At 40.1% G+C, this 72,089-nt stretch overlaps 1 protein-coding gene across 2 annotated transcripts; it reads right to left on the bottom strand.

Moving 5' to 3' along the window:
* Nucleotides 1-22,545: 22,545 nt before the first annotated feature.
* On the bottom strand, nt 22,546-41,203 carry LOC148019750 (FAD/NAD(P)-binding oxidoreductase family protein). Of its 2 annotated transcripts, none has more exons than XM_087699900.1 (16): nt 41,029-41,203; nt 31,736-31,891; nt 30,819-30,878; nt 29,717-29,830; nt 29,044-29,131; nt 27,787-27,932; nt 27,608-27,709; nt 27,278-27,349; nt 27,034-27,133; nt 26,872-26,954; nt 24,378-24,455; nt 24,106-24,204; nt 23,940-24,023; nt 23,783-23,839; nt 23,614-23,655; nt 22,546-23,491 (listed from the first exon to the last, which is right to left on the bottom strand). In XM_087699900.1, exons 1-16 carry the CDS (start codon nt 41,164-41,166, stop codon nt 23,414-23,416), a joined length of 1,497 nt encoding a protein of 498 aa, XP_087556026.1. In that variant the 5' UTR covers nt 41,167-41,203; the 3' UTR covers nt 22,546-23,413. The 2 variants fall into 2 exon arrangements, with proteins under 2 accessions (XP_087556026.1, XP_087556027.1); XM_087699901.1 differs by having other exon boundaries at nt 22,548-23,491; nt 23,973-24,023.
* Nucleotides 41,204-72,089: the final 30,886 nt, after the last annotated feature.

Below are 72,089 nucleotides of genomic sequence, written 5' to 3'. Positions count from 1 at the left end.
TGCGCAACTCATGACATTGTGGTCTGATATGGCCCTTTTTTCCACAATGATGACAAGTGATATTAGCGTTCCGCCCACGCGACTTACTACGCGACTTTCCACGAGATTTAGACCGACCCTTCTGAGAGTCACGGCCACGGCCATTCCCACGTTCATTCCTGTCATTCCTGCCTCTAACTGTCAAAGCATGTGAAACACGAGAGGCATCCAAGTTTTTGCGATTAACCTCTTCCTGCAAAAGAGCACTCTCAATATCATTCAGTTTCAGAGTAGCACTAGAGGCACATAGGGCAGTGCGGAATGCATCCCATGACTCATTCAGAGTCCCAAGTAAGAAAAGAGGAGTTACTTCCTCTCCAAAGGTGATATTCTGCGAAGTCAGGTTCTTCAGTATAGCATGGAACTTGCTCAAGTGAGCAGACATAGTCGCATTATCCTTCATGCGTAGATCCATAAGCTGCTTCAACCAGTACATCTGACTCGCCGGACTTTTCTTATAATAAAGATTCTTGATCTTATTCCATAGATCCCATGCACTCTGTGCTTCCTCAAATACATTATAATGTTCCTGTTCAGTGAGAGACAATACAATCGTGGACTTGCATAGCTCATCAAGTTCAAGCCAGTCGTCATTGTCCATAGTTTCAGGCTGCTCCCCACTCAACCGAAGTGGCTTAATCTGAGATTTCTGCACCAAGACCTACTAAATTTGACTCTTCCAATAAGAGTACTTGGTACCATCCAACTTTGTGATGTTAAATATGGCATTATCAGTCGAAGAGGACGCCATAATGCAGGCTGAAAATGCACAGACAATGTAAAACTGCTGGCTGTTTTACTGCAAAAAATGCCTAAAATCCACTGAAATGAGCTCCAAATGGCGAGAAAAGTATGCCAATAGATGCTGCCCACTTAGTACTAGGTGCGGTATACCAAATCGGGATATTTCAGCATAAAAATTACTGCTCAGTCCACCAATAAATGCTTGCTGTAATAAATTTCAGAATTGCAATAATGAGAGCAAACTGTCCCAAAACTGGATCTAATGTCAACTAAACAATGCTAGGTCCAAAGCCGGCATAAAGAGGACAAAGCAAAGCCAAATGACAGTGAAAATACATGAGCATAACACCGAGAGATGTCAAATAGCATCTGCCAGTAAGAGGCACACCCCAGACAATCTAGGCAAAATGTAGAACCAACTGCCAAAACTTGACACAAATAGGTGTTTGCTCAAAAGAAAGCGGATCCAAAATTGAGACTCACCTCATAAGCATCTTGTGAACCAAGACATATACTCAATGCAACATCCAATTGTCGGAGTATAATCCCAAAGTCTCAATACATCTATAACTGCTCAATGACATAGACTACTCCAATAGCATGTCATTCGTGCTCAAGGTCAAGTAAGCATGCAAGATGCTCCCACTGGCACAAAAGGCATACAATCGAGTTAAGGGCTCAAGCAACCGAAGAAAAATACCAGTGACAAGTGACCAAGTCAATGCGTCATACGCTTCCCAAGAGCATGACATACATGAAGCAACTGATGTAGCAACCACTAAGCAAGACATAATCCCAATGGCAAGATCTCTGTCAAGTCAATACATCTAGTAGCAAGCCAAAGTCAATATCCCTGTGAGTCGGAAGTGCTCAAAACATCCAAATCGGAGCTCCAAAAAATCTGTCAAGCATGGACGAACTAAGAGGCATCAACCACGGACCAAAGCATGTAATGCATAGAGCTTATCCGTCAAGTACAGACAGTAGGCATAAGTGGCCCAAATGCCAGTCAAGTCGACCAAACTGCCAATGACAAACCAATAACAACGAAGCAAATGCGATGCTCAAAAGCAGTCCGGAATCACGATCATGAGTTCAAAGTCGATCCCCAAAGTGTAATACGTCATGACATAACCCATAGCATACATCCGGTATCGATAGAGAAGCAATACATGTGACAAATGAGCTTTAGCCCGCTCATGTACAGCAGCTCTAAACGTTCCAAAACTGTCAATTTCCAACCCAAAAACAATGCCAAATCATGGGCAAATCGAATGCATACATTCTCAAGACATTAGGCATCATGTAGACCGCATACGGGCATCAAACAAGGTAACCAGAGTAGAGTATAAGCATCAAATGCCAATGCCAAGTGTGGCTGCCCTGTTTCTAGCACTGTATAACAGTAAATGACAGTCCCAAATCAGCCAATATTTCAGGCCAAAATCATGGCATAATCATGTGCATACATTCCCAAGACATTTGGGCATCAAGTAGACCGTATACGGGCATCAAATAGCACAACCGGAATGGAGTGTAAGCAACAAATGCTAATGCCAATGTTGCTGCCCTGTTTTCAGCCTGTTATGACAGTTTATGACAATCCCAAATCTGAAGAAAGCAGCCCCGAATGATCAAGACCAATGCCCAAAGCTTGAATGACATCAAACATGAAGTCTAATAGCCCTCTTGATCAAGGTAGAGAGCAAGAAGCAATGGCCAAGTGTGGAGCTGAAGTAGATGAGTGCTAACAGCCTGAAAAAAAATGGTGCAATCTGCCATGTTGGTGCTGAACTTGCTGCTGCTCCACATGGGCTGAAAAGGGGGTAATGGGGGGACTCAAGAAGGGCCTATCAAAGGCCTATGACAAGCCTCTTTGAGCGTTGATAGGTGTAAGGCACAATATGAGGGGAATAAGCTTCAAGGGTTTGAAGCCATGGCTGCCCTTGCTGTTTGCAACCTGTAGACTAAAATAAAACCCTGAAAGAATGATCAAATACCTTAGTACCAATGCCTTGAAGGTGCCTCAATACGCCGAGAAGGTGCTCGGGAAGCCGGGGAGTGACGGGAGCTCGGGGAGATCGGATATGGCTGCCAGGATGGAGATCCAATGCGTGAAGGGAGTCGATGCGAAGGTAGAGAAGCATCGAGTCGAGTTCGAGCAAGAGAAAGCCAAGCTCTGATACCAGTTGAAAGGTTAGAAGGATCGAAGCTTGCGTGCGAGCTATGGCGGGAGAGCAAGAGCAAGAAAGAGAGAGACAAGAAATGGGAACTCCAACAGTCACAATGTGTGACCGGGCCTTCCTCTCACAAAAAAATGAATGTAAAGAATAAAGTGACGTGACGGGCGCCCGCCACCTGCAGTGTGCAGTGGCGGGTATTGTCAGTGTAGTAATACACGGGGCGGCACGGCGGAGGCGCCTTTACCCCAACATCAAGCACAAGCTCAAGCAAGCAAGCAACCAAGAAGAAGAAGAAGAAGAATAATAATAATAATAATAATAATAATAATAATAAGAAGAAGAAGAAGAAGAGGAGAGCTACTTTTGGTCACACACAAGAATGAGCTTCTCATTCACTTTTCAACTTTATATACAAAACCCTAAACCCCTTTTGGGCGGTCATCCCCTTATCCCCTTTTTTACATGGCTGGTCGTAGCCTAGGCCATTTTCCCCATTGTCCTCCTATCTCCTTAACTTTCTTCCTACCGCCCATCTACCTTTATAATTTGCACGGCGCTCTTAAAATAAATCACGGTGCGCCTTGCGCTCTTCTACAAAAGTATTGACTTGCGCATTTTCTTGTGCGTCTTTGCACTTCTTGTGTTTCCGAATTCTTCTTTGGAATGCCTTCGTCCTCCATTTCACTTTTGCCTTAGCCTTATCTTCCACTTTAGATTTTTCAGATTTTCCACCTTGTTCGTTTGAGGGTTAACAGTGGGTGTACAAGTTGAAGAGTACCCTTGGATACCCCAAGCTAGCCTATAAGGCTTGATTGGTTACTAAGTGTTTTAAGTAGGAAAATGGTATTGACTTCAATGAAGTTTTCTCTCCTATCATAAAGATGACTACCCTACACTTGGTTTCGGCTTTGGTTGTGTAGCTTGATCTAGACCTCTATTAGATGGATGCCAAGATGGCTTTCTTACATGGAGACTTATATGATGATATTTATATGTAGTAGCCTATGGGGTTTGAGGAATAAGGTAGGGAATACCTAGTGTGTAAGTTGACAAAGAGCCTTTATAGCCTTAAACAGGCACCTAGGGAATAGTATCACAAATTCGATACTTTTATGCATCCAGAGGGATATAACCATAGTGATATGGATTCAGTATATATAAGAAGAAGGCATGTGATGGCAGCCTTATGATTTTGATGCTCTATATGGATGATATACTAATTGTTGGGAGTGCTCATGATGAGCTGGATGCCTTGAAAGGTCAACTCAAGAAGAGCTTTGAGATGGACACGGGATATGTTAAAATATTGAGGATGCATGCTAAGGAGGATCACTGATGAGCAAATAAACAATCATAATGAGGTATAAGCATTGACAAAGAAGAACAACTAATATTATCCAAGCATAATGCAAGTATAACGGATGAGAATGACTAACTGAATGAGTGTGGGGATGAGTGCCTTTTATAGGCTTACAATAGGTGGTATTGATAGGTGGAGAAAGGTGGAAAGTGACCATGGTATTCACCAACTGTGGTTTTAATAAACCATGTATACATGACCTAGTCTAAGGCTTTATTTGCAATGAGGTGTATAGGAGCTTATAGTGGGAGCATTAGGCAAGTCCACATTTTAAACTTAAAAAAGTTTATCAGAAAATGAGCTACAAAAGAGGGACTGATGAGTCCTATCATTTTGTTCTTGGGTGTCTTCTTCTTCTTCTTCTTCTTCTTCTTCTTCTTCATTGTTGTCTTAATCTTCTTTGACTATACCAAGATATGGTCTTTGAGACCTTTTCTTAACATAGCAAAACTTCTCATATATGCCGAGTTTTCTTACAAAAATCATAGACTATGCTCTTCTTCCCTTTCACATAGAGGAGTTGTTGGTCTCCTCTTGGGATTCTTGTTTCTCCCTTGCTCTTGATATTCTTTTCCTCTTCCAGGAGAGAGGCTTTGATATCCACAAGCTTTGGCTTTGGCATGTTGATTAATGTGGTAGATACATTATCAAACTCGGGTGGAAGACTCTTGAGAAGCACTCTAATGCAAATGTCTTCATCCATCTTCAAGTTGATTCCTGCAAGTTGTGTCAACAAGCTTTCCATATAATTCAAATGAGTTCCAAGTGAGGTATTACTTTCATGTCAAGCTTTAAAAATTCAATCAGTAAGCCATATTTGGAGGATTTTGAATGAGCTCCAAACATGGTTTCTAATCGATCCCATGTCACATGAGAGGTTTCACAATCATCAACATGATGAATGTAGCTATCATCAAGTTCGAGTTTGATAATAGCTTGAGCCTTATCATCATTTTTATCCCATATGACTGAAAGTGCAACTTCCCTTGGTTTCTCCTCTTGACCACTTGTGATTGACCACAAGCCTTTCTTCATCAGGATCAGTTGGATCCTAGTTGGCCATGTATGGAATCCGAAACCATTGACTCGAGTTATCAGTGAGTCCTTGCCCATGTTGAGGTTGCACGATCAATAGCAAATCAACTCCAAATTTTTTAGATTTCAGCAGTAGAAGAGTTGAGACAAGTGCCAAGAAGCACTACATGATTAGTATCAAGAGATATTGGGTGACTAGGTGACCAGTATGCCCTTTGAACTTGGGATCTTCAAGGTCTTGCAAGTTCGTGGTCCGAGTCTTCCCCTCCTTGATTTGATGTTGGAGTAGGAAAAAAAAGCAGATTTGATCAGAGGCAAAGCTGATTGTGTTAGATGACATAAGTGCTAAAAGCACTAGATGTGTTAATGGACGCCGTTCTTGTATCTTCTTGGATTGAACTTGAATCTTTCAAAATGTCCCCTTCTTATTGGTTTGATGCTTCAAATGTTACTGGAAACTAAGTAATAACTCTAACTCAAGTGGTAAACAACTCCAATTGACTGAAAAAAAATGAGAAAATGAAGGGAAATAGAAGCTTGATGTTGAAGGAGCTATGGCTTCTTAGTTAGGGTTTCATCAGCCGTTTGATTTTTTGCTGATTGCACTCGATTATTTTCAAAAAATTTTATATGGATAGAGAGCCTATCTCATGGGCTTTGAAAGCCCCATGGTGGTCATCAAGATTGCAGCGTGCATAGATGGATTAAGTGGTACGAATAGACACGACACAGATCTGGGCAATGACTGAGAAATGGCACAATGCTGGAGCATAGAGTCAACAATGTTGGGCTTTGAAGTGACATGGAGGAGCACCTAGAGTCAAAAAAGGTTTGCCCAAAAGGAAGGATGAGCTGAAATGGCCTAGGAAGAGAGATTCATGTCCTCCATTGAAGGTGGGTAGCTATGGAGGTAGGTGAGAGATTCATGGGAAAGTGGAGGGAGCCAAAATTTCAAACTAAAGTGACCCAATTAGTGGCCTAATGACTCATTACCATGAAACCGGCTCTGATACCATGTTCAAATATTGAGGATGCATGCTAAGGAGGATCATTGATGAGCAAATAAACAATCTTAATGAGGCATAAGCACTAATAAAGAAGAACAACCGATATTATCCAAGCATAATGCAAGTACAACTGATGAGAATGATTGATTGAATGAGTGTGGGGATGAGTTCCTTTTATAGGCTTATAGTATGTGGTATTGATAGGTGGAGAAAGGTGGAAAGTGACCATGGTATTCACCAACTGTGGTTTCGATAAACCATGCATACATGAACTAGTCTGAGGCTTTATTTGCAATGTGTTTCTTTGCTTTGTTTGTTCCTTACAAAGAGGCTACGGTGGATGCGATTGCACATTTCTCAATAGGATAGGCCTCACATATTCTTGGCATGCACACTATGCGTGATCACTTCAAGGGGTTTCTTTACTTATCGTAGAAGGAGTACATCCAAAAGGTTCTTGAGTGGTTTCATATGCAGGATGTTAAGCCTATTGGTTGTCCTTTACCTTCTCATATGAAGGTTATTCATGTTGATTGTCCACAATTTGATGAGCAAAAGGCCGAGATGGCCAAGATCCCTTATGCATATGTAGTGGGTAGTTTGATGTATGCCATGATAGCCGCTCATCTCGACATAGCATTTGTAGTGGGAGCTCCCTAGCTGCCTTAATTTTTGACATGCACTCCCTCATGTGGGCTAGTTGCATTGGCATCTCATGTGGCACAACTTCTATGGAAGCTTACAAGGTGTTCCCAATGTGTGAAAGTCTATTTTAATAAATAACCAAATATTAATATTTATAAAATTAAGCAAAAAATAATTTAGCTAAACTTATTTTGCTGATAGTTGAATGGAAGTGCAATGGCCTTACAAATGTGAGATTTGGACATCAAACCATTGGATAAGGGTTTAGGTTTTATTATTTTATATAATCAAGTTTTTTATGAACATCAAACTGCAAATATTTCTCTAAGGCACAATACTCAATATCATTAGTGCCCCAAGGTAGCCCATCATAAATGACAAGCTTATCACCAAGTTTTTTATCTGAACCCAATGGAGGGTGAGTGCTTCTTTTTGTGAGGGTTGACAAGGTGCTTTATGCTATATGGCTACACTTGGCAAACAGCATTGGGATGCCATGAAGGGTATCATGAGATATCTTGGGCACTGCAGATATGTGCATATGCTATGGTGGCTAGGATACAAGAGTTGTGGGGTACAGTGACTCTAATTATGGAGGACATGCAGACAATACCACCTTTGGCTATGTCTTCATCTTTGTTGGAGGTATTATTTCTTAGATGTCTAGGGTGCAAAAATGCACAACCCTTTCCACTACAGATGCAGAGTTTGTTGCAACCACCAAGGCTTGCAAGGAGGATCTTTAGTAAGGTAGACCTAAGTATTACTATTGTGGTCCCTACCTTGCATTCAGATTCTATGAGTGCCATCTAGTTGGCCAACGAATTTAGTCTTTCATACGAAGACAAAGCACATTGAGGTGCATTACCACTTTATCAGAGAGGTCACTGAGGACAAGTCCATTGAGCTTTTTCAAAATCTCAACTCACCAAAATATTTCAAATCTGCTTACTAAAAGTCTCTTAGTGGAGCGTTTTGCCTTTCTTAATAGGTAGTTGATGGGTGTTAGATGAGATGACGTTTTTCTTCATCCTGTTGTACTTTATGTACATTTGTACTTTGTCACTTTTTTCTTATTCTCTCCTCACTAGGGGCACATTTGCCTTTAAGTGGGAGGTTGTTGGGGGTAAAGGCACCTATGCCTTACCACCTGTGTATCCACTACACTGACAGTAATCGCACACATGTACATTGCAGGTGGCGAGTGCCCATCACTATCACTTCATTCTTTCTTCTTTCAATAATGACATTTGAATAAGGAAAGGTCGATCACATATTGTGACTGTTGGAGTTCCCATATACGGTGTTCGATTTGCCCATGATTTGGCATTGTTTTTGGGCTGAAAATTGACAGGTTTGGACTGTTTAGAGCTGTTGTACATGAGCGGGCTGAAGCTCATTTGTCACATGTATTGCTTCTCTATCGATACCGGATGTATGCTATGGGTTATGTCATGATCTATTACACTTTGGGGATTGACTTCGAACTCATGATTGTGATTCCGGAATGCTTTTGAGCATCGCATTTGCTCCGTTGTTATTGGTTTCTCATTGGCAGTTTGGTCGACTTGACTGGCATTTGGGCCGCTTATGCCTAATGTTTGTACTTGACGGATAAGCTCTATGCATTACATGCTTTGGTCCGTGGTTGATGCCTCTTAGTTCGTCCATGCTTGACAGATATTTTGGAGCTCCGATTTGGATGTTTTGAGAACTTCCGACTCACAGGGATATTGACTTTGGCTTGCTACTAGATGTATTGACTTGACAGAGATCTTGCCATTGGGATTATGTCTTGCTTAGTGGTTGCTACATCAGTTGCTTCATGTATGTCATGCTCTTGGGAAGCGTATGACGCATTGACTTGGTCACTTGTCACTGGTACTTTGTCTTAGGTTGCTTGAGCCCTTAACTCGATTGTACGCCTTTTGTGCCAGTGGGAGCATCTTGCATGCTTACTTGACCTTGAGCACGGATTACATGCTATTGGAGCAGTCTATGTCATTGAGCAGTTATAGATGTATTGAGACTTTGGGATTATACTCCGACAATTGGATGTTGCATTGAGTATATGTCTTGGTTCACAGGATACTTATGAGCTGAGTCTCAATTTTGGATCCGCTTACTTTTGAGCAGACACCTATTTGTGTCAGGTTTTGGCAGTTGGTTCTACATTTTGCCTAGATTGTCTGGGGTGTGCCTCTTACTGGCAGATGCTATTTGACATCTCTCGGTGTTATGCTCATGTATTTTCACTGTCATTTGGCTTTGCTTCGTCCTCTTTATGCCAGCTTTGGACCTAGCATTGTTTAGTTGACATTAGATCCAGTTTTGGGACAGTTTGCTCTCATTATTGCAATTCTGAAATTTATTACAGCAAGCATTTATTGGTGGACTAAGAAGTATTTTTTATGCTGAAATATCCTGATTTGGTGTACCGCACCTAGTACTAAGTGGGCAGCATCTTCTGGCACACTTTTCTCGCCATTTGGAGCTCATTTCAATGGATTTTGGGCATTTTCTGCAGTAAAACAGCCAGCAGTTTTACATTGTCTGTGCATTTCCAGCCTGCATTATGGCATCCTCTTCGACTGATAATGCCATATTTAACATCACAAAGTTGGATGGTACCAACTACTCTTATTGGAAGAGAAATTTGGTAGGTCGGTGTGCAGAAATCTCAGATTAAGCCACTTGGGTTGAGTGGGGAGCAGCCTGAAACTATGGACAATGACGACTGGCTTGAACTTGATGAGCTATGCAAGTCCACGATTGTATTGTCTCTCACTGAACAGGTACATTATAATGTATTTGAGGAAGCACAGAGTGCATGGGATCTATGGAATAAGATCAAGAATCTTTATGATAAGAAAAGTCCGGCGAGTCAGATGTACTGGTTGAAGCAGCTTATGGATCTGCGCATGAAGGATAATGCGACTATGTCTGCTCACTTGAGCCAGTTCCATGCTATACTGAAGAACCTGACTTCGCAAGATATTACCTTTGGAGAGGAAGTAACTCCTCTTTTCTTGCTTGGGACTCTGAATGAGTCATGGGATGTATTCCGCACTGCCCTATGTGCCTCTAGTGCTACTCTGAAACTGAATGATATTGAGAGTGCTCTTCTGCAGGAAGAGGTTAATCGCAAAAACTTGGATGCCTCTCGTGTTTCACATGCTTTGACAGTTAGAGGCAGGAATGACAGGAATGATCGTGGTAATAACCGTGGCCGTGACTCGCAGGAGGGTCGGTCTAAATCTCGTGGAAAGTCGCGTGGGCGCAACGCTAATGTCACTTGTCATCATTGTGGGAAAAAGGGCCATATCAGACCACAATGTCATGAGTTGCGCAATGAAAAGCACAAGGAAAATAGCAAAGAGAAAGTGCAGGAGAAGTCCTCTAATCGCAGCATAGTACCTGCGAAGTCCAGCGTCAAGATTGAAGAAATTAATGTCATGCAGACCGAGGATTCCGATGGTAGTGATGAGTTCATACTTGCAGCTAGTTCTTCTGATGCTTCACACTTGACTGAGACACCTAGTATGTATGCACAGTGCTGGTTATTGGATTCAGGTGCGTCCTTCCATGTGACGCCTTACCGTGAGTGGTTTCACTCTTACCGTACTATATCTGGATCAGTCAGACTTGGAGATGACAGGTCTCTTGATATTGTGGGCTGTGGAGATATTCAGTTGCAGTTTTTCACTAGCAGTTCCTTTTTGCTCAGGGATGTACGTCATGTACCTACGCTTACGAGCAGTCTTATGTCTGCAGGATAGTTGGATGATGCAAGGTTTCATGTCTGTTTTGGGGATTCTGCCTGGAAGATTACCAAAGGCAGACTTGTGCTTGCTAGAGGCGCCAAGGCTGGCAGCCTCTATCCTCTTGTTGTATTTGGGTCTTCTATAGACCATGTTTTGGCAGTGGGCTCTATCCCACATGTATCACTTTGGCATGCCCATTCGGGGCATATATCTTTGAAGGGAATGAAAATGTTATCTGGTTTGCAGTATCTTCCGCCTTTGGACTATGCACGTTTTGACTCGTGTGATCATTGTCTTTATGGTAAGCAGAATAGGTCTACGCATAAGAAATCGGGTAGGCCATGCATGAGTGAGCCCTTGGCTTTGGTGCATTCAGATGTTTGTGGGCCCATGCCGTGTACGTCTATGGGTGGCGCGAAGTACTTTGTTACCTTCATTGATGATTTTTCTAGGAAAGTGTAGGCTTATCCCATAAAGCAAAAGTCCAATGTCTTGGTAGTCTTTCAGCGTTGGCTTGCTCTTGTTGAGAACCAGACTGGGTATAGGCTGAAATGCCTTAGGACTGACAATGGGGGAGAATATGTCTCACGTGCTTTTGAGTAGTTTTGTGATGACAGGGGTATTAAGCGTCAGTTGACCGCCCCTTACACCCCCGCCCAGAATGGTTTGGCTGAGCACATGAACAGGACTATTCAGGAGCGTGTCCGCTCTATGCTTAGCCATGCAGGCCTACCACAGAGCTTTTGGGCTGAGGCAGTTAGTATGGCAGTGCATGTCATAAACCAATCGCCTTCTAGTGAATTGGATTTCCAGGTTGCAGAGGAATTTTGGGCTAGTAAGCCACCCTCTTATGCGCATCTTCGTGTCTTTGGATGTGAGGCATTCTGCCATGTGCCGAAGGACAAGAGGAGTAAGTTGGATCCAAAGAGTATTAAATGCATCTTTCTTGGTTATGGTGATTCAGGAGAGATGGGCTATCGCCTATGGGATCCGCAGGCACGGAAAATAGTACGCAGCCATGATGTAGTCTTCCATGAAGACAAGATGCAGAGGCAGCCTGAGAAAGTGGTTGAGATCCGCAGAGTGATCTTTCAGGAGGAGCCTAGATCTCCTGCACAGCCAATTGGACAGCCTACAACTGCAGCAGATGCTCATGGTCAGGGTGTTGGATAGGCAGCTGGGCAAGCAACAGAGCCTGCAGTGAGACAGTCTGCTAGAGACAAACGTCCACCTGATAGTTTCAGCCCTCTATGCATTATATTTTGGTTACAGATGCAGGAGAGCCTTTCACTTATGATGAGGCTATGCGCAGGGGTGACAGTCACTCCTGGGAGAGGGCTATGCAGTCTGAGATGGACTCCTTGCATAAGAATGAGACTTGGGATTTGGTTGCCTTGCCTAAGGGCAAGAAGGCTTTGCCATGCAAGTGGGTGTACAAGCTGAAAAGTACCCCTGGACACCCCAAGCCGGCATACAAGGCTAGATTGGTAGCAAAGGGTTTTAAGCAGGAGCATGGTGTAGACTTTGATGAGGTCTTTTCTCTTGTGGTTAAGATGACCACCCTGCGCTTGGTCTTGGCTTTGGTTGCTCAGCTTGACTTAGATCTATATCAGATGGATGTCAAGACAGCTTTCTTACATGGAGAGTTGCATGATGAGATCTATATGGAGCAGCCTAAGGGCTTTGCAGAACCTGGCAGGGAGCACCTAGTGTGCAAGTTGAAGAAAAGTCTTTATGGCTTGAAGCAGGCACCTAGGGAATGGTATCATAAGTTTGATGCCTTTATGCAGTCACAGGGCTACAACAGGAGTGTTATGGATCCATGTCTTTACACAAAGAAAGCCCATGATGGTTCATTGCTTATTTTGGTACTCTATGTGGATGATATGCTGATAGCAGGGAAAGCTCATGATGAGCTAGATGCTCTTAAATCTTAGCTGAAGAAGAGCTTTGAGATGAAGGACAGGCCTCTCACATACTTGGTATGCGCATTAGACGCGACAGGCATCAGGGACTCCTCTACTTGTCACAGAGGGAGTATATTCATAAAGTCCTTGAGCGCTTCCGCATGCAGGACGTAAAGCCTATTGGCTGTCCATTGCCTTCTTATGTGAATGTATCATACGCCGATTGTCCACAGATAGATGAGCAGAGGGCCGAGATGGCCCAGATCCCTTATGCTTCAGCCGTGGGCAGTTTGATGTATGCCATGATAGCCACTCGTCCAGATATTGCCTTTGCAGTTGGTGTTGTGGCACGCTATATGGCTACACCTGGTAGGAAATATTGGGATGCCGTGAAGTGTATCATGAGGTACCTGAAGGGCACAACAGATATGTGTATTTGCTATGGCAGCCAGGATACAGGGGTCGTGGGGTACACTGACTCCGATTATGCAGGACATGTAGATAGTAGAAAGTCCACTTCTGGCTATGTATTCACCTATGTTGGAGGTGCTGTCTCTTGGATGTCCAGGGTTTAGAAGTGTACGGCTTTGTCTACCACTGAGGCCGAGTATGTTGCAGCCACTGAGGCTTGGAAGGAGGCCATATGGCTAGGCCGTCTAGTTGTTGACCTTGGGATTGATACTATACCTACACTGCATTCGGATTCTATGAGTGCCATTCAGTTGGCTAAGAATCCGGTCTTCCATGCGAAGACAAAACACATTGAGGTGAGGTATCACTTCATACGTGGTGTCGTGGAGGACAAGCTTGTTGACCTTGTCAAGATCTCCACTGACGAGAATCCTGCAGATCTGCTCACGAAAAGCCTCACTACTGAGCGCTTTGCCTTCCTCAGGAGATTGATGTGCGTTGGATGAGATGTTGCCTTTCCTCATCCCTTGTACCTATGTACAGTTGTACTGTCTTTTTCTTTTCTTTCTCTCTCACTGGGGCAGATTCGCCTTTAAGTGGGAGGTTGTTGGGGTAAAGGCGCCTCCTCCGTGCCGCCCCGTGTATTACTACACTGACAGTACCCGCCACTGCACACTGCCGGTGGCGGGCGCCTACCGTGCCGCCCCGTGTATTACTACACTGACAGTACCCGCCACTGCACACTGCAGGTGGCGGGCGCCTGTCACGTTTCTTTATTCTTTACATTTATTTTTTAGTGACTAGTAAATAAAGGAAGGCCCGGTCACACATTGTGACTGTTGGAGTTCCCATTTCTTGTCTCTCTCTTTCTTGCTCTTGCTCTCTCGCCATAGCTCGTGTGCAAGCTTCTATCCTTCTCACCTTTCATTAAATGCATCTTTCTTAGTTATGGGGATGCGTGTGAGATGGGCTATTACCCATGGGATCCACATGCTTGGGGCAATCATGATGTTATTTTCTATGAGGAGAAGATGCATAAGTAGCATGAGCACATAGTTGAGGTACGTAAGGTGATCTTTTAGGAGGAGGTTCATATTACAGTATAGCCTACAATTGATGATGTAGTCACCTAGGATCCATCTATTGTGTAGGGCCATGATACTAGACAGAGACAACAGGATGTACATGCCCCATCCTATTTTGAGACAATCTACTAGAGATAGACATTAGCCTGATCGGTTTAAGTCCTCCATGTTCTATGTTATGGTGACAAATTTTGGTAAGCCCCTTACTTATGAGGAGGCCATGCATAGAGTGATAGTCACTCTTGGGAGAGGTCCATGCACTTTGAATTTGATTAATTGCAGCCCAATGGGAATCATACATTGCCATGCAAGTGGATGCACAAGTTGAAGAGTGCTCTTAGGCGCCCCAAGCCAGCATATAAGGCCAAATTGGTTGCTAAGGGTTTTAAGCATGAACAGGGTGTTGACGTTGATGAAATCTTTTCTCCTATGGTTAAGATGACTACCCCACGCTTGGTTTTGGCCTTGGTTGCTCAGTTAGATTTGGATCTTTATCAAACAGATATGAAAATGGATTTTCTGCATGGGGACTTGCATGAGGATATCTATATGAAACAACCTAAGGGCTTTATGAAAAAGGGCAAGGAAACGCCTAGTGTGCAAGTTGAGAAAGAGCCTTTATGGCCTTAAACAAGCATTTAGCAAATGGTACCATAAGTTTGATGCTTATTTATGAATAAATAAACATGGATACTTATAGCAACCTAGGGGCTTTATGGAAAAGGACAAGGAACACCTAGTGTGCAAGTCTAGAAAGAGACTTTATGGCCTTAAGCAAGCACCTAGGAAATGGTACCATAAGTTTTATGTTTATCCATGTCTATATTCTATGTATACATAAATAAACACAAATCCATGTCTCAGCCATGTCTATTCACATGCTGCTAATGCTATACCTCTATACTCTGCTTTTATATAAGACAAAGCAATTGTGGGTTACTTCTTGCTGCTCCAACTCATCATGGCTAAACCAAATGAAAAAACATAACCACTAGTGAATTTGCTATCCATAATGCTTCCTACCTAGTCTGCATCTATGTATCCAACAAGTGGGTCTTGGTACGGTGAGGTAGATCATGCTACCAACCATCTTTCTAAACATAGTAACATCCCCAACATATTGTCCATCATCCACCATACCCTTCTAGCGAATCCATATATATTTCCTGTTCCAATGTACCATTCACAAAGGCATTCTTGACATCCACTTTATATATTTTCCATCCATAGATCAAAGGTGAGACAATCAGCGATCTCACTATAGTCATCTTTGTCACTGAACTAAATGTCTCTTGATAGTCCAATTTGAAAGGTAGAACATACATTCCCAAGACATTAGGCATCATGTAGACCGCATACGGGCATCAAACAAGGTAACCGAAGTAGAGTATAAGCATCAAATGCCAATGCCAAGTGTGGCTGCCCTGTTTCCAGCACTGTATAACAGTAAATAACAGTCCCAAATTAGCCAATATTTCAGGCCAAAATCATGGCATAATCATGTGCATACATTCCCAAGGCACTAGGCATCATGTAGACCGCATATGGGCATCAAATAGCACAACCGGAATGGAGTATAAGCAACAAATGCTAATGCCAATGGTGCTGCCCTGTTTTCAGCCTGTTATGACAGTTTATGATAGTCCCAAATCTGAAGAAATCAGCCCCGAATGATCAAGACCAATGCCCAAAGCTTGAATGACATCAAACATGAAGTCTATAGCCCTCTTGATCAAGGTAGAGAGCAAGAAGCAATGGCCAAGTGTGGAGCTGAAGTAGACGAGTGTTAACAGCCTGGAAAAAAATGGTGCAATCTGCCCTGTTGGTGCTGAACTTGCTGCTGCTCCACATGGGCTGAAAAGGGGGTAATGGGGGGCTCAAGAAGGGCCTATCAAAGGCCTATGACAAGCCTCTTTGAGCCTTGATAGGTGTAAGGGTTTGAAGCCATGGCTGCCCTTGCTGTTTGCAACCTGTAGATTGAAATAAAACCCTGAAAGAATGATCAAATACCTCAGTATCAATGCCTTGAAGGTGCCTCAATAGGCCGGAAAGGTGCTCAGGAAGCCGGGGAGTGACGGGAGCTCGGGGAGATCGGATATGGCTGCCAGGATGGAGATCCAATGCGTGAAGGGAGTCGATGCGAAGGTAGAGAAGCACCGAGTCGAGCTCGAGCAAGAGGAAGCCAAGCTCTGATACCATTTGAAAGGTGAGAAGGATCGAAGCTTGCACACGAGCTATGGCGGGAGAGTAAGAGCAAGAAAGAGAGAGACAAGAAATGGGAACTCCAACAGTCACAATGTGTGACCCTTCCTTTATTTACTAGTCACTAAAAAATGAATGTAAAGAATAAAGTGACGTGACGGGCGCCCGCCACCTGCAGTGTGCAGTGGCGGGTACTGTCAGTGTAGTAATACATGGGGCGGCACGGCGGAGGTGCCTTTACCCCAACATTTAACTGACTTAGGATCCGACTTATCACATTTGTTCTTGGGTACGTGGCAAAAAGCCTCACATCCAAAGACTCTAAGATGTATATATGAGGGAGGTTTTCCAGACCATACCTCCTCTGCATCTTGATAAGCAATAGTAGTGCACAAGGATCTGTTTATCAAATGGATAGTGGTAGTAACTACCTTTGTCCCAAAAATGCCGCGATAACCCTTCCTAACTAAGCATAGTGTGGACTCTTTGTTGAATAATCATGTTCATACGTTTGGTAATACCATTCTGGGGTGGGGTGTACGAGGCAGTCAACTAATGCTTAATACCCCTCTGATCACAAAGCTACTCAAATGATTTAGAGACATACTCAGCCCCATTGTCAAACCTTAGGTATTTCAACTATTACTAAGACAGGTTCTCAACAAGAGCAAGTTAACAGTGAAAGGTAGATAAGACATCCGATTTTTGCTTAATAGGATATATCCAAACCTTATGCAAATAATCATCAGTGAATGTAACAAAGTACTTTGTGCCACCCAATGAGACTAAAAAGGCATGGGACCACATACATCAGAATACACAAGAGCCAAAGGTTCATCTATGCGTAAAATATCACACTACTTATGAGAACTGTGTGTTTGCTTGCCATAAAGACAATGGTCATAATAATCAAAACATTTGTAATTAAGAGGTGGAAGATATTGCAAACGAGTAAGCATTTTCATTTCTTTTAAGGACATGTACTAAATGTGATGATGCCATAAAGATATATGTGGTGTGTCAATCATATCCAAAATATGGTCAAGAGACCTATATACAAATAAAGGATAGAGGCTGCTAGCCTTGGCACCTCGAGCAAAGACAAGATTCCCATAGTTAATATTCCACATGGAATCGCCAAAAGATACATAATGGTCTACATCACCCAATTAACTAGCAAATAGAAGGCTTTTGGTTAAAGTCGATACCATAATGTATATTATGTAGAGTAAAAGAGCTACATGAGGCAAATAGCAACCTTATATTCCCAATCCCAATAATATCCAATGCCAAGTCATTTCTTAGTCACACAGAACCTATCATGCTGTGATAGGATTGAAACCAATCCCTAGGTGGGATAATATGAAAGGAAGCCCCTAAATCAAGCAGCCAATACTAAGAATATGTAGACAAAGCATTGATCCATTGAGAAGCATTAAGACTCTGGTTGTTGCACTACATTTGTCTATTTAATCTTTACACTAGAATTACTAGGAATAATGTTGTGATTACTAGACTTTTCCTGCACTTTGTCCTTGCCTTTCTCTTTTCGGTTATCATTGCACATCTTATGGTATTGTGGTTGAATATGATCCTACTTCCCATAGTAGTGATATGTCAAAGAGGACTTACAACCATGGGACTTATTGCAAGACTACCCATGAGAATGAGACCTCTGTGAGTCTCTACCATGATGGTCATTACCGCTCTTACCATCATGTTTGCCCCTAGCAATTAATGCATGAGATGTATGAAAGGCATTCACATTCTTTTAATTTATCTCCTTTGTGAGTAAAGCACCCTTAATATCCCAGAGTTTAAGCCATCTTTAGGAGTATTGGCTTACATAACCATGTGAAAAGTATTTCATGACTCGGGAAGTGTAACAAGCAAGAATAAGGGAGGTAGGTTATCTTTGAACTCACTATCCTGCGAAGTCAATTGGCTGAAAATCAAATGAAACTCTTTCAAGTGAGTGGACATGGAATTAATGTGAAAGTCCATAAGCCGTTCCAGCCAATATATATATGATGAAACACTTTGCTTATCATAAAGATTCCATGGGCATTGTCTTCAAGTACCACAACATTAAAATAAACCTGTTTAGACAATGACAATATAAGGGTGGATTTATATAGCTCATCCAAATCATCTCAATAATCCTGATCCATGCCTTAAGGTTTGACACTCTTGGTTTTCGGTGGCTTAATCCGATACTTTTGCATCAATACCTACCATATTTGCATCTTCTAATAGGCAAAGTTTGTGCCATCATGTTTGTCAATAGTGAAGATAGTACTATCATTCGAAGAACCAACCATACTTGATGTAAGCTTGAAGAAGAGCCTAAAGTTGGATATCCTACATGCACATGTAACCTCACTCAAATATGAACTATGGAAATACACATAGGTAATTAGTTAATATGTTGTTAATATGTCAAGCCCATTCTTTGTTCTAGCTTCATCGACTATCTAAACTTTGTATACAACAAAGTTCATAAATCTCTCTAGATATATTTTGTATGAATTTTGGTCTTTTTGACATCATTAGTGCATTTGGAGTAGGAGAAACCTATAAAATGACTCTCAAGTGGTAATGTTGAGCACGTTAGGGCCAAAAATGACAAAAATTTGCCCAAAAGGCCATGTCCCTTTAAGAAAGTGATTTTGGAGTAGTCGTATATGTAGAAAAAAACAATTTGGACAATTGGAGCAAATCCAATTGTCCAAATTTCTTTCATTTGCACACTTTGCCTTTTTGACCTTTCTTACTAATCTATGGTTCTCTAGATATCTAATTTCAACATTTCAAAACTTGTAGATCCAATTACTCAAATCATGTTCTTTAGCACACATGGCTTTTCACACAATTTTTGGCTATTCTTAGTCCCCTAGTTGTTTGATTTCAATGTTTCAAAACTCATTTCGGGGGTTTTACCTTGCTTCAAACACATTAGTGACTCAAAAACATTGAATTTTAAACCAAAATATGGGTAGGTATCAAGAGTAATATATATTTTGAGATATATGGATAGAATATCCCTTTTAGTGGCTTGAAATGACATTATTGGCATGGAAAAGTAATAACTTTAAAGCATCAACTTTTTGGGCATTTGTAGAGACAAATTCTTGGAAAAATAAACCCTTTTTCTATTTAAGCTTAGACTCCCTCTCATTGGAGGATCTCCTTTGTTTCTCCATCCTAAAATGACCAAAATCGAACTTAAAATTCATTTAATGGCTTGTGTTTTCTTTCATCAAGCAAACACGACTAGAAAACTTTATTTATCTCCCTTCTAAGATAAAAGTGCTTTGAGCCAAACTTTTTAAAACTTTTTGTTGTTTTAGATATATTATAGCATTTTCATTTTCTTTATTATATTATAGCATATTCATTCTCACACATCTTTTGTCCAAACTTTAGTTATGTGACACTCCTTGCTAGCAATATTATAGAGTTTCACTAAAGAATTATGTAACTCATAATTATCTGGTTGAGAAGAATATATAAATACTCAGCCTTAGCACAAGATGTGGATCGACATATTACATAAAAATTGGAAACATAAGATAAATGCTTGCTAAATAAATGCATATCTTCCTAATACATTAAGTAGCTTTTGTTTTGTAAATCACAACATAAATTGCTAAGCTATTCCTTCTACCATGTATAAAATTTGAAGCTCCTAGAGTGAATTAAATATCATTAGTATGAATTCAAACCATTGCTTCCAAAGTACCCAAATATTCTTTACTTATGCTAGCCATTAACCATCACAATCCTTCATCCATTGAGTATCCATGATAATTGTTTTTGCAATGATTTACTATAAATCAATTGTATGAAAGGAGACTTCAATATCCTATATAAGTGTAGCGGCAAAAGACCATTGGTTAGTTGATTATTTAACTCAAGTCATCCTAATATCAATGGCCGATAACAATTGCAATTGTAGGATCGACATGAAGCTTTTTGAAGTCTCTCTAATACCTTCATAAGGGCAATTTTCAAAAGCTACAAAGTCAATCTTAGTGGATTTAGCTCTCTTTTCTATGCATAAATATTTCAAGTTCTAGCTCTTTCATTTTATCTTCCATTAAAAGTGTTTTTCCCATTAAATTTTTCTATAAAAAATAAATATGGAGGATTCAAAATATGTTTTTGCTAACTTTAGTTAGAACTCCATACTTCTCATTTCTTGTCATTCTACTTTTTTAATTCTTCACATACACAATTACCATGTTTGGATTATAATGTAGTACTTTTCTTAATGTAACATGTTATTTAAAACACGGGCAAAGTTCTCCTAACAACAAATGACAACATGAAGAGATTCATGTTGTAATACCATGTAAGAGTTTGATAGTTGGTACTTAACTTGGTTATGGTAGGGCTCCTATTACAAGATGCAAAAGGTTTTAGGAGACATGGGCATTGCCTAGATTATTGTCCTAGAGCTTAGGAGATATGGAGAAGAGCCCTTAGATTGCCTTTCATGGCTACCCATAGGGATGGCAAGTTAAGCTATATGGACAAAGCTATAGCATGTGGATATGATGATTTTGTAGGACGCCACTCATTTCACATCATTGGCTGGCATTTGAGCATGATTTTTATACAAAAAAATTTGCAAACAATGATCTTAAGGGCACTATCATAGATGGGAGTTGATGGCAAGCATAATTGCTCGATTGATTTGGATTGCAATGTCTAGTCATGCTATTAACCTTTAGGATGTCTCCATTGCAAAAACTCTTTCTAGGTCCCAAACAAGACTATTCATACTCTTTAAGGGGGATGGAAGACATTGTAAGATGATTGAGCAAATGAGAAGAGATGTTTTTGCATGGACATGGGACTTTTGACACCTTTTCACTCAACATCACACCCCATTTGGCATTATATACCACCAAATTGGTTGTTCAATCAACCATTGTTTTTATGTACTTAAGAACCCCTTGCGTGACTCTCTTCCAACTATTTTACCTCCAAGGTTTACTACTAAAGTTCATTAATAGAATTTTCATTTTCTTTGAAGAAAAACAATATTGAATAGGTTGGTAGCTTCAAGTTTGTGATATTTTTGAGTGAATCATCATGTTTTTTCTTATCACTAGATGGAGAGTACTCCTGTAAGCAAAAGCAAATGGTTGGTTAGGTGCATATTCAAGAAGAAATTGTAATATGTAACTTGTTTCATTATGAAGTAATGAAAAAAGCCATTAAGAAATTAGTCAGTCTCCTTAATTTGAAGATGACCCTAAAAATGTTGCATGTCCTTTGATCTCTCTCAAAATATTATAACTTTTTTGCTATAGCATGTACAATAAAATTGTCTTAGTCAGCATGTCAATAGCTTACAATGAAGCCCAAAATGTTTCCAATGAATAACCATATTGAATATGTTCCAAATTATGCTATGCTTCATGTTGAAATCCTATAATCAAATCCATTGGATTTCCATTAATGCAAGACCATTTCTAAGATAAATCCATAGTGTCTTATGGAAGACATGACGGCCATTGGATTTCCACCAATGCAAGACCATTTCTAAGATAAATCCATAGTATCTTATGGAAGACATGAAGGCTACCTTTTCCATCTAAAGATACAAGCCCAATGGCCAATTAAGGGTCAACCTTAATAGACAAGTTTAATATACGTGGGTATGCCATATCAAGCCTGATAGAACACAAAAGGTTTACCCTTTGATCAAAATACACAAGCCCAAAGGCCACTTCAAGGTCAACCAATAGACAAATTCAATATACAAGAGCATAACATGTTTTTGAAAAAAGGACAAACCTCGAATAGTACAAGAAAATTGCGACACTAATGTAATATACAATGTTTGCTTATACTAGAATCTAAGCATGATACAATTCAAATGATTTCCATTTGAGTCTACCTTGTAATATCCTTAGACTTGGATTTAAGGTCCTTGCTATATCTAACAAAAAGGGTTTTGCTTATACCTATCCACATCATCCACATCATCTCAATGGGTCAAAAACTTATCATTGAATTTTTTTTCTTAGTCTAAATGTAGGATTGTTCCCTAGATATAACCACGACTATCTTCAAGGATAAGCACTCTACTGATAGAATGAAATGAGAATTGAGATCAAGTTGATGACTACAATTTCAGAAAAACTTATGACCAAGTGAGTTAATGAAATCCATGGCAACAACAATGCCAAAATATTGTGTTTTTGTACGAATCATCCTTGACATAATCTTGGATTGGCAATTGAAGAAAACTGCTTAGAATGATTTCCTTAATTAAATAACACCTCCCAAAAAAAACAAGGTGAAGTTGAATCACTTGGCCGATTTTAAAAAACTAGAATTTTCCTATTTTGAACCCATTAGCAGTAAAAGCTCACGCCCCAACAAAGCAAGCATATTACCTACTAAATGTGAGCATCTTGGGTTTGGTTGGTTAACCATGGAGTGTGGCTGATAATATAGCTCAGAAGTAAAACATGGAGGCGCACACAAGCTCAAGAGCATGGCTGGAGTATAAAGCAACTACAATCACATAGATACAAGGCCCCCTCAGGGTGGTCCAAGGCGGGAGATTATAGTGCCACTGCAGTGTGAAGAACTGGCTATGGTGTCCCCAGGTGTGAAGGAACCTCTGTCTGAACTCTTACCAACACAGTTAAATCTCCATCCAGTCTTTGGTTACTAGTCTTGTTGCCTCAAGACAAGCTTCACTCTTCTTCGTGTTGCCATTTCTCGCTTTGGAAAGTCTCGTCCACAGATGACAAGGTGAAATTTGCTAAGACTGTATACCATGGCACCTCACAACATCTATAATGTCATGGAAGACAATCACCGCCACCTCATCCCTCATCAGGATATTGCTATAGCAAACTAATAGCCATATCCATGTCCATAGACACATCTGCACATGCCTGATTATCCTTAACAGAGCAGTGAGTGCACTCGTGCGGAATCCCAACAACCTTGAAAGACAGTAAAAAGAAGTCTCTACCATGGCTGTCTGAATGCTGCAATGTCCTTTACTTCTTGTTAACCAAGCTTCTCGCCACTTGTGATGCAATGCTTGCGCCAGCAATGTATCCTCCTGTCCATGCGTTCTGCAAAGGATATTGCCATAACAGGCCGTCAAATGCCAACATAAACAGCCATTCATACAGGAAATATAAGTAAACACCAAGTGAAAAATCAAAATGTCGTCAGAAAAAGCTCTGTTCTTTACTTGGAAATTGAACCCCCCAGTAACACCATCGACATTCAAGATCTGTCATCAAATTACGTATTCATAGCGCATAAGCATATGATTACAGGGAAATCAAGATGCACACACAAAAATTATTCACTGCTGTTCAACAAAACATCTAGCACACAGGGACACTATTGAGCCACACCTCTCCTGCAAAGAATAGATGAGGGCATATTCGGCTTTCCATTGTATTCAGATCAACCTGCAATAATGAGTTTCACAGGCAGACAAATCTCAATGGAGAACAACACCAGAGGTGGAGACAATGACTGTGAAGTAAACATAAATAATGAGAAGCAGACCACATCTCTGCTGTCTGCAGATCCAGATCCAACCTCTATGAGTGGTACTCCGCCTGCGGTCACAAACTCGTCTTTGAATTCACCCTGTAAAGGTGTGACAGGGTTGCAATGTGAATAAAGTCAATGCTCACTTTAGTCTAATTTTACTGTTGCTTGTCAGCCTTACCTTGCCACAGACTGAAAATGAGCAGCGCTTTACTAAAGCTGCAAGATTTTGCAAATCCATATTTGAAAGTGTGGCCCACAGGTCCTCTTGACTTATACCCTAACACAGTACAGACAAACATTAGAGATGAATCACAAAGGCATCTTAACAAACTACTTTTTTGGTTGGCTGGGGAACTTAGCCACATGCAGGAGTACAGGGGGGCCCTCCACCACAGGCTTTGTGTAAGCATTATAAAAGAGATTACGAACAACCAAGAAAAAGGAAATCACCGCTCTAACAAGAAGATACTCCCAAAATCTGCGAACCAGTGGAAATTCATATGGAGCATAGCAGCCCAGTTTCCGTCTCTGTAAGATCAAAAACCTTGCACCACTTTAGTGAGGAACAATGAAAATGTATACACAGCAGACACCTAAGATTTTTTAGGAAAATATCAAATGACCAGCATACAGACACGATACAATTTTCATGACACATGGTAGATATGAGGACTAGCATTGGATAATATATAGATTATTTGCTAAACGGTCTGAAATAGGAATGTGAAAGTACAGAAGAATTAATGTTTTGAATTATAATCTTTTCTTTTGGCAAATTAACTTGGACAGTTTTCTTTGTAAAAGAGAATGCTGAAACTAGGGCAAAAATTAGCTCTCAAGTTCATTTCTATATGACATTAATCTGGATGGTTGATCAAAACATGCGAACATGGACGTGCAGTGTTAAAAAGTTTGTTGTTGAGAATTCGAGAACATTTGTGAAAACAATAGGTTACAGCATGCTCACTGGAACGTTGATGCCCTGCCAATGCAGGTATGGGGAAGAATGCTTAGATGGGCTCAGAAACAAACAAAAAATGGACTTGCAGGAGCAGCATTGATGTTAACTACAACCCCTGTGATGGCCAAAGCAGACTTGTGGCAGGGAAGTCTTAGTTTTACTCCGTTAAAGAGGCATGGCATAGCTCAAAAGAAAACCACTGCAAAAATGGAAGGTAACAAAAAACTTAAGGAAGAGAAGGGGAGGGAAGAATTCTGAAGCACCAAAGAAGAGCTCGAATTGATGTTGGACGGAGGACTGAGCACTGAACAGGATGAATTGTGCTGAATGAGTCGTTTTCTTATAGTATTTTGTGTATGGTTGTCAGCTAGCCAACCCAAGTTGACCTTTGCAAAATTTGTATGTCAGGCAAGGAGCTCAAGCCCCCCAGATTGCTTTCTGTCCCCCGTGACTCCCAGCTAAATCTCAAAGCTCCATACCAGGTACCTCTCACTACCCTCAAGATTATCACAAAATCCACATATGAAGCCTTAAAAACATATTGTCTAAACCACAATATGACCTCTTCCACCATTGAAACTAGGGACCCTTACTACCACTGTCCAATGCCCAACAAACATAGTTTCTCATTTGGGGGGCCTCACAACTTCATGCATAAATGATAAATGTGGGTAACTGCAAAAAAGTGCACCTTGAAAAATGAGGGGAGATGGGAGAAGGGTCACATGCACAAGGAGATGACATAATACAGTGAGATGCATGTGTGTTGTTACAGCAAATATGATAGCGATTCTCTCGCTATGAAAAGGGTTCATTTTTGAGATTAATCCCATCTATTGCCTGCACAGGCAGCTGCTTCAAGGCCTACCTGCCATCCTTTTCTGCCTGTCCTGAGACACAAAATATACAAACATGATCACACAATCTGATGAATACTGAACGAAGATGAAGGTGTATAGAAGTGATAAATCATACAGAGGGGCCTCAAACCTGTGTGTCAAGGATTGGGGCAGAAGAGCTGGAAGTGGTGTTGACGACACAAAGAACAGCTCTGAGAGTGTCATACTTGAGACGGATCCCAAAAGACAGCAGCAGTCCACCATGAATGATGATGATGATGATGTAGGCAACAGCAGAGGGAGTGAAACATAGTCCTCTGACCAGCAGGACGTCAGTGTAGACTCTGGGCAGGCAAAACAAGGTGTCCAGGCTGAAAGCACTACTTGGCTGACGATGATAATGCACTAGGACAGGGTGGCAGCAAAACACAGCTGCTCAGCTGCCAACAGCAGATCAGGCCTTGCAACAGCACTCTATCAGGGCAGAAGCTTCTGGGCAGTGGACAGCAGCTCCTGGGACAGAGTGACAGCAGCTGGGACAGGGCGGCAGCCTCTGGTGGCAGGCCTCTCTCCTCCCCTCGTGCCCTCTCAACCTTTGGAAACTGTAATCTTTACCTTTGAGAGAGTGGTTATCTCATCCAAATGTGAAAATGCGTCTCAAATATCAAAATATGCCAGCAAGCAATAAGCTTCCATCAGTGGCAAAATCTTCCAGTCCACTCTACTGTGAAAATTTCAGAGTCAGGATAATTCTGTCTTTTAACATGAAGACATATTTTCTTTGTGCTGTCTTTCAAACATAGACATTGCCTGAACTTATTCTTGCATTTGTAGGATTAGGGATTCTGATCACAAACAAGAAAAAGCTCTAATTATGAAATGATGCATAAACCTCGATCATGCCCAAAAAGGGCTATACAGGTCCTCAAACATATGTGGATGGAAAAGACGTGAACCAAGTCACTAACAATGTCACCATACCTAACATAACAGTTAGATTGTCAAACACTGAGTCAAATTAAAAACCAATCACAAGACTTTGGCATGTACAACTTCAAACAAGAACCAAACTGAATTGGAAAGCATGAAAATAATAAAATCATCCTGTTTCCAGGGGTCTACTTTCTTTTTGAAGAAACCTTACCAGAGCAGTTTTCTTGTGTGCCTTCAACACGTTGATCACCTCTTTATGATTCAGCTTGGGAACAAAATCAACAAGTAAAGTTCCTGAATGATTCATCAGTAATCAAACCAGGAGACTTGACGGGCAACACCATTGGAGAAAGATAACTGTAAATAGCCTTGCCTTGATAATTGACAATAAAAAGTTCACGTGCTGCCCAAGCTGAAAGTCGTAACACGACAGGCCCACTAAGGCCCCAGTGTGTTACTAGCATAGGTCCCACCTATACATAGAAGAATTGCATATTTAGAGCATAGTTCAGTCACAATACCCTCATATGCATTACAGGCTCATATTTCTAACCTGGCCATTTGGAAATCACATCTATTTTGGATGTTCAAATCTAACAAAAATTCTTACTGCTTACCTGATTAAACTTGGGGTTCCTGTTTTTCTGGCCAAGGACCTCAAGTTCAGCTCGAACCTCTGCAAAGCTCACCTAATAAGAGAAGAGGTATTTAAATGACTTTAACTGACGCTGTGATTGCCACGTGGTAATGTTGGAAAAATAAATGACTTTTTGACGAGAGACGATCTTTCAGAAGGACTATCCCTAAAGAAAGCCAATATACATCACTCTCTCACTAGGGTTTATTCAACACACTACAGAATATAAAAAACAAAAATAAGTAGTGTTGAGGCGGTAGATGGCATCCTGTTTGGCATCCCATGCATCATATTTGTGAAGGAAGCTTACTCCAGAAAGCTTCTGCAGTTCCTTGTCAGCCACTTTAAAGGTGAAAAGACTAGGAAGTGGATTTATCAGAGAGTGCCCCAGCTGTTTTGCCAGGCGATAGCCCTGGATAAAAACCTGCCACATATAAGAAGCCAGTATAGTGGAACACACAAAATCAACCACAAATGTTCAGTATTGACCTGTTGGGAGCTTCCAGTAGCTAGAAGAACAAAGTTTGCATCTTCTGTTGAACGCCTTGGATGATTCACTCCACCAATTTGTACACTAAATGTAGAGTCTTGTTTCGAAGAAACTTTGACAACTGGCATTCCCGTTTGCAACAAGACTGGCATCATAAACTCCAAACCAGTGAATAGAACACCTCTGCTAACCATGATTCCAAAATGGAGAAAATTTGCAAGACTTCAACTTGATTTATTCACCTTTCTATAACTTTTTAGTTCATAATTTAGTGGAGCATCAAAATGTTGCACCCTTATTTATACTCCATAATTAGTGCCTAAAACAGTTCCAATAACCCTCTCTCTCAACTCAAAGCACTGGTGACGATGGCTGTGTACTGGATGTGGAGGCTTCCTAACTGTTTGAAACAGTTTACAATGGATGTGACAAAATGAGAGAATAAGGTTGTATAGGAAAGAGTTGGAGCTGTAGATGGAACGCACTTCTGGAGAGTCAGATGTCAGCCACATTGGAAAGTTGAACACAGGTGGAAATTGAAGCTGACATGAAAAACTAAAAACTTATAGATGGAAAGTAATCCTGCAAGAGTCAAGTGCCAGCCACATTGGAAACATTTGAAGCTGAAATGTGGAGTATTAAACATTTGAAATTGCTTCATGGGTTGGAGTTTATTCACGACTTCTGTATTCATGCAAAATGGTGTACGATGCTTTCAGTGTTCAGGATTGGGATTCAGCAAGGTTTATTGTTCTGATAGTAGTCATATGCCTTTTTGGTTATCATTTAGATGTGCATATGGCCTTTTCATGCTGGCAAGATGGCCACTTGCATCTAATTATTTAGTTCAAAAATGTTTCTTCTTGCTATACTTTTGCTTCTTGACCTCATAAACACAAAAGCATATATACAATATAAAAACATCAGAATGTGGGCCCCATGGAAAATACAGATTCGGGCTTTCCAAACTGTTTACAACTAGGTACAATGGATTTAAACATGAGCTCTTGCTTCCATAGACAACCTAGATCTTCATTTGCGCCTATGACATCATTTGTCCAAGGAATGATTGAAATTCTGGGACATTGGAAAGGAGAGTGCAGAAATTCTTACCCCTGTCTACACTGCATTATTAGATTACAATTGCGAGTAACTGCAATTGTGCCTTGAAAAGGTTTTTATGGGTAAGCACATAGTTCTTTAAAAACCAAATTCAAGTGCAATCTCAACTCCAGTGCTAAATGTATAGGAGGTACCTCCCAGCTTTTGAGCTTCTTGCAAGAGGCAGTCAATAATAGTTTGGGAAGAATTACTTGCTGGGAACATTCGACCATCTTCCTCGATCTGCAGAGTGACAATTCCATTCAAGCACTGGGATCTAAATATTGCATGTTAGCACTAGTTCCATGTCCTCTTTCTCTTGGTTTTTGTGTGCTTTCAAGGTCTTTCTTCCATCACTCTAGTCTCATGAATAGAAACAAAACACATCATTGCATCTCACAATGATAAGAATTGTGACTTTGCATTTCTGCATCTTTTGTAGTTGAAAGGTATCCTGAATCCTATTGAATTGTTATTCTTCTATGAATGCAGATAGAAGTTGCAAGAAGCACCTACTAACTCATAGAGATGCCGAAATGTGAGTGTAGTGGCAAAGTCACAATCCTACTCCTATTCGTATATTCTTACCAGTTAAAAATATCCTGAATCTCTTGGGATTGGCATTCTTTTATCGATGCAAATAAAAGTTCCCAAAAGCTCCTTCTAACTGACAAAAGCTGCAAATAAGGGAGTACCAGAAAAATCTCAATCATAGGAATTGTGATTTTGCCACTACACTCGCAATCATGCACTTCCATCAGTTAAGCTATCCTGAATCCTTTTGATTGACACTCTTTTACTAATGCCAATAAAAGTTGCAATAAGCACCTTTAAAGAGACCCCTCGTTCACTGAACCACTGTGCAGTATCTTTTGGCCCATGTAGACGAAAGAAGGAACCACGCAACTCTTTATAGCCCCTTGGATATTGTCCTGATAAAAGCTAACAGCAAAACCTTACATCAATGCTTTAATGTAGAATTTTAACCATTCATGAATCCCCAAAACAAGCATCATGAAGAAAATATAATGCATATCAGTACCCCATATGCCACATGAAATGGTAGTAGAAAAATTTTCCTATGCAAACACCACAATCATTCCCAGACACCTACTGCTACATATGGACAGATAAAGCTGCTTTTTCGGAATCATTGCAATATGCATGAACACTGAAATAGATGTTTATGGATATTACTGCAGAGCAGCAGATTGCACCTACTTCACAGTATTCACCACAAACACACAAGAAATATTTATCATGCCTAATGTCTTGTTGGGCCACATTCTGTACATTAACTTGTGCTAGTAATTTTCTTGCTCGTAAGTCAACAGCATGGTTCAGAATTTCCTACAATCTCGGGGTAGACAGCAGTCCTGCCCAGGCTGAGGTGACTAGGATGTCATTATTTGGGCTTGTTCTAAGGGATGCATGGCCACCATTGCTCAAGTTTCACAAAGAAGGCCTTGCAGGCAAAGCATTATTTGTGCTTTTCAGCCACAAGTAAATGCTTGGAAGACACTACTACTGACCGGGTGGTGTCAACAATTACCTTCATTCGAGCACATGGTGAACTGACACTGGGCTATTTCTTGTACTTGTCTAGAGAAGCACTCAAAGGATGTAAGTTTTCATTTTGCAGAAAAACATTCAAGAAAAGCATACCAACACTGAAGGTTATGAACTTTAAAGTATTGAGCTATTCTTCCATGTCTCTAAATATGAGAAATGTAACTGCTAGGAATGAATGGATCTCCAGAAACATATGGAGTGTCAGCCAGTGTCTTTTCAAGATTCACGAATGGAATTCTAGAGATATGGCCAGATTACAAAAGCTTTAAAATTAAGACAAAGATTTGCACAAATCATCTGTTTTAGAAGGACCTTATAAGACCTGCATAGTGAGAATATACTTAGGATATGTCATTACCAATGGATCATCAAAGAGACCTGTTGTTATATTGCATCTTCCTCCTCCAGATACCTTAACCTGTTTGAAATTACACTTTTAAGGATCTGTGTAATAAAAGCACTCTCATTTATGATGACGTATCCAGCCAAGCACCACTCTATGCTATACAAATTTTAATATGTATGCTATTGCAATTACAAATACTTCGAATTTGACATCAAGATGTGTCACAAAACACACAGAAGATGGTCCTTCAGAAAATAAAGATCTTGCTCTTCCATATTACATGGTTGTATCAACTCCCAGAGTATCATGCATAAGACTATAGACACTACTAAGAGGGCATGGGCACCGTTTGATTGCAACAAGGGCATGCAGCAACTAATAAATTCTCCTCAAAAACCTTTTTTTCTTTTCACAAATCTTCCATTTTTTTAGAATGAATCAACAAGTCCACTTGACTAAAGTGCAAGCTGCCTGAAAGCTAAATGCCCCTCTGATTTGCAACAAGGGCAAGCAGCAACTAATAAATTCTCCTTGATAACTTTTTACTTTTCACAAAACTTCCATTTTCTTAGAATGAATCAACAAGTCCACTTGACTAAGGTGCAAGCTGCCTGAAAGCTAAATGCCCCTCTTCTTGTAATTAACCAAAAACCCTTAATACTTTAGTGATTTTTTGACTGTGTTTTCTGCTACTACATTCAACCTACAGAAAGAAGGCAAAACATTGGCCAAATATCACATGAATTATGACCTAGTAAGGTAGTTCTGCAATGGATAATGTTGAGAAAGTTCCAATAAAACCAAATTACCAAAACACAGTGAAGATATATCACACAGAATAAAATTCACGAAGAAATAATACAGTTGTATTCTACACAAGACAATTAGTACCTATTGTCCCACTATAAAAAGAATACATGGATTTTGACCTTGGAAAGAAGTTGGTGCTTTTCATAAACACGAACATCTAGGTAAGGACAAAGTGACTTTGCCTTGATTGCTCCAAAGATTCCAGCTGCCCCACCACCAACGACAATCAATACAAGCCCTTTGTGTTGTTGATGGTGATGATCACTCATAGTCTGCTTCACATTTGACAAGAAGGGTTAGTGAGCCCATTAAATTTATCAACTTCAATAACTACCAAATAGAGAGTAAAAAGACAATTGCAACACTTTCCCCAGCTAAGATCCAAAGTTGTAAAATTTCACCAATGCTTAACATTCTCCAAACATGTTTTTTGACTTAACAACCAAGTTAAAAAACCCAGCTCCTAGCACGGAGTTGTAACAAATCACCTTGGAGAGTCATAAGGCTTCATGCACCACTAGCAATGAGCCAAGGCTACTCAGAAGCAGAGACAATCAAAGAAGGCTCCTCCACTTAATAAATGTATAGAAACACTAACTCAATGGAAGTAGCGGATGACGAAGTAGAGGTAGACAAAGGCTCCAATGTAGATCCACCCTTCACTCCCGGACGAAGGTGTGGGTATATCCTCCAACACTTCTCCTCGAGGTGCAAGATCTTGCCACAATGAGGACACATGGGACATTCTCTACGCATCTCCACAAAAGCTGTATTAGAGTCGAAAGATGACTCTGACTTCTTTCTCTTCCCTTTCTTCTCCTTGGCTTGTGTACCTGTAGATAAATCCACATAAGCACAGCCATGTGCACGCCCTCTAGAAGTATCTGTCTCACTGTGACGCGCATCCTCCTCAACCACCAATGGAATTAGCTCCTCCCAAGTGAGTCTCTCGACTACGAGAAGTGAGAAGACTGGTGTAGAACACATCATATGTCGATGACGGAAGATGTGAGAGAAGTGTCATAGCTAGGTCCTTCGAAGAAATGTCTATATCAAGGAATGAAAGCTCATCCCGAATCTCCTCCATCCTGTGGATGTAATCCCTCATCGTACGGGAATCTGCAATAAAGAGTTGTTGTAGCTTCAACTCAAGAGATAAGCAATGCCCAAGTGTCTGGATCTGGAAGAGAGATGCCAATCTCCTCCAAATCGCTGCAGTGGTGTAGAGATGTCAAACATGCAAGAGCACAAAATTTGTGCAACTCAAAAGGAGAGAAGAGTGGGCTCTAGAATTCATTTGATCCCATAAAGCTGCTAAATCCGCAGTCCCACCATTATCAGAATCCATGGTAGGTCGAGGTATAGGGACAGTAACAAAATCCCAAAGGTCACAATCGTCAAGACACTCCATGCGGTGCAACCATGGAGAATAGTTTGTCCCATCCAGCTTATTGGATGCGGAGAGAGAGGGTAGGACTAGCACCTACTCAAGAGATGCCATCAATGCCAATTGGGAACTAGCAACCCTAGAAGAATATAACGAGAAAGAGTGACAAGATGGTGGTCTGTCTAAATGATCCCGAATCACACAATCCCCCATAGCATGCACGTCGGCCATAGATGTCCTTCAAGAAATACCCTAAGAAAACCAAGAAGATGCTGCTATTGGATTAAAGGTGACCAATAAGGGATGTTCTCGTCATAATAGAGGTCTGTTGGGCCATGGTATAAAAGAAAACTACTTGGGGCAAGGTAGACAGGGAGCTTCCAATGCCAAAGGGAACACACAATGCTAGGTAGAAAGAGGGAGCAGTAAATGCAAAGGAAAACGAGGATTCAACCTAGAAACGCAACTAATCCAGGGGTTGGTAAAAGACCAAGACTACCCGAAAATCAAGTCCTTGCAATAAACGTAAATCTATCTAATGTGAGCTTGCAATGGAGGCCGCCCAACACCAAAAAGAAGTCACCTTGGTCAAAAAAGACCAGCTAGTATGAGAATGCAGCAAAGAAAGAAATCTATCCACCTGTAAACAAATTGCCCAACAAAGAACGTGTGCCGTCTAGCTTGCAAATGTGCCGCCCAGGAGAACCAATGACCTGCCTACACACAACGCAAAGATATAGTGCTGCCTGCACAAAAACACAGGCAATGCAAGGCCTAGTTTTGCAAAATGTGTGCCCGGGGCTGCCTGTAAAAAAACGCAAATTTGTTTTAGTATTGCCATGCCAATAGAATGGCCACCTGGACTGTTTGATGCCACCCCAGTGTAGTAATGGTGCCGCCCAACCTAGTAGAGGCTGCCTAGGAGCAAAACGTAAATCTACCTTAGTAAATGCAACCTAAAAAATGATTAGAAACAAGCCGACCTGCCTTATTTGACTCCAAGTGCAGGGTCTACAGCATGTGGGAATGACGCCTAGCAAGTTTTGTCATGGACAGCAAACTCCTCTTTGAGATACCTTGCTCGCACACGTAGCTCTGATACCATGTGAGAGTGTGCAACGGAAAGAGGAAAGTGAATACAAAAAGGAGACAAAGAGAGAACACGAGATAGAAGAAACAATGTGACTGCAATGGCTGAAGGTACAACGCTACAACAACCAACCCCAAAACATAGCTCTACGCGTCAATGTGGGTGCCAAACGATAGTAGGGGGATGCGAGAATGAGGAGGGCTTGCAAATCATGAAGGGACAATGATGGATAATGAAAGTGAGAGGGCTGGCTACCCATATATAGGCAAAAAAGAGGAAAAACCCTAAATGTTTTCAAACCCCTAAAAAAAAGCCAAAAGTGCACAAAAAGAAATGCACTAATGTGCCTTGCATTTGAAGTGTCCAAAACACACAAAATGGCAGACAAATACAATATCAGAGCTCCTAATGTTCTCATCTGACTCAAACTGAGGCTCAGGGGTAGGAGATGACCACACATGACTGCTAACAAGCCCTCCCCTTGAAGTCCAAGCAATCCTTGATTGCACTGCAATTTGCCAAAAGCATCTATTACCACTATTAGAAATACATGCTGGCATCATAGTCAAACAACATATACACCTATTATTTAACCAAGCTCATGCCCTTTGCACGTCTAAAATTTCTAGCCACTTAAACTAGTTATGATCCACATACATGAATCATAACCACTGTCAAAAGCTTAGGAGATGCATCCACATGCCAAAACCCAACACTATTCTGATCACCATGGCAAAATAATGCATAAACTGAGCATAAACGTCTCATAGCAACAATATACCACATGATACTCGCATAAAGCATACATTACTTGCAAACTAGATGTGCCTTGTGCAAATGTACTTGTCTTGGATCACCTTCAAGTGTACATTACATATCATTTAAGTGTCCCATACATACCTTGCAAATGTACATCACATCTACATGTGCATTCCGTATACTCCATACATACTAGTAGCCTTGCAAATGTATAGTTTCAAAGCCTAGATGCAAACTATACACAATTGCATACCAACTCGCTGTGACTAGTATATTGAATAGTGATCCCAATGGCAGAAATACTATCAATATACAATACCCTAGATGCAAACCAAGTACATCCAAGATCCATTACATGGTTAAGCCCTCCATCACTCAAGGAGCGGAGTCCTGTTTTGCAGATTGTTGGTGCCTACCTCTATTGTCCACACCCTGTTCACGAGGATATCTCAATTCGATCTGCTATCTGCTGCTGATATACACCTGGTGCCTGCTGTCCAGCCCTCACCCCCTGTTGGAGACTGTTCTTAGCCTGTCTACATCAATCAGCTAGCTGTGCTTATTGTTGCAAATCATCTACCAACCTACATTTGACCCAAATTTGTTACCACCTGCTAATGTCATCTTCCACTGCTACATTTATTGTCCAACTTGGTCGTACAGCCTCTTATGTCATCCATACAGCTGCATTTTTGCTACAGCAGTCGGCGCCTGACTATATCAGATTGTTTCTCGTTGTTCGATTGTCCCGTCTGACACTGATCCAACCTCACATTGCTGTGTTTGCTACTGCTAGAAATCTTTCGAGGCTACCTACTGCAATTCAGGATCCATTACAGTACAACACACTCTCCAGCTCATGCTCCACACGGGTACGAGGGTTAGTATTCAATTTGCATTGTGTGTTTGTGTAAACGCCCCGAACAACGTAGTATGCTTAACAATTATGATTTTCGCTTGTTTTCGAGATTTAATATAAAAGAGAATGAACACTTGTCACAACTCTATAGAAACAGAATTTGTATCCTTTTTCATTAATTTGTCTATATAATGATTTATTAAATTTATTTCCTTTGCACTAATTAGATATAAAGAAAAGTGCATTGGAGCTGGCCACTAATGAGTGGTCACAGGTTATGGTGGACCCACGGGGTGGGTTAGAGAAAAGATAGTTCACACTTCCACCTATATGGCCCGATTGGGCGCCTGTGACCAGAACTCACGCATATCAGGGTTAGACTCACACACAGAAAAGATTGTGCCTTGAAGTGTGGGCTAGATCCCCCAGAACAGACAGTTACAATCAACAAGATGACATGATCATGAAATGTGTATAATGTGCATGTGTGGGCCGAAAGCTTGAAATGCACATTTCTTTGCATAGGAAAGTCACATGAAGATTCTGATACCGTTTTTGCGATGTACACGGAAAAAGCTTTCATATGACACCCATATTGGGGGGGTCCCTAAATTTTAGGAGATCCCTAAATTTTAAGAGGTCCCTAAATTTTAGGAGCCTCGAATTAGCCTAAAAATGCTAGTCCTAAAAAATAGGGATATCATTCTAAAAATAGTAAGTTCTGTACTCTGACTGTGCTTACTAAATTTGGTTGTTTTTATTCTTGACAGTATTCAGCCCAAAAAGGAAGGCCATAGAAAAGAGACGAGTTCAAGACACTTGTCACACAAGTTTCCAGGTGTCCCACCACTTGTCACATCTCATGACATGTGGCTGGACACTTGTCTTGTGCTACTCCACTTTCCCCTTTTGTACTAGCTCTTCCCTCTCCTATAAATAAGAGCTCGTTTTTCTTCATTCAGCATCATTTTTCTTTGCTGTAAACTCATGTACAGCACCCACAGATAGCCAGAAACTAGCCCCATCCATCCCCATCATCATCCACCACTTCTCCATTATCAAATTCCTCCATTATCCCTCTTCTATCACTGCTGTTTTACAGGACAGCAAGCCTGTAAATTCATTACAGCACCTCCTTCTCAAGCTCTTTCTTCCATTTTAGCGACAAGAAGCAAGCCCTATCCATGTACTACTGTTCAACGATGGAGAAAGGCTGATTTTCCCTCTTTCTTCTCTCATAACTGTAAAGAAATCAGTTCTTATCATTGCATAATAGATAATGCATGTGTGTTTGTACATCTTTGCATAATCTTGTGAGAGTGAGAATTACTTCTTCTCACTCTCACGTTGATTGTAACTGAGCTCTTCCCTAAGGGACTTGGGTTGAGCAGAAATACATTCCTTCGGGGGGGGTTGCCCATCTTCAACCCTCAATCTTGTCTCCATTACTTTTACATTTTCATGGCTGTAATTTTGTAAGTAATTTTCATTTTCAGCTTTAAGTGTTCATTCTCTTTTATATTAAATCTTGAAAACAAGCGAATATCATAATTGTTAAGCATACTACGTTGTTCGGGGCATGTACAACACTTAAGCTGAAAATGAAAATTATTCACAAAATTACAGCCATGAAAATGTAAAAGTAATGGAGACAAGATTGAGGGTTGAAGATGGGCAACCCCCCCTTCCCCTCCCCGGAAGGAATGTATTTCTGCTCAACCCAAGTCCCTTAGGGAAGAGCTCAATTACAATCAACCTGAGAGTGAGAAGAAGTAATTCTCACTCTCACAAGATCATGCAAAGATGTACAAACTCACATGCATTATCTATTATGCAATGATAGGAACTGATTTCTTTACAGTATGAGAGAAGAAAGAGGGGAAATCAGCCTTTCTCCATCGTTCATCAGTAGTACATGGATAGGGCTTGCTTCTTGTTGCTAAAATGGAAGAAAGAGCTCGAGAAGAAGGTGCTGTAATGAATTTACAGGCTTGTTGTCCTGTAAAACAGCAGTGATAGAAGAGGGAATATGGAGGAATTTGATAATGGAGAAGTGGGGGATGATGATGGGGGATGGATGGGGCCAGTTTCTGGCTATCTGTGGGTGCTGTACATGAGTTTATAGCAAAGAAAAATAATGTTGAATGAAGAAAAACGAGCTCTTATTTATAGGAGAGGGAAGAGCTAGTACAAAAGGGGAAAGTGGAGTAGCACAAGACAAGTGTCCAGCCACATGTCATGGGATATGACAAGTGGTGGGACACTTGGAAACTTGTGTGACAAGAGACTTGACACTTGTCTCTTCTCTATGGCCTTCCTTTTTGGGCTGAGTCAAGAATAGAAACAACCAAATTTAGTAAGCACAGTCAGAGTACAAAATTTACTATTTTTAGAATGACATCCCTATTTTTTAGAACTAGCATTTTTAGGCTAATTCGAGGCTCCTAAAATTTAGGGACCTCCTAAAATTTAGAGACCCCCCCGATATGGGTGTCATATGAAAGCTTTTTCCGTGTACATCGCAAAAACGGTATCAGAATCTTCATGTGACTTTCCTATGCAAAGAAATGTGCATTTCAAGCTTTCGGCCCATACATGCACACATTGTACAAGCATTTCATGATCATGCCATCTTGTTGATTGTAACTGTCTGTTCTGGCGGATCTAGCCCACTTCAAGGCATCAATCCTTTCTGTGTGCGAGTCTAACCCTGATATGCGTGAGTTCTGGTCACAGGTGCCCAATCGGGCCATATAGGTGGAAGTGTGAACTATCTTTTCTCTAACCCACCGCGTGGGTCCACCATAACATGTGACCACTCATCAATGGCCAGCTCCAATGCACTTTTCTTTATATCTAATTAGTGCAAAGGAAACAAATTTAATAAATCATTATATAGACAAATTAATGAAAAAGGATACAAATTCTGTTTCTATAGAGTTGTGACAGCCCTCAGTTTGCTACATTGAGCAGCGTATATATTCAGCATTCTTTCTATCATCTTCAGCGTTCATTGCCTTTGAGTTACCCTAACCCTAACCATGTTCTTTATCAATCTAAATTTTGTGTTTGTTATCTGGAGAGCAATATTTTTTGACATCTCATGCATATGGTCCACCATCCTCTCTCTCTCTCTCTCTCTCTCAGTTGAGTGCTCAATTTGTACACATGCCATTTGTTGGGTGAATCCTATCTCTCAATATACAACAGCTTTCACACCGCCAACTTCTCAACCTGCACTTGGATCCACCACATAAAGACCACCTATTTATGGTGGGCACTTTGGGGCTATTCCTAAAGTGTACTCTGCTCCTCCCCATCCTTATCCTACATTCAGCACTAAGACTCCTCTTGCAATGGCCAAAAACACAATTAGGGAAAGACTCATATTCAATGGGTCGAATTCCACTACTTGGTCCAATTCAATGCAACAAGTGTTTTGAGTCTCAAAGAGTTTGAAAGCTTGTCCTTGAGTAAGAGCCTATGCCAAATCATGAACATAGACCTACCCCAATTATGTCCAACAATTGAGAGTTTGCAATGCCACACTTAATTTCAAGCTAATGCATGGGCTTTCATCTCAGTTGTACTCACGGCTTTAACATTTTTCCCTTGCATTTGCTCTCGGACTAAGTGTAATGCAACTCAAGATTGGAATAGAAGAATCAATATTGACTATGAATTCCAATTGTTCTCCATTTCAAGGGGGGTTGATTTGAAAGTCAAGTTAGCATAATACTTGTGATTACTTGCTAAGTTTGGTACTATAACTCTTCCAAAACCAAAAGGTGACCAAGTTATAATCTTCTAAATAAGTTGTCACCAAAGTACTTTAATTTCATTTAGCATGCTTTTCACTATTATGGAGGGAAATTTTGGATGTGGTCAAAAGTCTAGAACTCTAAATCTAGCAATTCACCTTAGGACAATTCTAAGAAACCAAATTGGCAAAATACCCCTTAAAACAATAGATACTATACTCATTGCCAAACAGCTTGGCTTAATAGACGAGGAGTGTCATACTAAGGCTAACGGTCATTCTCCTAGTCAAACCTTAGCCCCCCACCCCCAAAAACCCCCCAAGCTGAGAAAAGGCAAGTACCATTTTATCTGAAAATCAAAATCAAGGTGCCTATAATAACAACCAAAGGCTTACACCCCATTGGTAATGCAGCCTACTAGTCAGACTTCTCAATCAACACCCTTCCATTAGTTTATTTATTATACAATCACTAAGAAGTGATGCCTCTAAATCACTTAGATAATAGACTCAAAACTGTCATTGGCCTTGGAGATTTTGAAATATAATTACTTGTTGAAAGAGCAATTTAGCTTGCATGCTAACTTATGAACTTGAAAAATAACTAGCCAGCAGTATATGAAAACCTACAATAATAACATGCTGGAAAAAACCATTGTCCAATATGTATATCCATTGAAACACCTAGCATGTATTGTATGCATATTAGAAAGCATTTTTCCTCATGTCCTTCAATATCTATCTAAACAAACAAGCAACAATTTATTGGCAAATGGACCCTAGATAATGCACTTGAAATAACATCATGTTCTATCACATTGATACCACAATTTAGAGAAAATATGTTGATGATTGTGTGCATTTAACATGAATAAGTATCAATCCATATGTGATGCTTGTAGTTGTAGCTTTTTGGAAAGCTCTAAAGGCTCCCAAAAAGGTCATTCTTTAGTTCCAACGGCAGTGTCCTAATGGCTAAACCTTGGACTCACAATCATAAGAGTACAATTTAAGTGTAGTGTCCTAATGGCTAAACCTTGGACTCACAATCATAAGAGTACAATTTAAGTGTGGCCAGGTACTTCACGTGGTTGGACACTTTGTTCACATGGTGTGCTCGTGGCCCACTTGAAACCTCATTTGCTCCTCATCGATGGCAGGGTCACAAAAAAGGAGGACACCAGCACCAACAAGCTCTATCGTTCACGCTAGCAAACTATCCTATCTACTCATAGGAACAATGCTAGTATGACATATTGGCTAGGTAGTATTTGGAGGGAGATTTGCCGCCCCCACCATTTCCAAAATCTCTCTTGTGGGCGATTAAGTGTGTGTGTGTGTTATCGCGAGAGGACAAAAAAAAAAGGCCGCTTTGCAAAATCCATCTCCTTGATACTGCCTCCATCATCCATGGAATTGATTTAACAAGCCAAAACACTGGCTTGAGGACACAGAGGGCCCTGACAGAGGATACACCTCGCAGACAAGGTTTGATGCGGAAATGTTAGTAACAATGGAGCTAAGTTCGACGCGAGACTTTGATGCAAAGCTCAGTACCTGTTGCTGCTGTGCAAGCACGAGGTGCTGTCTTGTTATGGTTTTGTCGCCATGGCTGCCCGCTGCCAAAGCACCGCTCCCACGCGTCCATGGCGAGAAGCAGGACTGAAACACAATCTGCGAGGAGGAGGCCGCCATACGGTATGGGACCCCCTCTAGGATTCTTTTCTTTTATCTTTCCCCTTCCCCTTCCCCTTCCTACTTCTTCCTTCATTTTTCTTTCTTTTTTTTTTGTCTTTTCCCTTTTTCTTCTTTTCCTTCATTTTTCCCGATCCCACCCCCCCCCTTTTGGTGAAAGTGCCCTTTTTTTTTTAATGAAACTCTAATTATCACATAAACCTATTTTTTGTGAAAGTTCCTAGGGAAATTATATTGCCAATTTTTTAATAAAAATTAAACCACCTCTTATTTTTGCATTTCCAAAGGCAAGAACCAAATATGTCAATTGCCAAACCTACATGGCAATCATAGCATGTACTTTTGATAGTTGAAAAATGAAAATTTCAATTCTAAACTAACAAACTTGAGGCAAAAGGTTAAATATACACTTCCACAATCCACTCTCCATAAGTAGTATGGGTCCCATTGCCCAAACCCCTAAAAATATGAGGCAAAAGCCCAAATATAACTACTCACACTTTCACTCACAAGTCCCACAGCAAAAAAAAAACGAAGCCAACTTGGAGATTAGCAGTTGGCAACTCAATGGCAAGCCTTTTCTCTCTCCACAATGCATATCGTGTGGGTGGGCATATGGTTAAGGCTCTCTCTCTCTCTCTCTCTCTCTCTCTCTCTCTCTCTCTCTCTCTCTCTCTCTCTCTCTCTCTCTCTCTCTCTCTCTCTCTCTATGGGTAGGTATATTGCTTAATGGGATTAGCATGTCCACATCATTGTGGCAAGCTATCCACAACCATGGTTCTTCTGAGATGAACACTTATGGTAGCATACAGAATAGTTGCCAAATATTTTGTTGTTTTTTTTTCTCTACCCTCAAAGGCAAGGACCAAGACACTGAGCATGTTATGACTTTGAGGGAGCTGAAAGACTTTCTCCATGTTCCAACCTACAAGCTGAGCAGTGGAAGGAAAAAGATTAGCAATGGGAGCATGCGATGGCAAAGTAGCACATGAGCAGCACATCCAAATTATGGCATGATATTTGCCCCTATTGCAAATGATGATGCATTGTGATTCAAGCAAGATAAGGTGTTGGGTGCTTGAAGCTATAACTCATTTCTATTTCAAACAATGATGCATGTGTGTAGCCTTGGGTTTTAAGTTGATGTTGGGGTTGTTTTACTATTATCACAATAGTCCATTTACTCTTTACTTTGTGTTATCATGGCATCTGCTTCTGGGGGTAATGCCATTTTCAACATAAACAAGTTAGATTTAATTATTGCAAGACCTAGTTATGGTAGCTCTTGATTCAAAGGAAACAAATTCAACCCTTGAAATATAAAGGCATAAAGCCCCAAAAGTTTGATGTAAAGGCTTAGGCTAATCTTGATGAGTTATGCAAGTCCACCATTATCTTGTATTTGTCAAAGTAGGTTTATTTTAATGACATTGGGATGGAGGGTGGTGCTTAGGAGCTATGGGAGAAGATACGTGGTCTCTATGATAAACAAAGCCCTGCTTCATAGTTATATTGGCTTAAGAAACTGATGGACCTTCGTATAAAGGAAGACACTACTATGTCTGCTCACTTGAATTAGTTTTATTCCATTTCTAGCCAACTTACTTCATAGGGGATTACCTTTCAAAGAATGGCAAGGCTATGTTCTTGCTTATTACTCTCCTTGAGGCTTGGGATACTTTTTGCACTACCATAAGCACTAATGTTCTTGAAGATGGGTTTAAGCTCAAGGATGTAGAGGGTGCCTTGCTTATTGGACAAAGTAAATCAAAAGAATATCGATGCAACCCACATCTCTCATGCACTTACTATTAGATATCATAATAATGGCAAATATATTAATGACCACCATGTGAGAGATACATAGTGGAACAGTCAAAGCCTAGATTTCACAGGCAAGGTCACGTGAAATCCAATGGCCCCAAGCTATCTCTTACACACACACCCTTATTGTAGGGCAACATGGTCGTATTCAGCATAAACACAAAGTCTAATGTTGAGATTGAGGAGATAAATGCATTGGAGTATAGTTCTAATGAGTACATTTTGGTTGCTTCTTCACCTAATGCCCAGTTAACTAATACCCAGTCATCTTTCTCTCAATATTGGTTGCTTGATTCAGGGGCTTCCTTTCATGTGACCCCACATCGTGCTTGATTCTATATTATCGTCCTATGAAAGGTTCTATGAGACTTGGAGATGATCATGTTTGTGACATTGTTGGCATTGGAGATATTCATTTCCAATTTGCTACTACTAGTGCTTGATTTGTTTTGCGTGATGTATGCCATGTATTAGCTTTACCTAAGAGCCTTATCTCTGTAGGACAATTAGATGATGTTGGATATCATATCTATTTTAATGTTTATGCATGAAAAATCACTATTGGGAACCTCATTTTGGCTAGAGGTGCTAAGACCAATAGTATTTATCCCTTACTTGTATCTAGCAGTACTGATCATGTTTTGGCCATGACTAATCTTCCGCATGTATCTCTTTGGCATCGCCGTGTTGGGCATAGACCCTTGAAAGGAATGAAAGTCTCGATTTGTTTACAATATCTTCTTCCCCTTAATTTTTTATGTTTTGATTCATATGCTCATTGTTTATATAGCAAGTAAACACGTATCACATATAAAAAGTCTAGCAATATGCGCATGGGTAAGCCTTAGGTCTAGTTCATTTGGATATTTGTGGTTCCATGGCTTGGGTAGTGCAAAGTATTTCATTACATTCATTGATGATTATACGATTAAGATCTAGGCATATCCCATAAGGTAGAATTTAGAAGTGTTACCGATGTTTCAACACTTTATTGCCATGTTTGAGAACTAGTCTAGGCATAGGATTAAATACCTATGATCTGATAATGGGGATGAATATATCCCTAAGGCATTTGAGCAATTTTGTGATGAGAGGGATATTAAGTGTCAGTTGACCTCCTCGTACATCCCACTCCAAAATGGTATTACAAAGCACATGAATTGAACTATTCAAGAAAGAGTCCACAGTATGCTTAGCCAAGTAAGCTTACCACATACATTTTGGATTAAAGTGGTTTCTATTGCCATTCAGTTGATCAATAGATCCCCATGCATTGCTCTTGGTGGTAGAGTTGCAAAGGAGGTATCTAGAAAACTTCCTTATATGCCCATTTGTGAGTCTTTGCACGTGAGGCATTCTACCATATTCCCAAGGACAAACGCAATAAGATGGATTCGAAGTTTTGTCAAATGCATATTTCTTGATTACGGTAATGTAACTAAGATGGGCTATTATGTTGGGATATATAGGTTTAAAAGGTTATATGCAATCATGATATTGCACTTTATGAGAGTAAAATGCATAAGCAACCAAAGCTAGTGATTGAGGTGTGTAAGGTAATCTTTCGGAGTGGTCTTGCTCCTAATAAGGTATAGCTAATCCTAATTAGACAGCTTATAGTTGCTGATGGTGTAGTGGCCCAAGATTCGCTTGTTGTGTAGGATTATGATATTGAATAGAGAGGGTTACAATCAGATCTAACTATTGCAAGAACAATCAATCTTTCCTGTGCAACCATCAATGCATGCACGAATGAAAAATAAACAGTAGCAAGTGATTTTAGCATAGGAAGTAGCCCCACCCAAATCTAGGGTTTCTCTTTTAAGGTCCCACCTTATTCTTAGGGTTTCCTTTCCTACTTGCAACCTTTTTTCAAGATCCGCAAGTTATTTTGCAAATCTGATTAATTATGAGAACTCTATTTTATCCTTATGAAAAATTTGGTATTTTTGTCCTAAAAGATAATATGGGCATTCATGCCTAAGCAATTCATGTGTTGTCCCTAACCCTCGCTAATAGGATTTCAAATGCTTTTCGAAGTCTGTTTGGACTTTAGAATTTGTATCGACAAATTCTTATCAATGTCCAACAAGTCCTACAGACTTTTGATATTTATTTAATTTCTTGATACTGATAGTTTCAGGGTTGTTGAGTATTTCATAGTTATTTTGCTTCAACGTTCTTGATATTTTAGGTTAGGTTTTCACACTTATTCATATTGACACTCTCGCTAATATAATCATTAATATTAACATTGCGTGTGCTTTTAGCAAGAAAATAATTTTTATTTTATTCTATTCATATTCCATGGTTTAAGACAGTCACTCTTGGGAGAGAGCCATACAGTCTAAGTTTGATTCATTTAATGAGAATCATACATGGAATTTGGTTCCATTGCCCAGTGGAAAACGTGCATTGCCATATAAGTGGGTGTATGAGTTGAAGAGTGCCCCTGGTCAACATATAGGGCCTGTTTGATTGCTAGGATTTTAAATAGGAAAAGGGAGTTGACTTTAATGAGATATTCTCTCCTACTGTCAAGATGACAATCCTTTGCTTGGCTTTGACCTTGGTTGCACATATGGATCTAGACTTGAGCCAAAAAAAAATTAAGATGACATTCTTTACATGGGGACGTGAATGAGGATATCTATATGCAATAGCCTAAAGACTTTGTGGAAAAGGGTAGGGAACACCTAGTGGGCAAGTTGAGGAAGAGTCTTTATGGACTTAAGCACACACCTAGAAAATAGTATCATAAGTTTAATGCCTTTTATGCATTCATAGGGTTATTCCCGCAGTGATCTGGATCCATGTCTTTACACGAAGAAGACTCATGATGGTAGCCTTATCATTTTCGTACTATACCATTGATGTCATATTAATTGTTGGGAGTATTCATGATGAGCTAGACACTTGAAGACTTAGCTCAAGAAGAGCTATGAGATGAAGACAAAGGGCATGCCTCTTCATACTTAGTATGTGCATTATGTGTAATCACTCTAAGGAACTCCTCTGCTTGTCATAAAATGAGTATATTTACAAAGTACTTGAGTGGTTCCATATACAGAGTGGTACGCCGATTAGCAGCCCTTTATCTTCTCATGTTGTAAAGGTGAGTAAAGCTAATTGTCCCTAGCCAAATGATGAGGGTTGAGATGGCTAAGATCCCATATGCATCCGTAGTGGACAACTTGATATATGCCATGATAGCCACTAGATCAAACATAACATTTGTACTAGGAATTGTGACTCATTATATGGTGACATTTGGCATGTGCCAGTGGAATATCATAAAGAGTATCACGAGATACCTTAATGGCACCATAGACTTATGCCTTTGCTATGGCACCAAGGACACTGGAGTCATGGGTTATGCAAACTCTGATTATGTAGGACATGCAAATAGTAGGAAGTCCACTTTGGCTATGTCTTTACCTTTTTTAGAGGTGGTATTTCTAAGATATTTAGCATATAGAAATGCATATCAAGGCTAAGTAAATTGCAGCTATTAAGGCTTGTAAAGAAGCCCTATGGTTTGGTTGCTTGGTTGCAGACCTTGGTATCATAGCTATAACTCTTACATTTCATTAGGTCTCTATGAGTGTCATCTAGTTGGCACATAATATAGTCTTTATGCAAAGACCAAGCATATTGAGATATGTTATCACTTTATAAGAGAGGTGATTGAGGACAAGCATATAGAGCTGGTTTAAGAGGTCTATAGATGAGAATCTTGCAAATATGCTCACTAAAAGTTTCCTAGTAGAATGTGATGTTTTCCTTAGAAAGATGATGGGTACTGAATGAGATGATATGTATTCCTTATCCAATTGTACTTACATGTACACTTTGTACTTTCTCACTTTTTTCTTATTTTCTCCTCATTCGGGCATATTTTCCTTCAAGGGTTACAGACTACATGTGCCTAGCCACCCACATTTATATTGTGAAAGGTAGAGCAAGAGTAAAAGCATAAGAAAAAGCAAGAGCTATGGAGGTTCAAGTAAGAAAGATCAAGACGGTATGTGAAAAGTCCAACAATCATAATGTGTGATATGCCTTCCCTTGTTCTATTATCATGTAAAGATAAATTAATAAAGTGATAGTGATGGGTGGCCACCACTTGCAATGTACATGTGTGCGGGCACTAAGTGTATAGTAAATGTAGATGGCTAGGCATAGGTAGCCTTTAATCCCCAACAACCTTCTAGTTAAAGGCGAATGTGCCTGGGTAAGGAGAAAACAACAAAATGTGATAAAGTACAATGAGTACATTTAAATACAACATGACAAGGAATAAACATCATCTCATTCTATGCACATCATCTTCTTAAGAAAGGCATATTGTTTCACTGGGAGACTGCTAGTGAGCAAATTAAGAGCATTCTTGTTAGTTGAGATCTTGACAATATCAATGGACTTGTCCTTTACCGCCTCTTTGATAAAGTGATAGTGCACCTTAATGTGCTTGGTCTTCACATGGAAGATTGGTTGGTTTATGGGCCAACTAAATGGAACTCATAGTATCTAGATGCAATGTAGTAGTTATAGTAATACCAAGGTCTACCACTAAATGGCCTAACCAAGGGGCCTTCTTGTAAGCTTCACTGCAAGTCCCTATGAAGAAAATCCATTTTCATATCCATATGGTGGTACAACTCAGATCCATTAGTGCAACCAGGGCCAATACCAAGCGTAGGATAGCCATCTTGACCACATGTGAAAATATATCATCTCAAAATCATCTTCATTCTTTTGCTTAAAACCCTTAGCAACCAATATGCCCTCCTATGCTGACTTAGGGCAACCAGATGTACTCTTCAACTTGTACATCCACTTGCATGGCAATACATTTTTTTCATTGGGCAAAGGAGCCAAATCCCATGGATGCTTTTTCTACAATGAATCATACTCAAACTACATGGCCCTCTCCCACGAGTCACTATCACCTCTGCACATAGTCTCCTCATAAATGAGAGTCTCATTAGAACCAGTCACCATGACATAATACATAGAGGACTTAAAATGATCAAGAGGACATGAGGCTCTAGTGGAACATTTCAAGATTGACTATGGAGCCTGTATGGCATGTCCTCTTTGTCAAATATCATAATCATGCACAATAGGTGGATCCTAGGCCACTACATCATCATCAACAACTACTGCAAGATGTCTCATTGGGACTGGCTATAATGTAAATAGAGGCTTTTCTTGAAATATCACCATGCATACCTCAATCATGTGCTCTTATCCTCATAAACACCATGCCATGGTTATGGATACCGTTTCGAGCTTGTGGATCCCAAAGGCAATAGCCGGTCTTACCTACATCACCATATCCAAGAAAGATACATTTAATGGACTTTGGATCTAGCTTATTATGTTTGTCTTTGGGATTATGGTAGAATATCTCACATTCAAAGGCTCTCAAATGAGCATATCAGAGAGATTTTCTAGACCATACCTCCTTAGCAACTTAACCACCTAGAGTAGTGCATGGGGATCTATTAATCAAATGTATTGCAATAGTAACTATCTCAGTCCAAAAATGCTATGGTAAGCTTGTTGACTAAGCATATTATGGACTCTTTCCTTATTAGTCTTATTCATGTGCTTTGTAACACCATTCTTAGATGGGGTGCAAGGGGTGGTCAATTGATGCTTAATAACCCTCTCATTGCAAAACTGCTCAAAAGTATTAGAGACATATTAACATCCATTATTAGACCATAGACACTTCAACCTATATCCAAAGTGGTTCTCAATAATACAACTTTAGGACACTACCCTTAAGCACACTTGTAGTATAGTGCACTTACTATCGGTCATTGCATACTAGCCAATCCTAGTGCACATACACAAAACCCTTCTTTCTTCCTTCACAACCCCCCAACACTCACCTTATTCGAAAGTGAAGGGCAAGGGGAAAGTAAGGAAAGATAGTGAGGCCTTGCTTGTGGACCTATTGCATCATGCTACACACCCTTGTGTACTTGCATACACCCCTATTGCACTAGTGTGCACACCAGAACTCTACCCATCCATTAAACCCACCCACCATTGATGCTTATTACTCACCTACTAACACCCTTGTGCACCATAATGTAGGAGCTTCACCCTGTGCAATATACTAACACATGTGCACTTGCACATAATCCATCAACCAAGTTCACTAACACATCATCACTTGCATTTCACTCTTGATCCTTGTGTACTAATGTGCACTAAGCCTTCACCTTGTAGTCTCTAGTGCACTATCATAGTGCACACTTGTACACTACCCCACTTCCTACACTACTACACCCTACACACAACTTTGCCTAATGACTTGCACTACACATGCACACCATTGTGCACTCACTATTAGATTACATTCACTAGACCCCATTGTATGCCCATTGTGCACTATCACCCCCAAGTGCACAGATAGGTGCATAGCAATGTGCCACACCTATGCATGCTTGTAGGAGTCTCTTTTATCTCAAATCCAACCCTAACACTCACCTTGTTTACAAGGGAGAGTCAAAGAGAAGGATGAGGGAGGAAGATGGTGTCACCTTGCAATGCACTAGTGTACACTTGTATCCATATGTGCACCCAAGGGAGTTAACTCTTTGTAAAGGAGACATGTCACATGTAAGCAAAGCATCTTAAAAAACCCCCTAATTAATGGGTCATGTAAGAGTCATATGAACCCCCTTTTTACACCTATACAATGTATCTAGAGCTCCCTAGAGAACACCAATAATGCGTGGAAAAAACTTCAAGAAAGTCTATCTTGCAGCATCAACAAGTATCTTTTTTATGTCTTCATAAAACCACGCAAAGAGAACAACAAGAACAACAATAATGTCTTCATGCAACATCATAGATATCATCTCCCATGGATTTATCTTCAATAGAACATCACATAGTCTTCATAGAATTGAACAAAAGAGAAGAAAAACTCATATACACTATCATATGAATGGAATCAATCACATAAACTTCATATTATAGCTTTCAAGAATGTAGCCATGTCTTTTGTTTTCACAATATCTCTTATATACAATATATCAACCATTGAAATGTCTATCTCTCACTCAATATCTCTCTCTCACATACTCTCAATCACTCATACATGAGAATGCCATAGAATGAATGCTCAACAGTCTCCTCCAAGGTGTAGGGTTGATCCTCGAAGAGTCACCAGAGCCACTATAGTGTCCCTTCAAAGCTCATCATTGACACTGTCACTCCAAGTCTTCACTTTAGTTTTCAATAGCTACTTTTTCCTTCAAACCAGCTACAAAGAACTTCTATTCTTCTCTTTCTAAGGTAAGAATACATCCCCAAGCTAAAAACCCATTCAACAAAACATATAGACCATTTACATAGACTTATAGAAGCTCATAGAACACCATTGAATTAATAAAACATAATAAAACCACTCAACTTCAACCAAAACCATTCCAATTCATTAAAAAAATTTCAATACATATTCAATCATACTCAAAATCAATCGTTCACAATCTCAACCTCTTAATAGAATCAAAAATAAACTCCAACGAACACAATTAGAACACATTAGAACAAATCAAACGAACACAATTAGAACACACTAGAACAAATCAAACATCTATAAAACCTATTAACACATCACAACTCAATTAAAACCATCATAAATTAACCAAACACACTCAACCACAACCAAAACTCTCTAAAAAACTTTCAAAACATACACACACACACACACGCGCGCGCGCGCACACACACACACACACGCACACGTGCACGCGCGCATGCACGCACGCATGCATGCACACACACACACACACACACAGATGACATAATCAATTATGCACTAAAACAACCATCTAATATAAAAAAACCAATAAAAAATAGCCAAAATGAATATTTTCAACCCTCAACATATCCCCACACTTAAACTAGGTAGCATCCTCGCAACCTTGGAAAAAGAGAATAAAAGCTTTAAAAATAGATACATCACTTCAACTTCAAGCCACCAATCCATGAAACCATGAAATCACGACCCCATCCAACCTAGATCTAATAAAAAGGATGAAAGAAAACTCCTTTAAACCATTAACCGACCCTTTAAGTTTTTTAAAAAAAGTAAGAACAAACTCTTAAAGGATATAATAGTTTCATCATCTTCAATTTAATTAGAAAGCTTCAGCTAACTTCAACTAACTTCAACTAATCATCCAGCAAGTACTATAATCTTCAACCTTCAACCTCTACCCCATTATATACTTGATCAAGAACAAACACACACACCACACAACACTAACACATAACACATAGGAAAAATCTGAATGGCATCCCAATTAGGAATAAAGAAAGATTTTCATTATGGCTCGTTAAATGTATAATCATCAAGAATTAATGAAGATAATCACTTAAAAGCCCGATGATTCCTGAATCTTTCTTGGGAATGGGACTCATCTACGAATGTTCTAGGAGGATTCTGTAAACATTGCAAACAACACATTTTCTCCATTAGAACAACATAGAGGGTAGGAAAAAAATGCATCCATCTATTGTGGCTTATCAAACTAGTCAAAACTCTTTGAGTGATAATGCTACTATGAGTGATGAAAACCTTGTTGGAAGTCAAGTATCATCTCAATCATTACCTACACGTAGATGTGCATGGTATAGATGCAAAACATATTGTGGTGGTGGAACTTTGGTTCCTTCTTCAACTTATGTAAGACACCAAAAATTTAAGGATAGATTCTAGAGTCTTACAACCCTTCTACGTCTATCAACCACAGCCAAAGATGATGTACCTGCATCTAAACTTGAAATTTGCATGGGTTTTGTGACTTGAGGGGTGTGCCAAGTTCCTTCTCAAGCCGGTTGATGTACCTCTTTACGGACATTATCAAGAAGGGAGGGTCACCTCTCTATTGTCTTCCTGACTCACTTGGGATCTGCTTTTTCCTTGCCTGAATGAACATGACAAGTACATGCTACTTGGCTAAGAAAATGGTGATGCTAATGATTGATTGAAAAGCTCTTTGAATCCTTTAATGAAATGCAAGTGGGTGGAATTGATTGAATTGAAATGAGCTAAGGATAGGGTATTACCCTTTGTAGTGACCCATTACATTACATGTATCCCACTTACCATTTTCACTAATATTTTCAATCATGTAGCATCAATGATCAGCCAACAAATCAAATTCCATGTTAGATACAAACTACATGCAATGAATCAATGCTGACAACCAAATTTGACATTGATCTTGAGTGGACAGGATAAAGAAATATGAAATAGTCACAATTAGCCCTATATTAGGCTCTATATGCTCTTCAATATCAAGCTTAATGATCAATTACTCTTAATCTCCTTTTTCCAGCAATAGGACTAGCTCAACAATAGGATAAACAGAGAGATTAAAAGCATTAAGCAATAGGAATACCTCTTGTTTGCTGATGAAGAGTATTGAATGGGCTTCAATAGATCAATCCCCCACATAATCCATCCCCAAACTGATCAAGATTGAGTGCCATAGATTCAACTTCAATCAAAAATTGGTCCTATAATGCTTGCCTAAATATGTCTTCAACTTCTCGTAAAGAGTACTCCAATGGATTATTAGAAATCCATGCTTGAGTAAAAGACTTCAATCACCATAGGAGAAGATCCTTTGAGTAATGAACAATCACTAATTCTTGATGGAGATCAAGAATTAATGAAGATAGCATAATTCAAGTGTCCAAGAGAGTGGAAATATCACCAATCTTGATGATATGCTTTAATGTTAACCAAATCTTGGTGATATGCCTTGACTCCCACCTTTCTTTAGTTGCATGCATTATAAGCCCCATGGATTGAGCCTTATTGAAGCTAAATTTTGAAGAAATCCATGGCTACCCTATTTTTTCCCAATTTAGAATGAAGGAATTGCTTCAAATCTTGCCAATAAGCTCCAATATCAACTCAATGATGAATATAGATTATTGTCTTCAACTTCCTAAGCCTAAGGAGCACAAAAGCCCTCTCAAATATTCAAGAAATGGTCCAAATAGTTTCTTGTCTTGAATTTGCCATAGTGAGGATTTGGAAGAATCTTGAAGAGAAGGAATGATTCAATCTCTAAAGGACTAAGCAAGAGAATACTTTTGGGAGCTTAAAGGAATGGAAGCCCCATAGAATATTGAAGAAATTCAATGCTATCCTAAATATTCATCAAGAAGAGGAGCGAGAATCCATGACTGACCTTGAAAGCTTAAAGAAATCCTGGAAGATTGTCATCAACCTATGGAAGAAGCTTCAGGAAGTGTCAGATGGCAATGATCAACCACTAGAGATGAGATCCAAGCTGTAGAAGATGAGCAATAGAGGCATCCCAAAATTTTTGATGCATTTCGTGCTAATCTTGCTGCTCTTAAAGCCATGGCTAAAATGCTCCACTATTGATCAATATGCTACTCCAAATGCTCTAGATAAAGTGAAGAATGGGATGGTATGTTGAGTTGATGAAGATCTTGGTAAGGATGAAAGATCTCAGCAAGATTTGAGCTATGGAAGCTTGGAATAGCCTGAGAGAGAAGAGAGAATTTCTTGATTAGCAAAAATTAATTTCATTTAAGCCCGTTCTAATCTTCATTAACCCTAGTTATACCGATAATCTCCAAAATGGCCTCTTCTTGACCATGAGCTACCAAAATATCCAAGAACTCGCCATTTCTTCTTAAGATCTTCTCCTCTCAAATCTTGAATCCTTGTTCCTCAGAATGCTGCTAGTAACCAGATCTGGACTTAAAAACAACCTTACCAAGAACCAAATTCAAGGCTCTGATACCATTGTAAAGAAGTTACTTCCCACAGCAAGCTAAAATAGTGAAAATAAAAGAAATACACTAAAATGTGAAGAAAGCCATAGCCAAGGTAGCTAGGTTGGCATGAATCTTGTTACCACTTGATACAATGGTTGAGAATCACTCATGAGAGGCTGCAACATGATATCCTCCTCATACTATGGAGGGTTATGGAATCCACCCCAATGCCATGGTGGCCAAAGATTATGCACCCTAAATGGATGGTGAGAGGTGGAGACCTCAAACAATAAATGCTTACAATTGACAAAAGATGTTTGGCAAGTTACAACTTAGCCTTTTATATCTAACCCTAGACCTACCGCTAAATATTGGCTAAGGTATTATTTTGCTTTATTACAGCTTAACCCAATTGTGGCTTTGTGTAGTTCATCCTTGGACTATTGCAAAACCTATGGAAGGAGGAATATAGTTGTTGGACACTAGCAATGATGATTGGTAAATCCATAGATCATTGAATACCTTTACATAGGAATAGAAAAGTGTCACTTGCTAGAATGTTACTATCTCTATGTACTAAGAAAAGATTTGGACATGTTAAAATGGCATGAAGAGAACTTCTTGATGTGGTAGGAATTGTCACTATAGGGGCTATCTTGGCAACACTCTTCAAGCATTTGTCTTGGAGTACCAAAGGAGGGGAAGAATCATTATCATCTTCAACAAGGATTGGATCTTGAATGGAGGGAATAGAAGGAGCTACAAGAGGATTTGAAAATGGCGGAGTTAGATCCTTTGAAGGGGAAACATATGTCAAGAGAGAATACAAGTAGGAGCCATACATTGTCGTGCCACTACGCGCACATCGTGTAAAAAAAATCTAGAGTGTGGCTTCCTTTTAGATTTAGAGAGCCAATGCCACTTTAGGCATTAGTATTAGTGTCCATGGTTCAAAATATTAGATTTTTTTAGACAAGTTTTTAGTCAATTTTTGATATTCTAGATATTATTTCTTGTAAAAATCCACAAAACTATAGATAACTTCTAGACTAGGAGGACATGTAAAAGAAAGCATGTAGCTTTTAGCCAAATTGAGAGGATTTTATGTAAAAAAATAGATTAGTGAAATTGCATGACGCTCGATTATTGTTTTCAGGCAGTGAACAACACTCCGAAAGTGGGAGATGAAAAAGGAGTGATCTGGGCAAGATTCTGGCCAGGTTCCTGGTATTTAACCCGCCTTTCGTGGAGCCATTGGAAGCATCAGATTGGCGATTTGAGCAGCATAGAGGAAGGTATTATTTTGTACACGTTTTTGTCTATTAGAGTTATATTTTCTCATAATGTTGAAAGAAACTGACAGGCTTCATCTCTGTTAGTATTTTTCTATATTTTCTAATTCTTTTTTGGAGTATTCTTCTACATCTTCAATCTCTTCGAGCACCTTCTCTTCTGTCTACTCCTCTCCTTGAATCTACCTACACCCTGCTGTCTCTTATCTTCAAGAACTTCGCTTGAAACCTTCAACCCTTCTCTTATCTCTACTATCTTCGAAGTCTAAGCACTTGAACCCCCATACATTCTTTTCTTGAAAAACCCCTATGGTGACCTTCAACCCTACGTGCAACGACATTGGTGAACCCGACATGAAGGTCGGTGTAAGAGAACTCCAAGATGGGGGATTCTTCAGGAGATACTCTACAACAATTGGTGCGCATACTGCAGCAGACTCAGCAACAACAAATCCAAATGTTACAACAACAACAACAAAGGCAAGACGAAGAGAAGATTGATCCCATAGCTATCAAGGCCCTAGAGGAAGTTGGGAGTGAATTAAAACAATTTAATGGTCATAATGTCTTTGTTTTTATTTGCTTATATGTTGAAAAAATGCTCTTCTTTGGTGTACCACAACATGCATGAAGCTGTTATTTTGCCAGACTAGCCAAGCATGGTCTTCAAGAAAGAATCCATAGTCTTTTTCAACAAGATGCGGATTGGGCTGCATTCAAAAAATCCCTACGTGAAGAATTCTTCTTAGAAGACTCTGGCCTAATGACAAAGAAAAGTTTCACTAAATGGGTTGAAAAACCCAACAAAGGTTTAGCTGAAACAGCTCTATACCATGAGTTTGAAAGTAAAATTGGACAACTTGATGCTAAAGACCAACAAAGTATGGAAGGTCAGAAGATTAAATTATTCCTTAAGGCTGCAGATCCCATTCTGCAAGAGAAGCTTGCTGATCGCCTAGAAGATGCTACCTCTGAATCAGGAGTCAAGATTGCATGGACAGATGTTACTAATGCAGTTAACATGATTGCTCGAAGAGAGCGGATGCGACTAAGATTAGGCTCTACTTCAACTTCAACAATTCCATTGATGGAGCTTGTTTCACCTTCAAAATCCCCTATTCCTTTGACTAATCAACCGACTCTTTCTTCTTCTGTTCCTTCCAAAAATGATGTAATGGATGAACTCATTAAAAGCATGCGTGACCTTCATCTGAATCTTACAAAAATTAGTTCCAAAGTAAAGAAGCTGGATGTCAAAATCGAAGAGTGAGGACGAGCATCAACTCAAAGACCCATAAGAGAAAGCTTTAAGAGGCGTTGTATTTGGTGTGACAGCCAACAACATGACAAGAGGGAGTGTTCTACCTTCCGTAAGGCTGACTGAAATTGGTCTTCCAGTGGAGCCAAATTTTGGCAATGGTTGAATGAAGAAAAGATTAGAAGATTTAGCTATAAAGAATGCCTATGTAATAATTGATGCAGCTACCTATGGACTGCAAATTGAGCCAATTAAATCAAGTTTGAAAGCATGTAAAGCTAATGTGCAATCTAAAGTATGGATGCAGGCACTAGATCAAATGGAACGTGGTAAAGCAACCAAAGAAGATTTGGCTAACGTATATTCGAGGAATAACTGGTTGGAAAGAATCGGTAGATTCTTTTTTTGCACATTTGGCTGATGTCAATCATAAAGAAGTCTTGATTGAAGAAAAGAGAAGAAGAGAAGATGAACCAGGGCCTTCCTCTTCTGGTCCTCCAAAACGAGTAACTAGAAGAATGCTTGAACAACCAAAGCTTGCTGAAAATATAACCCCAGATCAAGAGATGGAAGATGTGCCACAAATAAAGAATTTGGCCAAGAGGATCTTGAAGGTAACAGGTATGCAATTTGTTTTGGAGCAAAAGTTCTCAATGAACGTCAAAGAAGGTATGCACAAGTAAAAAGGGAATTGTGGGGAGTTGTAACAACATTAAACTGTGATCGTGAATACTTTATAGGTGCTTCCGTAGTGGTAGAAACTAATTTTTTTCCTCTCTTGGGCATGATTGCCAATTGCTCTACACCCGACATTGCTATGCTAAGATGGATTGCATATATTAAGTCTCTCAACCTTGAAATAAAGCATATTGCAGGAAAGGCGAATCCAGTTGCTAACATGCTATCACGTGCAAGATATGACAATGAAGAAGAGTTGATGGAAGAAGATGAAGTTGAAGAATCGATACTTGCTGATTTTCATTCCATGGTTGCTGAAAATACCTTTTCAGTTATTGCATATACTGGTCCAAAGCTGAAACCAACAAGATGGTCAACTAGAAGCCAACATGCTCATTGCATTGCTCAAGTTCTAGTTCATTTCCTTGAAGAAGATTATGAAGAAGATTGGCTAAAGATCGGCCAATATTTGAGCACAATGAAGAATAAGGAGACTTGGACCAATGAGGAGTTCAAGCATATCAAGAGGAAAGCTTATGGCTTTTTTCTTAAAGAAGGACATTTGTGGAAGCACGCAAAGAAGAAGAAAGGAGCGTCTGTCCGAGTTTTAGGTAACAAAATATTGCAACAATAGGTAATGAAGGAATTTCATGAAAGCCTGTGGATTGGCCATAGAGGCTGATAAACCAAGAAATAAGGCAAAACACAAGCACAAGATTCTCCCTCTACCTCGACCAAACCTCTCTCAATAATGTATTTGTTAGCTCAACCTTTGCAAAATTATGTAATTGGCTAAGACTATAAATCCATGTGTTTCGTAGAAAGGTTTAGACCTTAATCGATGTAACTTTACACTTTTAAGAAAATAAAAATAGGGTTGTGGGTTGTGGGGTGAAGGGGTGTGTCTTATGGCATCTCCTCTTCCTCTTCTTCACCCTCGACGCGCATCCCATCATACACGCCTTTTCACGTTCAAATCTCTCTCTCTCTCTCTCTCTCTCTCTCTCTCTCTCTCTCTCTCTCTCTCTCTCTCTCTCTCTCTCTCTCTCTCTCTCTCTCTCTCTCTCTCTCTCTCTCTCTCTCTCTCTCTCTCTCTCTCTCTCTCTCGCAAAAATGGCAGTCTCGTGTGATGATGAAAGTGAGGACGTAAATGATGATTCCTATCTTCTTTCTCGATGATGATGCTTAGCGTGAGCATAGATTTTACTTCCTGGTTCGTTCTCTTGAGCATTTCACGTGGGGGGCGTTGCGAGAACCAGGCATCATCGACTACTCAAATGATCAAATCTTTCAAAGGACCTTTATGGGCCAGTGGGCAGACAATGTGCGACCTCTATCAGAGTACCAAAATGCTATCGGTAGGCTTGTCGACTTTAGCAGTGGGACGATTGGCTGCGTGGGCAAGATAGTGGGCCGCCATAGCTTGGTGCATCTGCCTCATGGGCAGGCCTATGTTCTCACCTTCTACCACCATCTTCCCTTCTTCTCCACCTCCCCTCCCAACATCATCTTCCTCCTTGCCATGCTCGTCCCGTGTTCTCTTTCTCCCTCGGCTCATCTTCCACATGGCGACCTCCCCCCCCTCGACAGCGTTGGTTCTACCCACGTGTTCCCGTGTTCCCCAGCGATAGCTGCCTTCTTGTCTGGGTCCGCGCGATCTCATCCACGTGATCTCAACGGCCTAGATTTCTCTAATTTATTTAAATCATTATACAAAAAGAAAAATATTCACTTATCTCTAGCATCCTATTCACATGCCGGTGCTTCATGGTAGCATTTCTCCCAACAATAGTGTGAAGTATTATCCGTATCAAGATTAAAGATAAAGCCCTACTTTTTGAAGACTATGCAAAGTTTCTGGTATGTATGAGATGAAGCGGGGGTCCCTTCCCTAGTTTAGTTACGAGTGGCCATGGCTTGGTTTCATCAAGTTTTTCTTCATCACCGAGTTTTTCCCCATTACCAATTCCAAAGAGATTATGTGCTGATGGTGGCTCTTCTTCAACTTTGTTTGTGGGGACGCTTCACTCTTCAATGTGGGCGAGATGATAAACCAAGAAATAAGGCAAAACACAAGCACAAGATTCTCCCTCTACCTTGACCAAACCTCTCTCAATAATGTATTTGTTAGCTCAACCTTTGCAAAATTATGTAATTGGCTAAGACTATAAAGCCATGTGTTTCGTAGAAAGGTTTAGACCTTAATCGATGTAACTTTACACTTTTAAGAAAATAAAAATAGGGCTGTGGGTTGTGGGGTGAAGGGGTGTGTCTTATGGCATCTCCTCTTCCTCTTCTTCACCCTCGATGCGCATCCCATCATACACACCTTTTCACATTCAAATCTCTCTCTCTCTCTCTCTCTCTCTCTCTCTCTCTCTCTCTCTCTCTCTCTCTCTCTCTCTCTCTCTCTCTCTCTCTCTCTCTCTCTCTCTCTCTCTCTCTCTCTCTCTCTCTCTCTCTCTCAAAAATGGCAGTCTCGTGTGATGATGAAAGTGAGGACGTAAATGATGATTCCTATCTTCTTTCTCGATGATGATGCTTAGCGTGAGCATAGATTTTGCTTCCTGGTTCGTTCTCTTGAGCATTTCAGAGGCATATGGGGAATCTTTAGTAAAGTCAAAGAAAAATATTGGTGGCATACATAGCACATTTTGTTGAAACCTGTTATGTGTGTCAAATGTATTCTATGGTCAAGCATCGAGATGAGTTACAATCAACTTATCCTTTGTCTATACATTATAGATGGGTTATTGATCTTGTAACCATGCCTACAAGAATATGGAATATGCAGTATTTAGTGCTTGCAAGAGAGGATCTAACCAATCAAGTTGAAGGCAAAGCCTTAACAACCAAATCCACTCAAGCTGTTTGTCGTTTTTGCTTGAAGAAGTGTTTTGTAGATATGGTTGTGTGGGTAAAGTAACTGTAGATAGGGGAGATTTGGATGCTGATGAGGCATGCAACTTCTTTGCTCAATTGGGTATTAAGTTGGCTTTAACATCATCCTACAACCCTGAAGGCAATGGAAAGAGCAAGAGAGGTCATCAACCTATTCTCAAAGCTCTAGCAAAGTCTTGTAGAGGAAAGATCAAAGAATGGCCTAAAATGCTACCTTTTGCATTATGGGTTGACCGGACTACTCATAGTTCAGTGACTGGCTATATGCCATCACTTATGCGTGGACAACAACCAATTATGCCAATTGAAGAATCTATTCTCACATGGAGTCTTCTACCTTGGGAGGAAGGCATCAATAGAGAAGAGTTGCTGACTTTGTGCATATGGTAGCTAGAAAGAAGGCTTGAAGATGTTCAAGCAGCTATTAAGAAGTTAAAGATAGCAAGACTAAAGAACAAAAGAAGATTTGATAAGCGATATCGACTTCGGTCAAGAGCAATTCAAGAAAATGACTGGGTGCTTATCTATGACAGCAGCCTAGACAATCAATACAGTGCTTCTAGGAAGATGGTAAAGCGTTGGTTTGGCCCATATGTGGTAAAGGTCGTTTATGACAATGCCACAAATTCATTGGCTGAATTGGATGGAACAAGCATGAAGATACCCATAGCTGGAAAAAGAATCAAGCTCTTCAAACGAAGAGAAAGTTCAACATATGAGCTAGAAGACTTGAATATAAATCAAGAGCATGAAGACATTGAGGAAGAAGAAGAGGCAGAAGATGAAGACATTAACATGGCAGAAGATACTTCTTCTGACATTGCAAATTCATAAGACTTTGGCACATGCCAGAGGATGTGTAGGTTAGGAGGGGGTGGATGTTGTGTCGCTATGCGCACACCGTGTAAAAAAATCTAGAGTGTGGCTTCCTTTTAGATTTAGAGAGCCAATGCCATGTAGCTTTCATCCAAATTGAGAGGATTTTATGTAAAAAAAGAGATTAGTGAAATCGCGCGACACGCGATCACTGTTTTCAGGCAGTGAATAGCACTCCGAACGTGGAAAATGAAGAAGGAGTGATCTGGTAGGATTCTGGTTAGGTGTCCAAGTATTTAACTCCCCTTTCGGAGCCATTGGAAGCATCATATTGGCGATCTGAGTAGCATAGAGGAAGGTATTATTTTGTACACGTTTTTGTCTATTAGAGTTATATTTTCTCATAATGCTGAAAGAAACTGACAGGCTTCATCTCTGTTAGTATTCTTCTATATTTTCTAATTCTTTTTGGGAGTATTCTTCTACATCTTCAATCTCTTCGAACCCCTTCTCTTCCATCTACTCCTCTCCTTGAATCTACCTACACCTTACTGTCTCTTATCTTCAAGAACTTGGCTTGAAACCTTCAACCCTTCTCTTATCTCTACTATCTTCGAAGTCTAAGCTCTTGAACCCCCATACATTCTTCTCTTGCAAAACCCATGTGGTGACCTTCAACCCTACGCGCTGTGACAACATGACATTGGTCATATTACCTGGGGTAACTTTTAGAAAATGTTGATCCATCTTTATTACAATGCTAAGTACTCTAGCCCACAATAATACCTTTCAACACTAGATGAGAAGCAATGAATAACTCCTTATAAAGACAATTGGTAGGAGTCTTGGCAGGCATGAATCTGTCTTGAAGAGATTGGCACAACTACTTCCAGAATGATGTCCCACTTGGGAGGAGCAAGAGCATCTATTTCATAGGAGCATTCTTGTATAGGACTAGTTGGCTCGAGAGATTCCTAAACAGTAGGTAGCAAGCTTGCTGAATAATTCCTTTGTTCACTCAACAACACTTCTTAAGGACCTTTTCCATCATTGAGAGGCTATATCATTCCATCACCATCAAGCAATGTAAAATTGTTATTCTCTTCAAATACAACCCAACATACTTGAGACAATCTCTTTACAAGGCATCATCAAGTCTTGAATGTTGACATTTCCCAAGTAATGACTTCATTATCCATGACTGATCGACAAACAACTAAGATTGAAGAAGAGCTCCATGTCCCGAGTCAGGCCATCACTTCTCAACATCATCTATTTATTTATGTGAGCTAGTAATCCCATCTAATGCCCTAGATGCTCAAGTTAAACTCAAGTACAACCCAAATTGCAACACGATTGGTGGATTTGCACACCTTTATCTACTGTACATAAATAACCAATCTTCTTTTTGTACACAATAACAAAACAATTAAAACATAAAAACACAAGTAGACACAATGATCTACTCTCCAAAGTTGGAAAGCTAGATATCACTTTGCATGAAGAGGCATGCAAGATTGAATTACCAAGAGTTTCCAAGACTAGACCAAAGAAACTAACTCCAAAAGGACTCAAAAGTCAAAGCCCTCAAAAGAACTTCAAAGACTACAACCGAGTAACTCTTAATTGTGAAATAAAGGAAAATGGTGGGTAAGGCTCACACAAAATCTAGTACTCTCTCATCAAATGTGCGTCTAAGCCCTTAACCAAGCACACTACACCTAGTGCAGTCACTCTACCCTTAGGCACATTCACACACTAGGATACTTCTGTGCATTCAAGTGCATATAAACTTATAGGCATATGTGAACTACAGTAGTGTACACTACGTGCTAGCACACCTCTTTGTACATAGGACCCATTCACATACACTCACATAGTGCACCTGTGCACTAACTATACCTAGATCACTAGTGACTACAGGCCCACTTAGGTGTATCTTGTGCATTATGCCTTGCACATGAATGTTGACATCTCATTACTACACCCACTGAGTCACACTGCACATAGTAAAGCACCCACGTGAATGCATTAGGACACACTAAGATTACACAATCATTCACATCCACATACATTGGTGTACTAGTTCAAATACACCTTAGGAGCTCACAAGAAGACATGTGCATGAGAGCAACACGACTAGTGCACTAGCACCCCCTTGGTGTTGCACACATGCATTCATGATAACTAATCCTATACACACTTAGGCACATCCCACATTAGTACACATAGGCTAGGCACAAGTGCACCAGCATTTAGGTGCATTTTAGGGTCCTTAATGCACCAAACACTTTACCCTTGCACCTTAAGTTAGTACATATTTTTCCCTTAGAAATCATTATACCATTGCCTATACTCGCACTTTCATAGCACACCTAATTGTTTAGTACACCTAGGGTGTGCATGCACTGAGGACATGCACATTGCACTAGCCTAAGTTCCCTTCCATCATAGGCACACATACATATGCAATCATACCTTTGTGTACATAAGTGTTGTACTCACATACACCCATTCCACTATTAGGTTATATCTACCTTTTGCAATGCATCACACACTTGCATTATGCATTTGTACTCACATGTGCACAAGCTCTTATAGTCACACATAGCTTATGTTGCATCTAGAGCACCTAGAGTGTACACTACCATTCGCCCACTATATGCCACAACCATCATAAGCAACTCACAGTTACCTTGCATTGTAGGTCACAAACACATGCACATTGCAGGAAAGGCACCATCCTTGCTTATCACTGTGGTCCTTTAGGATTAAAATTCTAGGGCACACATCCCCAACCCTAAAACATATTTTAATGCATCATGCAATCCCTAAGGGCATTACCTTTGCGTGTGTGTAGGTGCGCATCACGAGTACGCAACATTCAAGGCATTCGTACACTAGAGTAGCACACTAGACCATTGCATATGATTTGTTGATTAATACACCACCCTCTCCTCTTGCGTACTTCATACATAGATACACATTCTCAACACATGTAGGTAACTCCTCAGTGCACTATCATCACACATGTACATATAACCCGGCTTGCACATTCCAGCACTGGTAGCTACATACACATGCTAACCCATGCATCCATCCTAGGATCCACATACTTACACATTCACCTCGCATCTCACATCTACACACATACAAGTCTAGGGCATATAGCTTACATTGCACCATTGCACATTTAGGCCTTTTGGTGTAGATGAACTTTAAGGCATCGATACTAAACAGAAGTAGGAATACAAGGATCTGAGGAAAGCAAAAGTTGAAAGATGAGGAGCCAGAGAGACTGAAAGCTCAAGAGCCACGAAAAGCAAAAGGTATGTTGGGGATAAAGGCACTTGTTCCTAGCCACCCATGTATTAGTTACAATGATAGTACTCGCATACCCGCACACTTGTACATTGCAGGTGGCAAGCACCCATCAATGTCACTTCATTCTTTATTCTTTTAGTGACATTTGAATAAAGGAAAGGTTGATTACACATTGTGACTGTTAGAGTTCCCACAACTTGTGTGTGTGTGTCTCTCTCTCTCACTTGCTCTTGCTCCTTCCACCATAGCTCTTGCTTTCACTCTGTGCTTTCACTTCAGGAATCACTCCCTTCAATTGGTATCAAAGCTATCTTCCTTGAGAGCTTGAGCATGACCCATAGCTTGCATTCAAAGGTTTCTTTATTCATGGTAGCCATGGATAAAGGTTTCTTTATTCATGGTAGCCATGGATTCTTCACCCTGAGGTATGCATTTAGCTCTATCCTCTACTCGCTTCTTTCCCCCTTTTGCAACTTGTTCCAGGGCATCAGTTAGTTTGTTTGAACACCTTAAAGTGCTCCTAAGGACTTAATACCAATATCAGGAGCATCAACAACAATGTGAATTGTGCATGTTGATGATGCCCACTCCCTAACATTCTCAGCCCCATCCTCCAGCTCCTAACACTACTCCTGGAACTTGGCAACCTTTGGAATCTTCCCTGACATTGGTATTGTCATCTTACACATCATTTGAAGCTCCCAGGATCACCCATTGTCCCACAAATTATGATAGTTTGATGTCATATAGTTCAGGATAGCACTTCACTCATTGTTTGGAGGTCACTTATGCTTCTCAGGATGTTTATTTGATGTCAGATCATCTAGGGATGTTATGCCAATATATTGGAATGCTACAGGATTGATTTGAGCACTCTTTTGCTAAGTTTTATAGAAGTTTTTCATTGCTGCAATAAGTAGGGTTGAAGCTCATCTGGTCTATGGAATACATGCCAATTGTTTCTCGGGTGCCTATCGACTACTTGGGTTGATCTATTGATGCTTATGGTTCATGTGACATGATTTGTTATGCTTTCAACTTACTTTTGAGCTTAGATTAGAGCTTTGAATCTTGACATTGGCTTTCATTCATTGTTATGTATGGCTATTTGTGCTAGTAAGAGTTGTGTAAGTTACGTAGGTCTTGGATGCTCCTAGATTTATGCTACTTGAATCTTGGATATATGGATGCCTTCCACATGATGTTTTGAGCTTTGTTTGCTTGTCTAGCATTCAAATTTTGTTTTGGTGTGAGCCACTACTTGACACTTGGATACTATAGTGAGCATTTGGTTACACATTTGACCTTGAGGGTTTTTTAGTGAGACCATGGGATTTGGTGACATGTGCATGCTCTTGTTATGCTTTATGTACATAGTTGATGCATAGTGGGCTGATCTGACATTCCTCTTGGGCTAGGACCTATCTCTATCATGATGTTGTCAGTGATGTATGCATCTTGATTGGTTATGTGCTGAGCTTCTGTTACATTGCTAAGTTTGTTGTTGTGCCTTTAGTTGGTCCCTTCTGTTACCCGTGAGACCAACTCTATGCATGATGGTTATGCTTATGGGATGTATCTCAATTTGACACTTTGATCCCTTGATAGTTCTTGGTGCCAGTTGTATATTCACTCACTGCTAGTTGGAGCTATTCCTTGGCAATTGCAATTTATCTCAAATTAGTGATTTCCCATCTTTGGCATTGATCTTTTATTGTTATACTTCATTTTCATTATGCCGTAATTGCAATTTACTGCATTATTTATGCGAGTAGTCACCTCATTTGACAATTCTTTGCATTGAGTTTGTGGATAGTTCATTACTTAGTCACTATCCCTTGTTTTCAGCTTGATTTAGCAGTGATTTTAGGACTGTTTGTAGTAATTATAGTAGCCTCCTTTGACATTTTGTACACTTGTTTGCCTTCATTATGGATGGTGGCTTGAGTGATTGTACTATCTTTAATATTTGTGACAAGATGGATGGCACCAACTACTTTATCTAGTGGAAGGCCCAAATATGCCGGCAAGTTTTAGTGCAATAAATGTAGGTTAGGCCTTTGAAATATAAGGGTGTTAAGCCCAAACTTATTGTTGCAGAGGATTAGGTTGGATTAGATGAGCTATGTAAGTCCATCATCATATTGTCCCTCTCTAGGCAGGTGTTCTATAATGTTGTCATTGATGGGCAGTCCTCATGGGACTTATGGGAAAATTTTCGCAATGCTATGACTAGCATAGCCTTGCTTCTCAGATATATTAGCTAAAGTAACTCATGGACCTTTGCACGAAGGAGAAAACTTATATGTTAGCTCACTTAAATGAGTTTCATTCCATTATCACTCATTTGTCTTCACAAAAGATTGAGTTCAAGGGTACTCTTCTTCCCTTATTCCTCTTAGTTACATTGCCTGAATCATGGGATACATTTTGTATTGATATGCATGCCAATATGCTCATTGATAGGATATAGTTGCAGGATATAGAGGGTGCACTCTTGACTGAAGAGGTTAACAAAAAGAATATCGATCTTCCTGCACCTCTCATGCTTTGACAGTTAGAGGAAATAATGGTAGGAGTGGTAATGCCCACTGTGGGAGAGACTCTCAACAATCTTGCTCTCAATTACATGGATAGTCTCGCATTAAGTGTGGTGGCCATTAGTCCTCATTGACTTTCCATTACTATGGGAAAGTCGGAAATATTTGGTTGTAGTGCCATAAAATGCATGAAGACAAGTACAAGGAAAAGGGAAAGGGTAAAGTACAAGACAAAAATGATAATCATAGCATTGTTCTTAGTAAGTCAGGTGTTAAGATTGAAGAGATTAATGTTGTGCATACTAATTCTAATGATGATTTCATACTTGCAGCTTCTTCTCTCTCGATCCTTCATAATTGATTGATGCTTTGTTAGGGTATACTCAATGTTGGTTGATAGATTTAGGGGCTTCCTTCCATGTGACCCCTTATAAAGAGTGATTTCACTCCTATTACGGTATGACTAGCTCTGTCCGTTTGGGTAATGACCTAGCATTGGAGATAGTTAGTATTAGTGATATCCAGTTGTAGTTTGGTGATGTCTACCTGTAGTTTGGTGATATCCAGTTGTCATTTTGCTAATGTCCAAATATCTTGTTGTAGTTTAGTGATATCTAGCTGTAGTTTAGTTCAGGTTGCATGTTTACTCTTCATGAAATGCATCATGTACTGGCTCTCACAAAGAGGCTTATCTCTGCTAGCCCTTTGGATGAACACATGTTATGCAGTTTCTTTTAATGATTCCTCATGGAAGATTACTTGTGGGAATCTTATCATTCCACATGGTGCTAAGTCCGATACTCTCTACCCCTTGCTTGTATGTAGGTTAGTTGACCATATTTTGGCAATGGATGCAATTCCATCTCCGTGGCATCATCACCTTAGGCACATGTCCTTGAAAGGAACGAAAGTGCTGACCTATTTACATTGTCTCTTGCTCCTTGACTATAAATATTTTGGGACTTATGATAAGTATTTATATATCAGACAGACATACAATATGCATAAAAAGTCTGGTATGACACGCATGGGTGAGCCTTTGGCTCTTGTTCATTCGGATGTATGTGGTCCCATGCCTTGCAAGTCATTACGTAGCATGAAATATTTCATTACCTTCATTGATGACTATATGCATAAGGTCTGGGCATTTCCCATAAAGTAGAAATTAGATGTCTTGGCTACATTTTAGTGTTGACTTGCTTTGGTTGAGAACCAATTTGGGTATTGGTTGAAATGTCTAAAGCAGAAATTAGATGACTATATGCATAAGGTCCGAGCATTTCCCATAAAGCAGAAATTAGATGTCTTGGCTACATTTTAGTGTTGACTTGCTTTGGTTGAGAACCAATTTGGGTATTGGTTGAAATGTCTAAGGTCAGATAATGGGGGTGAATATGTCTCTAAAGCCTTTGAGCAATTTTGTGATGAGAGGGATATTGAGCATCAGTTAATCACCAAGTGCACCCCACTCCAGAATGGTATGGTGGTTGAGTATGCATGAATAGGACAATTCAGGAGCGAGTTTATAGTATGCTTAGCCATACAGGCTTACCATGACATTTTTGGACTGAGGTAGTGACTATTGTCTTACGCTTGATAAATCAGTCTCCATATACTACTCTTGACTCTATCAGGTTGCACAGGAGGTGTGGTCTGGAAAACCTCCCTCATATACTCATCTGCACATATTTGGTTGTGAGGCTTTGTGCCATGTTCCCAAGGACAAGTGTAATAAGCCAAATCCTAAGTCTAGGAAATACATCTTTCTTGGTTATGGGGATGTAGATGAGATGGGCTATTGCTTATGGGATCCGCATGCTCGGAAGGTTATATGCAAATATGATGTTATTTTCCATGAGGAGAAAATACATAAGTAGCCTAAGCATGTTGTTGAGGTATATAGGGTGATATTTTAGGAGGAGCCTCCTACTACTACATAGCTAGCTAGACAGCCTACAACAGTGGTGGCTAATGCTCCAATGGCTGAGTAGTGACTTGGGTCCTTGATGCTCCATAAGATGTACATGCCTTGTACATCTTGTACATTTTGAGGAAATCTACCAACGATAGACGATAGCTTGCTCAATTTGAGCCATCTATGGATTATGTTATGGTGACAAATAATGGTGAGTCTCTTATTTATGATGAGGCCATGTGTAGAGGTGATAGTCATTCTCTCTTGGGAGAGAGCCATGCAGTTAGAGTATGACTCACTACAGAAAAATCATATCTGGAATTTGGTTGCCTAGTGACAAGCATGCTTTGCTATGCAAGTGAGTATACAAGTTGAAAAGTACTCATGGATGCTCCAAGCTAGCATACAAGGTCAGATTGGTTGTTAAGGACTTCAAGCAAGAACACGGTGTGGACTTTGATGGTCTTTTCTCCTGTTGTGAAGATGACTACCCTACATAGTAGCTTTAGTTACTCAGCTTGACTTGGATCTTTATCAGATGGATGTCGCTTTTCTTCATGGGGACTTACATGATAGATTTACATGGAGTAGCTTAAGGGCTTTGTAGAACCTGGCAGGGATCACCTAGTGTGCAGATTGAGGAAGAGCCTTTATGGCCTTAAGTAGGCACCTAGGAAATGGTACCATAGGTTTCATGCCTTTATGCGTTTAGAGGGATATTCTCGTAGTAATATGGATCCATGTTTATACACCAAGAAGGCTTGTGATGGTAGCCTTACGATTTTAATCCTCTTTGTGGATGAAATATTGATTGTTGGGAGTATTCATGATGAGTTGGATTCCATGAGCTCCCCAACTCAAGAAGAGTTTTGAGATGAAGGACATGGGATAAGCCTCACATATTCTTGGAATGCACATTACATGTGATCACTCTAAGGGACTGCTCTACTTGTCACATAAGGAGTACATCTAGAAGGTCCTTGAGAGGTTTCATCTGTAGGATATTAAGCGTATTGGTTGTCCTTTACCTTCTCACGTAAAGGTTAGTCAGATTGATTGCCCATAGTTTAATGAGCAGAAGGTTGAGGTGGCCAAGATCCCTTATGCATCTATAGTGGATGTAGTTTGATATATGCCACGATAGCCACTCGTCTTAACATAGTATTTGCAGTGGGAAATGTGGCATGCTATATGGCTATACATGGTAGACGACATTGGGATGTCATCAAGGGTATCATGAGATACTTGAAGGGCACAACAGCTATGTGTATTTGTTCTGGTGGCCAAGATACAGGAGTCGTGGGATACATTGACTTTGATTATGCAGGACCTGTAGACAATAGGAAGTTCACCTCTGGCTATGTCTTCATCTTTGCGCTGGAGGTGATGTTTCTTGGATGTCTAGGGTATAGAAATTCACAACCCTATCTACTATAGAGATAGAGTATGTTGCAACCACCGAGGCTTGCAAGGACGAGGCTCTTTGGTTAGGCTTGTCTAGTGCAGACCTTGGGATTAGTGATGTGGTCCCTACACTATATTCGGATTCTATGAGTGCTATTTAGTTCCAGTCTTCCATACGAAGACAATGCCAACTGAGGTGCATTACCACTTTATATGAGAGGTTGTTGAGGACAAGTCCATTGAGTTTGTTGTCAAGATCTCAACTGAGCAAAATCCTATAGATCTACTCACTAAAAGTCCCTTAGCAAAGCACTTTACCTTCCTTAGAAAGTTGATGGGCGTTGGATGAGATGATGTCTTTCCTCATCCTGTTGTACTTATGTATATTTGTACTTTATCACTTTTTCTTGTTCGTCCTCATTAGGGGCACATTCTTCTTTACATGAGAGGTTGTTGGGGGTAAAGCCTATGCCTAGTTGCCCATGTATTAGTTATGCTGACAATACCTGCATACCTGCACACTTGTACATTGTAGGTGGTGGGCATCCATCAATGCCACTTCATTTTTTATTCTTTTAGTGGCATTTGAATAAAGGGAAGGTTGGTTACACATTGCGACTGTTGGAGTTTCCATATCTTGTGTGTGTGTCTCTCTCTCTCTTGCTCTTGCTCCTTATACCATAGCTCTTGCTTCCACTCCATGATTCCACTTTAGGGCCCACTCCCCTTCAAGGTACTACAATCATCAACATCATTGTTGACTTACATTTAGCTTATTTAAAGTGTTGCATGTTGTTTTAAGCAATTACAAGTGTCTGCTAAGTAGGAAAGCTTACTTGCATACTATGCACTTACATGTAATTGAAATCAAGAAAAGGTACATTCTTTGCTTATGATAGCCAACATATGACCAAAACCTAGGACTTTCAACTCTCTTATTCTATTCTATTCCCCATAAAAAAACCTCTATGCTAGTAAAAAGTTTGGATGATTTCCTAGCAATCATGAGTTCTTCTCAATGCACTATGAAATTAGACCTCTCCACAATGACCCCAAAGTTCATAAAATTGAACAATCATGATACAAATTGGCTAGTAGATACCATGGGAAGTGAGAAGATTGAGTGCTCTAATATTGCCATAGTTGAATCCACTAATGCTCTTCACCTAGAACAAGGAACCCTTAATTCTTCAAATGACCGAAAATTGGAAAGGGAACACATGTTTAAAAATGCCAAACTTCTTTTCCAACTAAACAATAAGACAACCCAAATGCAATGCAAAATGCAAATATATGTATTTAGGGACACAATACAAATCAAAGATGCCATGGAATCATCTCATGACTTACCCCATCAATCACCCCTCCCATAGCCTTATAAACCTAAAGCTTGTCAGAATTGCTATTGCTATCAATCATGCCATGATAGCCACTACTACCCTAGGCCATGACTCATTGCAGATGACCCTTTGTGCATTGAATGCAGATCCACTCGTACATGTCATAATTGTCTTGAATGTAGGGTACCCAATAGCAATTCTAGCACTTGACCCTACTTGGTGTTAAGATAATTCTGACTTTTAGAGAAGGCGGTTACCTTGCTTATGTGCAAAGAAAGGGCAAGCAACCTATCTCTTAGCCACCACAAAATCCTAAATAAGGGAGTAAGGATGCCCTTGAAGAATTGCTAAGAGCACAAGCACAGAAGCAGGTGCCTATCAGTAAAAATGTATGCAATTTGAGTAAGGTAGTCAAAAAATGACTAATAGCTCCAAAGTAGTTTCCAATATTTTGAGAAAGAATTTGCCACACAAAAAGAGGTGAAGATCCTACAGATAGCACCACAAACATTGACAAAGAGCTAGCACAATGCCATGATGGATCTCCAAAGCATTGATACATGCTCAAGGGTATTACACAGGAAACTTATGGATTTAGTTACTCAAACTACCTGTGTCACCACCTTTATCGACCAAGCCAAAGGCTAGAGCTCACTCAAAGTAAGGAAATGGAGTAAAAGACCAAAATAAAGCCCTAGGTCTAGAATAACAACCATGTGAAGAGATTGAGCCAACTAAGATAGAAACCAAGATGCCAAACTTTACCTATCAGAAAAAGGAAACTCAATTCAACATAACTGAAGCACAACCACTTTTGATGTTGTTGCCAAATCCGAT

Source organism: Lygodium microphyllum, chromosome 19 (genome assembly GCF_053477565.2).
Source record: "Lygodium microphyllum isolate KBCC chromosome 19, Lygodium_microphyllum_v1.1.10, whole genome shotgun sequence".
NCBI classification, from domain to species: Eukaryota; Viridiplantae; Streptophyta; class Polypodiopsida; order Schizaeales; family Lygodiaceae; genus Lygodium; species Lygodium microphyllum.
This window is presented reverse-complemented; position numbering and strand designations above follow the sequence as displayed.

What these genes read in the sequence shown, in the direction of transcription:
- LOC148019750 (XM_087699900.1), bottom strand. Translation starts at nt 41,166, where the DNA reads ATGGCGGCCTCCTCCTCGCAGATTGTGTTTCAGTCCTGCTTCTCGCCA. An exon ending in TTTTATTGTCAATTATCAAG is followed by an intron (nt 26,955 to 27,033) that starts GCAAGGCTATTT and finishes TGAATCATTCAG; the next exon opens with GAACTTTACTTGTTGATTTT. An exon ending in ATCTATTCTTTGCAGGAGAG is followed by an intron (nt 23,656 to 23,782) that starts GTGTGGCTCAAT and finishes ATTTGATGACAG; the next exon opens with ATCTTGAATGTCGATGGTGT.